The sequence below is a fragment of the Ceratotherium simum genome, chromosome 23, assembly GCF_057802395.1.
Source record: "Ceratotherium simum simum isolate JZ-2026a chromosome 23, ASM5780239v1, whole genome shotgun sequence".
In the NCBI taxonomy this organism is placed as follows: domain Eukaryota; kingdom Metazoa; phylum Chordata; class Mammalia; order Perissodactyla; family Rhinocerotidae; genus Ceratotherium; species Ceratotherium simum.
The window spans coordinates 47,921,772-47,993,860 of record NC_141922.1 but is presented as its reverse complement, the minus strand read 5'-3'; the positions used below and the strand labels follow the sequence as shown (position 1 = coordinate 47,993,860).

Sequence of the window (72,089 nt, the reverse complement as noted above, 5' to 3'; positions counted from 1 at the left end):
ATCATTAAAACTTTTAATTTTAAATGGACTTATTTTATTAAAGAGCTATATTACTTTTTAAAAGCAATGATAACTAGATCATGTGCTTCTGCTACACTCTCCAACATGCATGAGTAAAGAACGTCTGTCCAACAACCAAATAATCCTCACTATTAAATGCACTGTGGAAAAGGGGGACAGTGAGGGATGAGACCACTGCAGCCTTCTCACTACCTCCCCAGGCTCTTAACAGGAAGAGTGTCCCTCATGATACACAACATGTGCTCTGACTTTTAACTCCTTTCCTCTTGGAGTATCTGTGGTCCAATAAAATGTCCCTGCCCTGAGAAGACAGGTGTGAGAGGGTACTGTGTTTGACAGAAAGGAACACTGAGCTCCCCTTAAAAGGCCAACAGACTTCTGCTTTTTCTTTGTTCTCACAAAGCCAATGGCCATCCAGCATATTCCAGAGGATCAGAGACCGCCACACGAATCCTTGTGAGGCCACTTCCCCAATCCTTGTTGCAATTCCCATGTACCTGCCACTGAGACATACAGTTTAGCTCCTCTGGGCCTTTCACAAATACCTCCTGGATGAGGCTTCGGAAGTCTGGGGTCAGCTGCTGGAATCTTATGCCTAGAGGTTAATAACCAGCTCCACGGAGTGCCTTGCAAAACTACATCCACCAAGTGACCACACATGCACATGTTTATTCATTTAGGCCACTGCTGACCTCAAGGATTGTTCATAGACTTAAAGAGGGAGGGGGAGGGTAAAGCCACTTTGGAAGACAATTTGGTGATTTCTTACAAAACTAAATATACTCTTACCATACAATCCAGCAATCATGCACCTTGGTATTTACCCAAAGAAGTTGAAAACTTACGTCCACACAAAAACCTGCACATGGATATTTACAGCAGCTTTATTCATAATTTCCTAAACTTGGAAGCAATCAAGATATCCTTCAGTGGATGAATGAATAAATAAACTGTGGTACATCCAGAAAATGGGATAATATTCAGCACTAAAGAGAAATGAGCTATTTAGCTGAATCAGCTCTCTAGCTGCAGCAGAGGGAGGATGAAATAGAACAAGAAAAAACAGAAGACAAAAACAACAATAACAAGACCAGAACCCCAGTCACCCAATAAGCTTTCAAACAGCACACCTCCCAACAGATTCTTGTAGGATTTCTTCCTTGAGCTGATTCCCTTTAGATGTAATAATTGATACGGTACCCTTACTGGAAAGGTATGAGTGAGTCATCAGTTTGTTCTATATGTCAAACAACCTGGTGTGTTCCACATATTTTTCTCTTGAAACTCAGAGAAGAATAAGTCGCAAAGCCTACGTTCTCTCAGAAACAAAAGTCTGCCAACATAGGCCAACGTCTTGAGAAGATGAGGGTCCCCAGTATTTTTAACTTTCTGGTAACTTATTGTAAAGAGAGACTTATTTGGTTGTTTGCTTGTTTGTTTATTTGTTTGTTTTGAGGGGACACCTAAGTTAGCATGAAATTGCCTTAGATTTCAAATGTAAGACTAGACTTTATCAGACATAATAGGAATCTGCCCAGTTCTGCCACTTACTAATCATATAACATTCGCAAAGCAATATTAACAGAACATTAGTTACTAAGGCGCTATTCAAAGTGCTCTACTTGGATTAACTCATTTAATCCTCAAAAAGACCCTATGAGACGAGGCAACAGATAGAATAAGAAACATACTCAAGATTATAGATCTAGTAAGATAAAGAATTGAGATTAAACCCAGGTAGCCCTGTTGAAGAGCCTGTACTATTAACCATTTCATTGATAGTTTCAAACAATTTTAAATAGAGTGATGTCAGTATCAAGGTGGAGTGAGCTCTTCCCTTAGACTCTCCCCACTAAGATACAATGAAAAGGACATTCATAGACCAACAGAGGGCATTCAAACAACACAAAAGACATCTGAGAGACCCACGCAGCCATACATCTGAAGGTGGAGGTGCTGGAGCCCCTGGAGGAAGTGGAAGGAGTTAAAGGGATCTCCTCTCCCTCCCAAATGGCAGCAACCCTGGGCTCCAGACAATGCATGGCTCTGAGAGCAGAAGGGAGAGAGGCGGCCCTCCATGGGAACACCTTCGCTCTCCAAGTTCCCTCACAGCCCGGGGGAAAGGCCCACACAGAGGTGACTAAGCTATTGTGGGGGTGTCTTCATCAAGCTAGCACCCCATGAGTGCAGATAGTGAGGGCAGAGCGAGAACGCCCCTGGGATCATGCAGGCAAAAGAAAGCACCTCTCCCCCTGTCTGGCACTCCAGCTCAGCTAGTCAGCCAGAGCACCAACACAGATGATAGAAAACCAGCAGCTGTGAGCCAACAAGCCATGGATCTCAGGCAGCTCAGAATACACAGCACTTGACCCCCACCCAGTGGCAGCAGGTGTAAGCCGCAACCAGATACTGTCAATATGCAGAGGCACAAATCCACATGGTCAAACAGTATGAAAAAATGTATTAAATTCCAGACCAGAAGGAAAATGACAAGCACCCAGAAATCAATCCTCAAGGAACAGAAATTTATAATCTAAATGACAGAGAATTCAAAATAGCTATCATAAAAAACTCAACGAGGGGCCAGCCGGTGGTGCAAGCAGTTAAGTGCACACGCTCCGCTGCGGCAGCCCAGGGTTTGCCAGTTCAGATTACGGGCACGCACCAATGCACCGCTTGTTAAGCTATGCTGTGGTGGTGTCCCATATAAGGTGGAGGAAGATGGTCACAGAGGTTAGCCCAGGGCCAGTCTTCCTCAGCAAAAAAAGAAAAAAAAAAAGAGGAGGATTGGCTGATGTTAGAACAGGGTTGATCTTCCTCACCAAAAAAAAAAAAAATCTCGATGAGTTACAAGAAAATACAAACAGACAGTTCAATGAAATCAGGAACTTCTTCACAAAAGAAATTGAAACTATAAAGAAAAACCAATCTGAAATGTTGGAGATGAAAAACACAATGGATGAGATGAAGAAAAATCTGGACTCCCTGAATAAGAGAGCTGATGTTATGGAGGAGCGAATCAGCAGTCTGTCGGGCAGAAATATATAAATGCTTCAGATGGAGGAGGCAAGAGAACTAAGACTAAAAAGAAATGAAGAAATTCTCCGAGAAATATCCGACTCAATTAGGAAATTCAACATAAGGATTATAGGTATTCCAGAGAGAGAAGAACCCACACATCTATGGACAGCTAATCTTTGACAAAGGAGCCAAGAACATACAATGGGGAAAAAAAAGTCTCTTCTACAAATGGTGTTGGGAAAACTGGATAGCCACATGCAAAAAAATGAAAGTAGACCCTTACCTTACACCATACACAAAAATTAACTCCAAATGGATTAAAGACTTGAATGTAAGGCCTGAAACTATGAAACTTCTAGAAGAAAACATAGGCAGTATGCTCTTAGACATCGGTCTTAACAACATATTTTCAAGCACCATGTCTGACCGGGCAAGAGAAACAATAGAAAAAATAAACAAATGGGACTACATCAAACTAAAAAGCTTCTACACAGCAAAGGAAACCACCAACAAAACGAAAGACAACCTAACAATTGGGAGAAGATATTTGCAAACCATACATTTCATAAGGGCTTAATCTCCAAAATATACAAAGAACTCATGCATTTCAACAACAAAAAAACTACCAACCCAATTAAAAAATGGGCAAAAGACCTGAACAGACATTTCTCCAAAGAAGATATACAGATGGCCAACAGACACATGAAAAGATATTCAACATCATTAACTATCAGGGAAATGCAAATCAAAACTACAATGAGATATCACCTCACGCCCGTCAGAATGGCTATAATTAACAAGACAGGAAACAACATGTGTTGGAGAGGATGTGGAGAGAAGGGAACTCTCATACACTGCTGGTGGGAGTGCAAACTGGTGCAGCCGCTATGGAAAACAGTATGGAGATTCCTCAAAAAATCAAGGATAGAACTACCATACGATCCAGCTATTCCACTGCTGGATATTTATCCAAAGAACTTGAAAACACCAATGCATAAAGATACATGCACCGCTGTGTTCATTGCAGCGTTATTCACAATACCCAACACTTGGAAGCAACCTAAGTGCCCATCAAGGGACGAATGGATAAAGAAGATGTGGTATCTATACACAATGGAATACTACACAGCCATAAGAAACGATGAAATCCAGCCATTTGTGACAACATGGATGGACATTGAGGGTATTATGCAAAGTGAATAAGTCAGAGGGAGAAGGTCAAATACCGTATGATTTCCTTCATTAAGTAGTAGATAATAACAACAATAAACAAACACAAAGAGACAGAGATTGGATTGGTGGTTACCAGAGGGGAAGGGGGGAGGGAGGAGGGCGAAAGGGATAATTCAGCACATGTGTGTGGTGATGGGTTGTAATTAGTATTTGGGTGGTGAACATGATGTAATCTATGCAGAAATAGAAGTATAATGATGTACACCTGAAATTTTTACAATGTTATAAACCAATGTTACTGCAATAAACAAAAATTTAAAAAAAGAAAAAAAAAACAGAGGAAGAAGAGAAGGAAAATGGAGCAGAAATCTTGTTCAAAGAAATAATAGCTGAGAACCTCCCAAACCTGGGGAAGGAGCTGGAAATACATGTGAAAGAAGCCAATAGAACTCCTAACTATATCAATGTAAAAAGACCTTCTCCAAGGCATATATTGGTGAAGTGGGCAAAAGTTAATGGCAAAGAAAAAATATTAAGGGCAGCAAGGCAGAAGAAAATAATGTACAAAGGAACTCCTATCAGGCTTTCAGTGGATTTTTCAGTAGAAACCTTACAGGCTAGGAGAGAGTGGAATGATATATTCAAAATTCTGAAAGGCAAAAACTTTCAGCCAAGAATACTCTATCCAATGAAAATATCCTTCAGATATGAGGGAGAAATAAAAACTTTCCCAGATAAGCAAAAGCTAAGGGAGTTCATTGCCTCAAGATCCCCTCTACTAGAAATGCTCAAGAAGGGCCTCATAACTGAAAAAAAAAAAAAAAAGGAGGGGGTTACAAAGCCTTGAGCAAGGAGAAAAATAGGTGGACAAAATCAGAAAATGGCAGTTCTTGTGCCAGCCCCGTGGCTTAGCGATTAAGTGCGCTTGCTCCACTACTGGCAGCCTGGCGTTCGGATGCTGGGCGCGCACCGACGCACCACTTCTCCGGCCACACTGAGGCCGCGTCCCAGATACAGCAACTAGAAGGATGTACAACTATCTACTGGGGCTTTGGGGAAAAATTAAATTAAATTAAAAAAAAGAAAAAAGAAAATGGCAGTTCTCTATCAGAAAAGGTTAGCAAACACTTAGTTACAACATTATAGACAAGGGGAAGGAAAACACCAAAAATAAATATAATCTCATTTTAACCACAAACTCACAACACAAGATGGAATAAGTTGTGACAATAACTTAGAAGGGGAGGGGAAAAGGATGGAATTGGCTGTACCTAAGGAAATAAGAGACTATCAGAAAATGGACTATCTCATCTACAAGATTTTTTATACAAACCTCATGGTAACCACTAAAGAAATAATCAGAACAGAGACACAAATGATAAATAAAGAGAAAACTAAGAAAACCATCATAGAGAACTACCAAACTGAATTGGTAGTCCAAAATACATGGGACAAGAAACAAAGGAAATACAGAAGAACTGGAAAATGAGCGATTAAATGGCAGCTTTAAGCCCTCATATATCAATAATCACTCTAAATGTATATGGATTGAATTCTCCAATCAAAAGACACAGAGTGACTGGATGGATTAAAAAACAAGACCCAACAATATGCTGACTCCAGGAAACACATCTCAGCTCTAAAGACAAACACAGGCTCAGAGTGAAGGGATGGAAGACGATACTCCAAGCTAATGGCAAACAAAAGTCAGCAGGTGTTGTCATACTTATACCAGACAAAATAGACTTCAAGATACAATGGGTAATGAGAGAGAAACAGGGACAGTATATACTGATAAAAGGGACACTCCACCAAGAGGACATAACACTTATAAATATATATGCACCCAACACAGGAGCACCAAAGTACATAAAGCAACTATTAACAAACTTAAAAGGAGATATTAACAACACCACAATAATAGTAGGGGACCTTAACACCCCACTTACATCAATGGATAGATCATCCAGACAGAAAGTCAACAAGGAAATCATGGATTTAAATGAAAAACTAGACCAGATGGACATCATATATATAGAACACTCTGTCCAAAAACAGCAGAATATACATTCTTCTCAAGTGCACATGGAACATTCTCAAGGATAGACCATATGTTGGGAAACAAGGCAAGATTCAATAAATTGAAGAAGACTGAAATCATATCAAGCATCATTTCCAACCACAATGTTATGAAACTAGAAATCAAGTACAAGAAAAAAGCTGGGCAAGTGACAAAGATGTGGAGACTAAACAACAAATGCTGCTGAACAACAAATGGATCATTGAAGAAATTACAGGAGAAATCAAAAAATATCTGAAGACAAATGAAAATGAAAATACAACACACCAACTCATTTGGGATGCAGCAAAAGTGATTCTAAGAGGGAAATTCATAGCAATACAGGCCTGCCTTAACAAACAAGAAAAATTTCAAATAAGCAATCTTAAACTGCACCTAACAGAGCCAGAAAAAGAAGAACAAACAAAGCTCAAAGTCAGCAGAAGGAGGGAAATAATAAAAATTAGAGCAGAAATAAATGAAATTGAAAAACAAACAAACAAAAAAAAAACAGTCGCCAGGATCAATGAAACAAACAGCTGGTTCTCTGAGAAGATAAACAAAATTGACAAACCCTTAGCCAGACTCACCAGGAAAAAAAGAGAGAAGACTCAAATAAATACAATTAGAAATGAAAGAGGAGAGATTACAATGGATACCACAGAAATACAAAGGATTATAAAAGAATATTATGAAAAACTATATGCCAACAAATTGAATAATCTAGAAGAAATGGATAAACACTTAGACTCATGCAATCCCCCAAAACTGAATCAAGAAGAACTAGAGAATCTGAATAGATCAATTACAAGTAAAGAGATTGAACCAGTAATCAAAAGCCACCCCAAAAAATAAAAGTCCAGGACCAGACGGCTTCTCTGGAGAATTCTACCAAACATTCAAAGAATATTTCATACCTATCTTTCTCAAACTATTCCAAAATATCGAGGAAGATGGAACACTTCCTAACACATTCTATGAGGCCAACATCACCCTGATACCAAAGCCAGACAAGGACAACACAAAGAAGGAAAATTACAGGCCAATATCACTGATGAACATAGATGCAAAACCCTCAACAAAATATTGGAAAACTGAATACAGCAATACATTAAAAAGATCATACACCATGATCAAGTGGGATTTATACCAGGGACACAGGGATGGTTCAACATCCACTAATCAATCAATCAATGTGATACACCACATCAATAAATGAAGAATAAAAATCACATGATCATCTCAATAGATGCAGAGAAAGCATTTGACAAGATCCAACATCCATTTATGACAAAAATTCTCAATACAATGGGTATAGAAGGAAAGTGCCTTAACATAAGAAAGGCCATATATGACAAACTTGCAGCCAACATCATACTCAGTGAGGAAAAACTGAAAGCCATCCCTCTGAGGACAGGAACCAGACAAGGGTGCCCACTCTCACCAATCTTATTCAACAAAGTACTGGAAGTTTTGGCCAGAGCAATTAGGCAATAAAAAGAAATAAAAGGATTCCAAATAGGCAATGAAGAAGTGAAACTCTCTCTATTTGTAGACGACATGATTTTATATATAGAAAACCCTAAAGAATCCATCAGAAAACTATTAGAAATAATCAACAACTACAGCAAAGTTGCAGGGTACAAAATCAACTTATAAAAATCAGTTGCATTTCTATACTCTAACAACAAACTAACAGAAAGAGAACTCAAGAATACAATCCCATTTAAAATAGCAACAAAAAGAATAAAATATCTAGGAATAAATTTAACCAAGGAGGTGAAAGACCTATACAGTGAAAACTGTAAGACATTATTGAAAGAAATCAATGATGATGTAAAGAAATGGAAAGATATTCCATGCACATGAATTGGAAGAATAAACATAGTTAAAATGTCCATACTACCTAAAGCAATCTACAGATTCAATGCAATCCCAATCAGAATCCCAATGACATTCTTCACAGAAACAGAATTCACAGGGGGCAACAAAAGACCTGGAATAGCTAAAGCAATCCTGAGAAAGAAGAACAAAGCTGGAGGCATCACAATCCCTGACTTCAAAATATCCTACAAAGGTATAGTAATCAAAAGAGCATGGTATTGGTACAAAAACAGGCACACAGATCAATGGAACAGAATTGAAAGCCCGGAAATAAAACCACACATCTATGGACAGCTAATATTCGACAAAGGAGCTGAGAACGTACAATGGAGAAAGGGAGTCTCTTCAGTAAATGGTGATGGGAAAACTGGACAGCCACATGCAAAGAAATGAAAATAGACCATTATCTTTCACCATACACAAAAATTAACTCAAAATGGATCAAAGACTTGAAGGTAAGACCTGAAACCATAAAACTCCTAGAAGAAAATATAGGCAGCACACTCTTTGACATCAGTCTTAGAAGGATCTTTTCAAATACCGTGTTTACTTGGACAAGGGAAACAAAAGAAAAAAACAAGTGGGACTTCATCAGACTACAGAGCTTCTGCAAGGCAAAGGAAACTAGGATCAAAAGGAAAAGACAACCCACCAACTGGAAGAAAATATTTGCAAATCATATATCCAACAAGGGGTTAATCTCCATAATACATAAAGAACTCACACAACTCAACAACAAAAAAACAAACAACCCAATCAAAAAATGGGCAGAGGATATGAACAGACATTTTTCCAAAGAAAATATACAGATGGCCAGTAGGCACATGAAAAGATGTTCAACATCAGTAATCATCAGGGACGTGCAAATCAAAACTAAGATATCACTTTATACCTGTTAGAATGGCTATAATCACCAAGACAAAAAATAGCAAATGTTGGAGTGGTTGTGGAGAAAAGGGAACCCTCATACACTGCTGGTGGGAATGCAAACTGGGGCAGCCTCTATGGAAAACAGCATGGAGATTCCTCAAAAAATTAAAAATAAAAATACCATATGATCCAGCTATCCCACTACTGGGTATTTATCCAAAGAACTTGAAATCAACAATTCAAAGAGGCTTATGCACCCCTATGTTCACTGCAGCATTATTCACTACAGCCAAGAAGTGGAAGCAACCCAAGTGCCCATCGACTGATGATTGGATAAAGAAGATGTGGTGTGTATATACAATGGAATACTACTCAGCCATAAAAAAGACAAAATCGTCCTACTCGCAACAACATGGATGGACCTTGAAGGTATTATGTGAGGCAAAATAAGCCAGACAGAGAAAGACAAACACCGTATGATTTCACTCATATGTGGAAGATAAACTAACACATGGACAGAAAGAACAGTTTAGTGGTTACCAGGGGGAAGGGGGTTGGGGGTGGATACAAGGGGTGAAGGAGTGCATTCATATGGTGACTGACAAATAATAATGTACAACTGAAATTTCACAATGTTATAAACTATTATGACCTCAATAAAAAATATTTTAATATAACCCACTCTAAGAAATATTTTTTACTATGACCCATATAACACAAGCCAGTACACATATATATGTGTGTATTATACACATATTTATTTATATATATGTATACATGTAATTGAAACCAAAATTTTATAAAACTACACCTACTCTCACTTCCTGCAATGCCCTGATGTTTTCTATTGTATTTTACTGTTTAAAAGTGCTAGTCACTGCACATCAAAGTGATTCTGAGATCCAATGAGAGTCATGACCTGAAGTTTAAAAAACACGGCACTGCATTTCATCACCTTAGGAATTTTGTGAGGTTGAAATAGGATAATGTGTACAGAACATTTAGCACAATGTATGGCACATACTATGTGCTTAATACATGGTAGCAATTATTAATGATTTTGCAAATAGCTGTAATTATGGGAGGCAGGGACACTGAGGGGGAAACCCTGACAGGGCTATAATGAATTTGTTGCCGGTTAGGATCTGTCCCTGGCAGAGAGATAGGGAATTTCCCCAGTATTTTTAACTTGTACTGTAAGGGAAATCCATATTCAGAAAGACAGCTGACTTATGGCTAACTCTGATTTCTTCTTCTGCACTACAAAGGACAATTTACAAGTTACTATGCCTCTCTGCTGGAACCCTCAATAAACCCAATTTATTGATTTATGTTTACATCCAACACTATTCTGGACATGATGAGCTATACAAAACTGGCCTTCATAAAGCAGTGCAGCTGGGGAGATACATTCATTTCCTAATGATGCTTTATAAAGTACTACTAATTTAGTGGCTTAAAACAACACGAATTGATTACCTTCCAGTTCTAGAAGTCAGAAGTCTTAACTGGGTCTCACTGAGATAAAAGCAAGGTGTCAGCAGGGCTGTATTCCTTTCTGGAGACTCTAGGGAAGAATCCACTTCCTTACATTTTCCAGCTTCTTTTTAGAGGCCACCTGTATTTCTTGGTTCACGGTCCCTTCCTCCACCTTCAAAGTCTGCAGCGGCAGGTTGAATCCTTCTCACATCAAAGCACTCTGATTCTGACACTGAGTCTGTTGTCTCATCTCCTTCTCCGAATCTTCTGCCTTCCTCTGCCATCTTTTAAGGACCCTTCTGATTGTACGGGGTCCACCTGAATAATCCAGGATAACCTCCCTAAGATCCTTGATTTAATCACATCCACAAAGTCCCTTTTGCCATGTAAGCTAACATTCAGAGGTTCTGGGGATTAGGGTGTGGACATTTGCAAGAGGAGGGGCGTTAACTATTCTGCCTAACACAGGAGACAGACCACACAAAATAGCAAATAAGATGTAACAACAACAATAACAACACACAACATTTATGGAACATTTACTATACGACAGGCAATGTGCTGAGTGCTTTACTTGCCTTCACGCATTTCTTTGTAGAGAAACCAAGTTTCCAAAAGATAATGCAAATTGCCCAAAGTCATACAGATCGTGCCAAACCCAGGTGTGCCTGACTTCAAAGATCATGCTCTCAACCACTTCACTACATATAACTAAGTATTAAATGTGTGGACATTAAGTGATTTGCAACTTTTCCCCATCATGGACTCCTTTTACTCTTTTCCCCCAGGGACCTTATTTTGAAAGACTTTGTATACTAAAATTTTTTTCATTAATCAAAGACAAATTTCTAATTTGTAACGTCTGATAGCTTTGAGCTAACCTCTTTGCCTCTTTTTGGATTTATATAGTTCCAGCCAAAATAATGCAATTTAATATTTTATTTAACATATTTTGGCATCACTTTGGAATACTGAAAATAGGAACTCAACTCCCTTAGTAGATGCCTAGGAGTTCAGAAAAGAAGGAAATCAATGGGAGCGGAGCAGTCAGAAAAAATGGCGTTTGACTTCAGTCTCAAAGAAGCAGAAATTTCAGACAGACCAGAGAGGAACAAAGAACGTGAATAATGTCTAGGAAATGAGAACAAGTATATCCAGGGATGAGACATAGGAAGCTTGTCAGGGAGAATTGGAAAAAGAGATTAAAGGAGAATAAATAAAGCATTAAGGCTTTGAAAGACAGGTAAATAAGGTTCAATTTAACGAGGCAGGAAAATACAGAAGCTGGAAAGCTTCTGAGCGGGAGTTCTTGGGTTTGGGGAGGCTAATCAGCTAGAACAAAGAGCAAGAGAGGAGGAAGTGAGAAACTGGCAATTGTAATTCACCTTCCAGGAGGGAAATTGAGTGGCTGGGAGGCATGAAAAGAGTTGGAGACTAACTTTTCAATATATCCCCTTTTGATTCCTCTAAATTTTATATGATGCACATGTATGAGCTAGTAATATATAGATACATACATGTTATATATATATGCATGTAATATATGTATACATGTATATAAGACTATCTTTATTGACCCAAAGCACCAAATAGTAAAACTAAGCATCTACTCTTAGCACACTTCAGAGCTCAGGATAAACCACTCCTCCATTCTCCCCACCCTCCACCAATAAAGCTACTTCAGCAATTTTCTCACCGGCTTAAAAAATTGCTCCTTTGGTGTCTGTCTACCTACCTTGTCCTAAGCATCAATTTCTGGTGCCCAAGCGTTTTTTTATTACTTTTATATGTTTGCCGAACTTGGATGAGAACCTACTTCAGAACTGACTCAGAAATCTCACAGGATGCTGTCATTCGTCTGTGATCCATAAGCAGCAATGGCGTTACAAGGCCTACACATCCCGACCCAACCCAGGGTTCTGGCTCAGACAATGTCTGTCAGCTGGCCTAATCCCCACACCCTAGGCTCCATTTCATCACCAGTGGATTGGCATCAATATTTATCTTTTCAAACTAGTATGCAATTCAAAGGAAACTTTTATCTCATAGATCAACAGGTATCCTATTGTTATCCAGTTGTTTGGTTTTTAATAGCTAACTAATGATATAAGTCCATCATTGATTTTGCAGGAAGATGTTGAACCTTTGCACTTTCTGATTAATCTATGCTTTATATGCAGTACTGGAAAGCTCAACAAAGCAAGCACCCCATTATGCCTAGGCAGCCAACCTGTTGTATTAGTGCTATCAGTGGTAACTGAGGTAAACGGAGGTCTTTAGAACTTTTTAAATGTTTTTAGGTTTAGGGAGAGTTGCATTAGAAAATGATTCCTTAGTCAGGTTGTGACTTTATTGCAACTCAAAGCCATAGTGTTAAGCTCTTGCTAAGAGTTTAGATGTTATGCATGAGATTATATAAACAAGAACAAGTTACAGCAGGCATTGGAGAGATAATAAACCAAAAGGACTGGCACAGCTAGATCCTAAAAGCCAGTTTGGTTACTCTTTCCCATTTTGCCAATACCCATGTATAATATTACTTGCTATACTGTATGAACGAAAGTGTTACATCAAGTTACCTGATCTGCCTGTCTTGTGTTAGTCAGTGGAGAAATAGTTATTGAACTCCCTACAGATGAATGATTTTAGAAACTGTGTTAACAGCAGAGCATCCAAGGGTAGAATAATTCTAAGCCTCTAAAAACTGTTCTCTGTTCTCTGGGAACACCTGGAAGGCAGCAAATACCCTGTGATTTTCTCTATGTGCCTAGCACAGTGTTTGCCTTCGAACGACACTAAACTAGAATAAAGAAAATCTTAGAGCAGAGCCATGATTCAGAACTAAAATTAATTAATGTGTCCCAGTTCATGAAGCACTTCCACATGCATTATCTCATCATTCCTCTCATAACACATATGAATGAGGAAAGCGAGTTTCAGCAAGGATAGGCAATCTGGGTGATAAAACAGAGACTGGGCTTGAAACCAAGCACTATTCTGTTAACTTGTTTTTATATATGTGATGAAGGCTGAGCGCAGATTATGCAGATTTTTAGAACGTTTGCCCATCCACCCACAAATTATGGATAAGATATTACAGACTCATATTATGGTACTCAACTCTTAAAACGCTATTGCTCCAGAGTGTAGCAGGGTACAGGCTTGTCTCGCCACAGCTATTGCTCTTGCAGCACACAGGCCCACTAGCGGTCCTGAAAGACAGGGTGCTCATTCTTGGACTCTGTAGCCCTCTCTAAAACATACCAAAAAGTCTCTTGGAACAATTTTCCTTCTATCTGTAATACCAAAAATGGCCCTCTTCTTTGAATTGCACCTTCAGATCACCTCTTTCCATAAGGTTTTCCCAATCGTTTACACTCTACAAAATAACAGCACTTCAATTCCTCATTCACACTTTAGCATGAATATTACTAAAGCTCTTTACAGTGTTTCTGTTAAATATTTGTGTGCATGTACATATGTACACTCTACTATGTCTCTAATGTAAACTTCAATGACTGAGGTATCTCAGGCATTTCATTCAGATATATGCATCATTTAAGTACTCACTAAATAGAAACATACATAATACATTTATTCTATAGAGTTCATCACCTCATCACAAAGCAAATATAAAGAAAGAGACAAATTTATGATATTTGGCTCTGACTTTTACATGTGTACATCCTAGTTTTACTGTAACTCTAGGATACTATACCATGGATTTAATTAACAAGGGTTTTCTGATGCAATGAACCTGAATTAGACTATCTTGTTTACTCCCAGTTCTATCACCTTTTACTTGTAAAACTTGAGGCTAGTCACTCTACTCTTAGGTTCAGTTTTCCCATCTCTAAAACGGGAATTGTTGGGGAAAACACTTACCACCATCCCCCCATTCCAGTATTTTCTTCCAGGAGGAGAGTTCTTTCATTAGAACAACACAACCAGCCTCTCACTGCGCCATCCATTCCCCCTCCCCCAATAGCCCCACTACCCCTCTCTAGGGGAAGAGGAGTATCTTACCTGACTTGTGAGTCTTGGAACATAGTAGCTCATCCTCTTCCTCTTCCCTTTCTCTTTGGAACTTCCTCCCTTCAGAGAGAATATATTCTGCCTTACTCCTCCATAAAATACACTTGACAGAGGCGGGCCTCCATGGGGTCGGGCCTGGGTTTGTTCTTCCTGTGATTACGTGGGTATAGGGTTAGTAAGCCAACTTGCACAATACCTCTAAATCACGTTCTCCAAATTTCAGTACAAAGTTGACATTTTGGTCTCCCATCTCCACTGCTCTTTTGCTTACTTCTCAGTTCATTCTGAACTTTGGGTGAATGATATCATTTATTAGCCCCATCATATCTCAATAGGGATAACAGTTACAACACAAGATTGTCTTAATGATATTGTATTTGGTAGAATGTAAAATATTTTTTATGTATAAGGAGCTAGTATTTCAATTTTAACACTTCTTTCATTTCTCTATTTCATAGTAAATTTTTAGAGATTCATTCAATCAGATGGCTGAGTTTTGACTAAATCTACTATGAGGAATAAACTTAAGTTAATATCTAATTATGCTTGAAATAAAATATCTTCCTTCCAATGTTTTCAGTTGTACACGGTTTTTTAATAGTTAATAAAATTTTAATTTTCTAAATAAGTGACAGAAAATACTACTGCATTGGATACAGTCTAGAGTTTAGAGAATTATTGGAATATTGGCTGCAAAGATCTTTTAAAATCTAGTGCTTTTTTCATAACTTTACCTCTGTGAGCTACAATGATTTTTAAACATGAACTTATAACTTTGAAAAAACAGAAACTTGAAATGAGCATGCCAGATAATTCTGCATGCTTTTAACCCAAGAATTGCAATCTTCTACCCGCTGTAACAACATCCTTCCATAGCCTAAAGCGATGGTAGGTGGATTATTATCACTTTCATTCATTGTGCTAGGCACTGGTGAACAAAACAAATGTGGCCCCTGTCTTCGTGGAGCTCACATTTGAAACAAGAGCATGGCTACTTAGTTTTCAAATCACTTTTCAATATTTCATAACTCAGTCTTGACAATCATCTCACAAAGTTGATAATTCTCACTCAAACTAAAATTGGCAAGGCCCCAAATGCTTTATTTTATGAAAAGAAACTAATATTTATTGGGTATAACCTTAGACACATAACCGTGTTTAATTCTTATAACACCCTTAAGAAAGGTATTATTATCACTATTTAATATATGAAGGAAATGAGGCTCATTGAGGTTACATAATACCAGAGAGGTCATGCACACTGGTTGATGAAGAAGCAGACTTTTAACTCCCTCAGATTGCAAAGACTCGTATTTTTTCTGCTAGAATGGATCAGTTAATGTCAATTATATCCCAAGTCAAAGTTGTTATTATACTGAGAAAGATTTTTAAAGGATAAAAATGGTGTATATAGGGGCCGGCCTGGTGGCATAGCAGTTAAGTGCGCGTGCTCTGCTTTCACGACCCATGGTTCACAGGTTCGGATCCCGGGCGCGCATTGACACACTTGTCAAGCCGTGCTGTGGTGGCGTCCCATATAAAGTAGAGGAAGATGGGCACGGATGTTAGCCCAGGGCCAATCTTCCTCAGCAAAAAGAGGAGGATTGGCAACAGATGTTAGCTCAGGGCTAGTCTTCCTCACACACAAAAAAATGGTGTATATAAAGACTTTGGTCATCACCTTTGTAGGCAGCAATGTAGAGACCTTATTTATCCTTGTTTTCTATATCATATACCAGAGCCATTCACATCATAGATGTTCAATAAACATTGAATTAACTTGTTAATATGTAAAAGCAAAAGCAAATTATAGTGAATGGAAATTGTTCCATATAGTTGAAGTTATTCCTAACAGTAAACTATTATTAAAGAGACACACCAACACTTTAAGATTGCTAGACTGAACTTCTTTAAAAGATATCCTTGCTCATATGTAAAATAACTCTTCATATAGCAATGTGTTGTGCTGTACCAAATCATTCACACTCCATCTCTCAGTAGTCTAACACCACTTCATGAAAACAGTTGAAAAGATTCAGGATGCAGCAATATAATTTTCTTGGTTCAAATCCTGGCTCTGCCACTTAATAGCTGCAGGACCTCACACAAGTTATTAACATCTCTGTGCCTCAGTTTCTACATCTGTAAAATGAGAATGATAATAGCATCTAGTGCATGCACAGTGTTGCTGTATTAAATGAATTATTATACATAAATTGTTTAGAAGAATGCCTGACACATAGCAAGCATTAAATAAGTGTTAGCTGTTATTGCTATTGTTGTTGTTGTTTTAGAAATTCAGTACCTTATGTCCATATCCTCATAATCCACAAAGAACTTGAAGGATGAGATTATGGCCAGCCAGAATCTTTTCCTCAGGAGTTCTAGGCTCTGAAATAGCATCAACACCACAGACAAACCCCTAGAGCAGTCAGAGGAGCCAGCTCTCTGACTGAGATACAGATAGTTACAGCCCTGGCTGGGTAATAACTGCTCTGTGAACTTGTCAGTGTCAAAGGCCACCAGGAACACATCTGCAGTTCTATAAAGCTGGGTTTATTGACTCATCACAAGAAGAAATATATACCATGGGGAACCATGGGGCATCTCAGCAAGAAGATGTTAGAAAGAACTTATTATAGGATTTGGGCTTGTGTTAGGTGATTTGGGGAGGGTTCAAGGAAATGGGGATCTTCCCTGTATTGGATGCTGTCCAGAAATAGAGATAATTCTCTGATTGGGTATCTTAATAATTCTTACATAGACAGTGAGAGAAATGAAATTGAGCTAAAGTTATAAATGGTAAAGAAGCAGCAGTCATTCATTATTTGCCAGGACAGGGGAATGTTTGCTCACTTTTGTGGGTTAGTCAATGTTCCTATTTCTCTCTGTTCAGACATGACCATGAAGTGGTCTTGTTTTTGTCTTGCTCCCTTACAGTCACAAAGCGGGCTTGTCTGAGGTTGGTTTTCTCTGTGAGTGTTTATATTCAACAGGAGAACTTCACAGATTCACTGTGAGTGCCAGGTCAGCTCCCAGCTAATAGAGGCTGCTTTTCTCTTTCTTAAACTAGATAAGAATGTTTTGCTTAAAGGGCAGAGCTGATCAGGAAAATAACAACTATTATTGTTATTATTTACATATATTGACAATTTTATAGTTTATAAAGTCCTTTTATATTCATTGTATAACTTGAACCTCTCAGAACAACCCTGGGAGATAAGTAGGCCATAGGGCATCCACACTTCACAACTCCAGAAACGCCATTCCGTGTGAATGGCACCTCCCCAATGTGAATAGTGTCCCCTGGAGTTGTGCAACAATGCTGCCTGACAGGGCAGACATTTCTATTCCTTTTTACAGTTATGAAAATGGAGTCAAAGAAGCTTCCTGAGTGTTCCTTAATTCCCATTAAACCCTAGAGTTTTCTCTGGCAACCTGCTCAGCTGCTGACATTGGATCCTTGACTCAGCCATAGTTTCCACTTCTAGACAATTGTACCAGCTTGCCCTGTTTTGACCTAGACTACATCAACTACTACAATAAGAAAAGCTTCACATTATTCCACAACTTTGTCTGTGCCTGCTCAAAACAGGATGCTAAAAAGAGTAGTGAACTTATAATCTCTTTCACATAGTCACTTCCTAAAGCAAAAAACAGATGTGTGTGTGTCTGCGTATTGCCTAAAATGTTAATATACCTTAGGATATGTTGCTTGTAATCTGGGAGTGACAGATGAAGAAAATGATTTTGAGTTCTGAAGAAATTTTAAAAAGCAAAATATCTTGCTAAATTCAAGGGGTAAAATTTTTAAATGCTGACTGAGCTACTAGTAACATAGCGTTCCACATTCTTGGAAACCTGCCAAGTAAAATGTCAAAGGAAAATGAAATTTCCCATGAAATGTCCGTCAATAATAAATTTTTGTCCAGCATTGCTTTTTGCAGCCGGGAAATTCCCTCTTGCGACTAAATTTCTCTCCTGAGACATTATATAAAGTGAAAGTGAAAATGGAATACCTCACTGATATATTAAGCAGTTCCCAGGAAGAATATGGGCTTTGATTCAACCAGATTTGTTCAGGAATCCTGTCTCAGTAACTTACAAACTCTGTGACTTTGGGCAATTCACCTAACCTCTCTTTTATTAAATTACCATGCTCGCTTCTCACCTCTGTTATTGGAGAGTACCCTACACTTCTCTATCAGAATGTTTATCACCCTCCATGTTCAGGTTTCTATCTCCCTTAGAACACTAAAACCATTTTGAGGGCGGCAACCATGTGTATTTTGCTATCCTTGTATTTCCAGCACCTAACATTATGGCATATAAAATATTTGTTGCCTTAGGGGAGGTGGACTGGAGATCTGGAGCTTCAGGAAGGTTTACTATTCATTTACATACTTTTTATAATTCTCGAATGTTTTACCCTGCCAATTTGGTACATGTATTTCTTTTTAATTAAAAATACTATTTATATGAAAAGAAGAGAAGGGAGAAAGTGGTTCTTGCATATAAATAAGTAAATAAATATTCAGTAATGGAATAGTAGGCACTCAATACTGTTCAGCTTCCTTACTTCTTTAAGGTTGGGATCAAAGTAGGTGATTTTAAGGCAAATTATTTTCTCTATCTTCTTATATATGATAAACCATATGTATAATTTGAGGACTAAAGTGTAATTTCATTTGGATGTAATTTTTCTTTTATTATGAAAAAGTGATAGTCCAACCAGCTCTATCTTAAATCCAGACCATTCCAGTTTGAGGTTAGATAGAGGAGGGCAGGGAGGGGGAAGATTCCTTGGGCCTTTTGCCTAGTGATCTAGCCAGCTAATCAAAGCTTTAAAAATATACTACTATTTTTCCTTCTTTTGCCACAATTCTTCATGTGTATAGCTCTATCAGGGCACCTCATGGAACAAGATGGCTGGAGACTGAGGCATGATGTAGCTACTCCTCAGTCCCTTGTCCAAATGCCATCGAATAACACCAAAATCCCTAAGCCCATCCATTAGCAATTTGCACTTTTTAGCAAACAAGCTTCCCTGCATGGAACACTTCCAAAGACTGGAATTGCTGATCATCTTACTCTGAATGACCACAATAAATCCTTTAGTCTTTCCAAAGGATTTCTGATTTTTAGCTTCATAATTCAGATTATGCTGATGTGGAAAGATTTGAGTCAGAATTTATATATGAACTGAATGTTTTCTGACAGTTTATGCTCTATATTTCCAATTTTAAAGTTTTAACAAAAAATAAAATAAAGGCTTAACAATACGATATTTCTATGAGCAAACAAAACAAGTAATTTGCCCAGGCTATAATCTAAAAGGTAAAGGAAAAATTTCCCGAAGTTTTACAATCTAAGTGAAAAATATTTTCTGGATACTAATTTATCTGGTTAATTAATGAAGAGAGGTCTCTAGTAGTTACCTCTAGATTCTGAACTTGTTTTTTTCTTGTCCATATTTTTGTTGAGTTGAAAACACAGAAGAGAAAGAACATAGCACCCTGAGTGTATGCCATATACTAAACACTTTCTATACATTATCTTATTTCATATTTTTAATACTAATTAGAGCAATAATTTCACAAAAGAAGGCTCAAAGAATTTAAGCAGGCTGCCCAAAATTACACAGTTCATAAATGACGAAGCAGAGAACTGAAGTCAGGTACGTCCAAACATTGTGCTACCTGGAAAAGACAATCAATATAGCAAAATACAGGTTTAAGAGCATCTTGAAAGGCTAGAAGAATAGACCTACAAAGATATAATAAAACTTAACATGATTAAGTTAAAAAATGAACATTCATCTACAAATGAGATATTAGTACACACTTATTAGATAGCTAAAATAAAAAATAGTGACAATATCAAGTGCTGATAAAGATGCAAAGAAACAGAATATCTCATATATTGCTGGTGTGAATGTAAAATGTCACAGACAGCCTGAAAAATAGTGTAGCAGTTTCTTAAGAAAACTAAAGATGCCCTTACCATATGACCCAGCAATGACACTCCTGGGCATTTACCTCAGAAGAAATGAAAATGTCCATACAAAAACCTGTACGCAATTGTTCATAGCAACTTTAATTGTAAGAGCTAAAACCTGGAAACAACAAAAATGTCCTTCAATAGGTGAATGGTTAAACAACTTTGGTACACCCATACCATGGAATACTATTCAGCAATTAAAAAAAAAAACAACTATTGATATGAGAAACACCTTGGATGGATCTTAAGGGCATTATGCTGAGCGAACAAAGCCAATCTCAAAAGATCACATATTTTCACTAACATAACATTCTTGAAATGACAAAATCATAGAAATGGAAAACAGATTGGTAGTCTCCAGGGATAAAGGATGGTGGAGATAGGAGTGATGGGGGTGAGTGTGGCTGTAAAGGAGCAGTATGAGGGAGATCTTTGTGGTGATGGAATAGTTCTGTATCTTGAATGAGGTGGTGGTACAGGAATCTACGCATATGAAAAAGTGACATAAAGCAATGTACACACATTGGATGAATGTTAAATTATTGGTTTTGATATTGTATTATAATTATTTAAGATATAACGATTGGGAGAAACTGAGTGAAGGGACCTCTCTGTACTATCTTTGCAACTTCATGTGAGTCTATTATTATCTCCAAATAAAAAGTTTTAAAAAATTATACCTGAGTGTATTAATTTCCTGGAGCTGCCATAACAAAGAATCACAAACTTGGTGGCTCAAACCATAGAAATTTATTCTCTCACAGTTCTGGAGGCTAGAAGTCCAAAATCAAGATGTTAACAGAGGTGATTCCTTCTGAGGGCCATGAGAGAGACTGTTCCATTCCTCTCTCCTAGTTTCTGGTAGCCTCAGGCATTCTTTGGCTTGTAGATGGCTTTCTCTCTGTGTGCTTATAATATCTTCCCTTTATGTGTACCTGTCTGTGTGTCCAAATTTCCCCTTCTTATAAAGACACAAGTCATATTGGAGTAGGGCCCATCCTAATGACCTCATCTGAACTTGAGCAGCTGCAAAGACCCTGTTTCCAAATAGGGTCACATTCACAGGTACTGGGGGTTAGGACTTCAACATCACTTTGGGTTACACAATTCAACCCATAACACTGGGTTTAAAGAATCAATTGCGCAAGTACAGGAGAGAAAAACTGGTTTAAAGGCAGTTTATATTAAAAACAAAAAACGAAGAAACAAGTTAACAATTTTAGTTGAGCACAGGCTCAACCTAAATTAATAGTTTAACAAGACTGCTTAATAAAATGAATACTGTCTTCCATTGCACTAATACATTCAGATCAGAGACAAGCACAGCCACTCTCTCTCTCACCTATCAAATTTCATATGGAATTTTCTAATCTGTTAGATGTAGGGGAATATTGATGAAGTAAAGTAGATTAACAAGAGAACCACTGTGAGTCTGAAAACCAAGTTGAAGTAAATGAGATAAATTAAGATGCTGAAGACTAAAGATGACATAACTGTTTTCAAAGCATTCCTCTTTTAAATCTCTCATACCACCTTAAGAAGTGGTATCCCCTTTATGTTTATTGAATGAATGACAAAGCTTAAATTGTCTAGGTAGAAAAATTAGGCTTATTCAATCTAGCACAAGCAGGTAATATTAAGGCCAGAATAACTTCCTAAAACTTAGAATGTTGGAGAATTTTAACAATAGAAATCTCCAACCGATGGAAATGGCTTAAATGCTCAAAATGTTGCAAATTCCCTATTGCCAGGAAATGCTCAAAAGAAGCTTAGCCACCCTTTGCCAGGTATACTTTTTTATTTATTTGGGTGTTTTTTTTGTGTGGTATGAAAAACATTTTTATTTGGCAGAATGACAAATTAGTTTTTAATTTAGCTTTTTGTTTATATTAATGTGTCCAAAATATATAAAGAACTCATACAACTCAGCAAGAAAAAAATGAACAACCCTGTCAAAAACTGGGCTAGGTATTCTTTAGATGGGAGACTGTACTAGCTTGGTGTCTCCCAACGTTTCTTTTTTAATTTTCAGTACTTTCACAAAAAGATATATTAATTTAACCTTCTTAGGAATTTTTTAAAAATAATTTCACCTTTTTCTGAATGCTACATGGTAAAAATGCAACTTTAGATTGAAAAATGTTTGAGAAAAGTGTTATAAATACTATATTAAAAGCTGATTTTAATGTTCTGTACTAATAATTCTAGTATGAGAAATGTTTACTTTTTTAGGTTTAACTTAGCTTATTATCAGAAAAAGCATCATTTTATCAATTTTAAAATGACATCATGTTCACTTTTAGAGTTGGACACAATTAGAATGGCTAAATGAGAAACATTATTGTGCTCATTAACTACAAAAATGTGTACTTCTCTGACTCTTCATAATAGACTCTATGTCATCAGATATATCAGGTATTTTTTGAGATTTTTTGGGGGGAAAACAGTACCAAATGTACCCCAAACCTTAGTTTTCCCATGCAGATCATTCATTGTTATGTAATTATAGACTTTCCCAATATTTGTGTTTTTAAAACTTACTCGGTGCTTTTAGACTGAAAAATAGAAAAAGTTAAAATATGAGATGTCTGAAATTCTTAGATTTTTAATTTTTAAGTGGTTTCTTTTCCAATTTTTCAGTCCTGTTTCTAGTTGAAGAGATATGAAAGATTTCAAGCTGCTATTTCCTAAAATAGCACATGTATGTATAAATAACCTTTATTCCCAGTAAATGGAAAAACAAATCTTAGTGTGATTTTATAGAATTTTGAACAGATGAATTTAACATACAGACATGATGCTTGTGTCAGCCTAATTTGCATAACCATTCTCATTTAGTTGATGTAGTTCAACATCAGTATTCTTTAAGTTTCCTGCGTTTACCCAATTCATTAGGGGAACTAATTAAACTATATATATATGAATAAGAATATATATATTTTTAAACTGCATGATGGTGAAAACTATCATGAAAGCTAAAGGTTTGAGGTTGTGATAAATAAATTGAAGTCAAATATTTAGAAGGTTTGCAATAAAAAGAATCTTAGCATTTTTTTAAAAATTTTATTTATTTATTTTTTTCCCCAAAGCCCCAGTAGATAGTTGTACATCATAGCTGCACATCCTTCTAGTTGCTGTATGTGGGATGCAGCCTCAGCATGGCGGGAGAAGCAGTGTGTCGGTGCACGCCCGGGATCCGAACCCGGGCCGCCAGCAGCAGAGCGCGTGCACCTAACCACTAAGCCATGGGGCCTGCCTGAATCTTAGCATTTTAATGAGTTTAGAAGCACTGAACTTCAGGAATCAGTAGACCAACATTATATTACCTATCTCAAAAGGAAAAGAAAGCAAGTGTGTGGAGGAACAGCTATTCTCATTGTCTGCAGGAAAAAAAAAATGGGTACAACCTCAATGAAGAGCAATTCAACAATATAAACCAAAATTACAAATAAACATAACTCTTCAGTTCAGCAATTTACCTTCTAGGAATTACATATGTGTATATATTTGCATATGTATGAAATGACATATGTAAAGATAAGTTATTGCAGCATTATTTGTAATAGCAAATATGTGGAAACAATCTAAGTGTCCACCAATGGGGAATAAATTATGGTATGCCCATCAGCCATTAAAAAAAAAAAGGAGGACATGGTGTCAAGATGGCAGCATGGGCAGCCTCTGAACTCACCTCCTCCCATGGACACAACAAATTTACAACTACTCTTGGAATAATTACCCCTAAAAGAGAACTGAAAACTGGATAACAAGAACCCCCACAACAAGGGACAGTGATGACTGAGGTGGAAGAGGGAGAAATTCCTTTCTGGAGAGGAAAAATGCCACCTTTGCAAGCTGCAGCACTTCATGGCTGCCCAGGAGCAATCCAAAGGTATGTAGCCTTCCCTGGAGGAGTGGGGGACCTGAGTAGGGGAGCATTACCACTATAAGCATCCTTTGGACTCAGCACAGCCGAGATGAATGTCATAATATCTGGCTTTGCTGGCTATTAACTACAACGGGGAATACCCCCAGAAAAGCTGGGACATAAGGGAAAAAAAAGCCTGCTCTTAAAGGGCCCATGCACAAATTCACCCATTTCAGAAAGCAACCTAAAATCATCAGAAAGAAAAGTGCACAGTCCTTTGGTGAAAAGAGACTCACCTGATAAGCTCTTGGTTCATCTTGGTGAGAGGTGAGACCTCTCGAGGGACTGAGACATTGGCGGCAGCTATTATTGTGTCCTAGTATGGGCACGCTGACACAGATGCTGGCAGACGCCATTGGAGTTCTTCCCCTGGCCTGTTAGCACAGGGGTCTGCCCCACCCACTAGAAAAGCACTGATTTAATCCAGCTCAGCCAGGGCAGGCAGCCCGCCCTAGGGACTGGCCCTACCTGACAACAAGCCCTCAGGCAACTTATGGGCCCACATAGGCAGGGTGCCTGGAACCTCTGCAACCAGGAGAGTGAGTCTGCCTCTGCGGGGCAGGGTATGCGTGAGGGGTGGGGCTGCATTGGTGAAGTATGTAGGGCCTCTGCAGCAGGGTGTCTGAGTCCACTTTAACGGGTCAGGGCCCACTCACGGGACAGGACTGTGTTGACAGGGTGTGTGGCCTGTGGTCAACAGCAACAGGCTTGTGCTTCTCAAACACAGGGGATCAGCCTCACCTTCCAAAGCCTGAAACAATCGGGTGCTGTCATGCCTGGGGCCAGCCCCACCCAGCTGCAACCCTAAGGGAGCTGACAACAGCCTTGCAGGCCAGAGGCCTACAGCAATTGTAAGCACCTGAGTCTAGAAACCAGCCACACTGGGGGCCTACTCACTTAACAGAAAAACTGCAACAGGAATGTTCTATTAGACCTTGCAGCAAACTGGGCTGGGGCTCCCCACACCCGATAAAGTGACTGAAAGGATGACAGCAGCCACATGTTGAGCATTACAACCAGCTAGCCAGTGGGACAGCCTAGCCTCCCTGGGCACCTGCAGCAAGAGTAACACTGCTATAAAAGAAGGACACATAGCCCACACAGGGGTCACTCATAGAACTTTTGGAACTGGTGAATAGAGGGAAGCACACTGCTGGGCCTCATAAGGCATCTCTTACATAAGGGCATCTCTCCAAGATCAGGAGATGTAGCTGATGTACCTAATACATAGATTTAAACACAGAGAAAGAGGCAAAATGAGGAACAAAAGGAATATGTTCCAAGTAAGGGAACAGGACAAAACCCCAGAAAAAGAACTAAACAAAACAGAAATAAACAATCTACCTGAAAAAGAGTTCAAACAAAAAGTCATAAGGATGCTCACTGATCTTGGGAGAAGAATGGATTAACTCAGTGAGAACATCAACAAAGAACTGGAAAACATAAAAAAGAATCAATCTGAAATGAAGAATACAATACTGGAAATGAAAAATTCACTAGAGGGATTCTATAGCAGAGCAGATGACACAGAAGAACGGATCAGGAAGCTGGATGAAAGACTAGAGGAAATCACCCAAGCTAAACAGATAAAAGAAAAAAGAATTAAAAAGAAAGAGGACAGTCTAAGGGACCTCTGGGACAACATCAAGTGCACTAATATCCAGAAGGAGAAGAGAGAGACAAAGGGGCAGAGAGTCTATTTTAAGAAATAATAGCTGAAAACTTTCCTAACCTAAGGAAGGAAATAGACATCCAGGTACAGGAAGCATAGAGAGTACCAAACAAGATAAACCCAAAGAGGCCTACACCAAGACACATTACATTAAAATGTCAAGAATTAAAGACAAAGAGAGAATCCTAAAAGCCACAAGAGAAATGCAGCAAGTTACTTACAAAAGAAACCCCATAAGGCTATCAGCTGCTTCTCAGCAGAAACCTTACAGGCTTGAAGGGAGTGACACAATATATTTAAAGTGCTGAAAGGAAAAAACCTACAGCCAAGAATACTCTAGCCAGCAAGGTTAACATTCAGAATGGAAGGAGGGGTAAAAGAGTTTCCTGGACAAGTAAACACTAAAGAAGTTTATCACCAAGAAACCAGCTTTACAAGAAATGCTACAGGGACATATTTAAGTGGAAAAGAGAAGACCACAAATAGGAATAAGAAAATTATCCAAAAAAAAAAGCAATAAAATCACTGGTAAAGATAAACACACAATAAGGTAGCAGAAAACCACCTATGAAGCTAACATGTAGGTCAAAAGACAAAAGTACTGAAATTATCTATTTCCATGATAAGAGGATAATGGTACACATGCACAAAAAATAAGGTTAGATATGACATCAAAAACATAAAATGTGGGAGGAGGGGAGTAAAAGAGTAGAGCTTTTAGCAAGAGGTAAACTAAAGAGACCATCAAGTTAATATAGATTGCTATATACATAGGTTATTATATATAAACCTCATGGTAATCACAAACCAGAAACCTATAATAAATACACAAAAAATTAAGAGAAAAGAACCCAAAAATAATACTAAAGAAGGTCATCAAACCTCAATAGAAGAGAGCAAGAGAAGAAGAAAGGAACAGAGATGAACTACTAAAACACTCAGAAAAAAAGTAACAAAATGGCAATAAGTACATTCTTATCAGTAGCTACTTTAAATGTTAATGGACTAAATGCTTCAATCAAAAGGCATGGGGTGGCTGATTGGATAAAAAAATCAAGACCCATATAATTGCTGCATACAAGAGACACACTTCAGACTTAAAGACACTCACAAACTGAAAGTGAAGGGATGGTAAAAGATACTCCATGCAAATGGCAATGAAAAGAAAGCTGGGGTAACAATACTTATCTCAGACAAAATAGACTTTAAAACAAAAACTGTAATAAGAGATAAAGAAGGGCACTACATAATGATAAAGGGAAGAATCAAACAAGAGGATATAACACTTGTAAATATCTATGCACCCAACATAGGAGCACATAAATATATAAAGCAATTATTAACAAACGTAAAAGGAGAAATAGCAATGCAATAATAGTAGGGGACTTTAACACTCCACTTACACCAATGGATAGGTCATCCAAATAGAAGATCAATAAGGAAACACTGGCCTTAAATGACACATTAGACCAGTTGGACTTAGTAGATATATACCAACCATTCCATCCAAAAACCACAGAATACACATTCCTTCTGAATAGGGGACATTCTCCAGGACAGATCACATATTAAGCCACAAAACAAGTCTCAATAAATGTAAGAAGACTGAAATAATACCAAGCATCTTTTCTGATCACAGTGGTATGAAACTAGAAATCAACTACAGGAAGAAAATCAGAAAAGCCACAAATAAGTGGAGATTAAACAAAATGCTACTGAACAATGATTGGGTCAAAGGAGAAATCAGAAAATACCTGGAGACAAGTGGAAATGAAAATATGACATGCCAGAATTTATGGGATACAGCTAAAGGAGTTCTAAGAGGGAAGTTTATAGCAATACAGGCCTACCTCACCAAACAAGAAAAATCTCAAAATGACAATCTAAAGTGCACCTAAAGGAATGGGAAAAAGAAGAATAAACAAAGTCCCAAATCAGTAGAAGGAGGGAAATAATAAAAATCAGAGCAGAAATAAAAGAAATAGAGACTAAAAAAAAAAGAAGAAATCAATGAAACCAAGAGCTGGTTCTTTGAAAAGATAAACAAAATTGACAAGCCTTTAGCTAGACTCACCAAGAACAAAAGAGAGAAGGCTCAAATAAATAAAAGCAGAAATGAAAGAGAAGAAATTACAACAGACACTTCAGAAACACAAAAGATTATTAGAGAATACTACAAAAAGTTATACGCCAACAAATCGGATAACCTAGAAGAAATGGATAAATTCTTATAATCATACAATCTTCCAAAACTGAATCAAGAAGAAAAAGAGAATTTGAATAAACAAATCACCAATAAGGAGATTGAAACAGTAATCAAAAACCTCCCAAAAAATGAAAGTCCTGGACCAGATAGCTTCCCTGGTGAATTCTACCAAACATTCAAAGAAGACTTAATACCTATCCTTCCCAAACTCTTCCAAAAAATTGAGGAGGAGAGGAAGCTTCCTAACTCGTTCAACAAAGCCAAAATTACGCTAATACCAAAACCAAACAAGGACAACACAAAAAAAGAAAATTACAGGCCAATATCACTGATGAACATCGATGCAAAAATCTTCAACAAAATACTAGCAAATTGAATATAATACATTAAAAAGATCATACACCACGATCAAATGGGATTTATTCCAGGGATGCAGGGATGGTTCAGCATCTGCAAATCAATCAACATGATACAAACTGATTAACAAAATGAAGACTAAAAATCACACGATCATCTCAACAGATGCAGAGAAAGCATTTGACAAGATACATCATCCATTTATGATAAAAACTCTGAATAAAATGAGTGTATAAGGAAAGTACCTCAACATAATAAAGGCCATATATGACAAACCCATAGCTAATATCATTCTCAATGGAGAAAAACTGAAAGCTATCCCTCTAAGAACAGGAACCAGACAAGGATGCCCACTTTCAACACACTTATTTAACATAGTATTGGAAGTCCTAGCCAGAGCAATCAGGCAAGAAAAAGAAATCAGAGGGGTCCAAATTGGAAAGAAAGAAGTGAAACCATCACTATTTGCAGATGACATGATTTTATATATAGAAAACCCTAAAGAATCCACAAAAAAACTTTTAGAAATAATGAATGAATATGGTAAAGCTGCAGGATACAAAATCAACATACAAAATTCAGTTGCATTTCTATACACTAACAACGAAGTAGCAGAAAGAGAAAGTAAGAGTACAATCCCATTTACAATCTCAATAAAAAGAATAAAATACCTAGGAATAAACTTAACCAAAGAGGTGAAAGACCTCTACACTGAAAACTATAAAACATTGTTGAAAGAAAAAGAAGACACAAAGAAATGGAAAGATATTTCATGCTCTTGGATTGGAAGAATTAACATAGTTAACATGTCCATACTTCCTAGAGCAATCTATAGATTCAATGCAATCCCTACCAAAGTTCCAGTGACGTTTTTCACAGAAATAGAACAAAGAATCCTAAAATTTATATGAAACAAAAAAAGACCCTGAAAAGACAAAGGAATCCTGAGAAAAAAGAACAAAGCTGGAGGTATCACATTCCCTGATTTCAAAATATACTACAAAGCTATAGTAACCAAAACAGCATGGTACTGGCAGAAAAACAGACACATAGATCAATGGAATAGAACTGAAAGCCCAGAAATAAACCCACACATATATGGGCAGCTGATTTTCGACAAAGGAGCCAAGAAAATACAATGGAGGAAGGAAAGTCTCTTCAATAAATGGTGTTGGGAAAATTAGACAGCCACATGCAAAAGAATGAAAGTAGACCATTATATTACACCATACACAAAAATTAACTCAAAATGGATTAAAGACTTGAATGTAAGACCTGAAACCATGAAACTTCTAGAAGAAAACATAGGCAGTACACTCTTCAACATCAGTCTTAGCAGCATACTTTTAACTACCACGTCTGACCAGGCAAAGGAAACAGTAGAAAAAATAAACAAATGGGACTACATCAAACTAAAAACCTTCTGCACAGCAAAGGAAACCATCAACAAAACAAAAAGACAACCTAACAATTGGGAGAAGATGTTGCAAACCATATAACTGATAAGGGGTTAATATCTAAATATATAAAGAACTCATACATCTTAACAACAACAAAACTAACAACCCAATTAAAAAATGGGCAAAAGATCTGAACAGACATTTCTCCAAAGAAGATATACAAATGGCCAACAGGCACATGAATAGATGTTCAACATCATTAACTATCAGGGAAATGCAAATCAAAACTATAATGAGATATCACCTAACTCCCATCAGAATGGCTATAACTAACAACACAGGAAACAACGAGTGTTGGACAGAAGGGAACTCTCATACACTGCTTGTGGGAGTGCAAACTGGTGCAGCCACTACGGAAAACAGTATGAAGGTTCCGCAAAAAATTAAGGATAGAACTACCATATAATCCAGCTATTCCACTGCTGGGTATTTATCCAAAGAACATAAAATCACGAATGCATAAAGATATATGCACCCGTATGTTCATTGCAGCGTTATTCACAATAGCCAAGACTTGGAAGCAACCTAGTGCCCATCAAGGGACGAATGGATAAAGAAGCTGTGGTATATATACACAATGGAATACTATTCAGCCATAAGAAATGAGGAACTCCAGCCATTTGTGACAACATGGATGGACCTTGAGGGTATTATGCTAAGCAAAATAAGTCAGAGGGATTAGGTCAAATACTGTATGATCTCATTCATATATAGTAGATAAAAACAACAACAAACACAAAGAGACAGAGAGTGGATTGGTGGTTACCAGAGGGGAAGAGGGGAGGCAGGAGTGTGAAAGGGGTGACTAGGCATATGTGTGTGGTGATGGATTGTAATTAGTCTTTGGGTGGTGAACATGATGTAATCTACACAGAATTTGAAATATAATGATGTACTCTCAAAATTTATATAAGGTTATAAACCTATGTTACTACAATAAAAAATTATAAATAGAAGAAAATATAATTACCAAAAAAAAAAAAAGAGGTGCCAGCCCTGTTGCCTAGTGGTTAAAGTTCCGTGTGCTCCTCTTCTACAGCCTGAGTTTGCAGGTTCGGATCCTGGGCACAGACGTACACTACTAGTCAGCCATGCTGTGGTGGCATCCCACATACAAAATAGAGGGAGACTGGCACAGACATTAGCTCCGGGCTAATCTTCCTCAAGCAAAAAAAAAAAAGAGGATGATTGGCAGCAGATGTTAGCTCAGGGTGAATCTTCCTTAGCAAAAAAAAAAAGATGAAGAAGCTTTCTATTTCTTGTTTGTTTTCATAAGGAAGGATATTTATGATATATTGTTCAATGAAAAACAAGCAAGGTGAACAGGTATATAGTGTGGTACTAATTACATGAAAGAGAGACATAATATATATATATACACACATATATTTGTTTCATATATACTAATAACTTTTTATTGAAGTATAGCATATACATGTATAGAGAAAAGTACACATTAAGTGTAACCTTAAAGAATGTTCATAAACTGAACGCACCCGTGTAACTGGCACGTAGAGTTTAGGTCCTAGATCAAGAAACAGAACGTTACTATCATCCCAGGCGTCCCATCATGTCCCTTTTAGTCACTACCTCCACCCTACAAGAGTGGCCACTATTGTGATTTCTAAAAGTATAGGTTAGTTTTGTTAACTTTTGTACTTAATAGAAATGTAGTCATACAACATGTACTCTTCTGTGTCTGGCTTTTTTCATCCAACATTATATTTGTGTGATTCATCAATATCGTCATACACTGTTCAATCTCACTGCTGTTTAGTATTCCATTGTATAAATGTGCCACAATTTATTAACCCATTCTACTGTTTATGGGTATTTAGGTAATTTCCAGTTGGAAGCTATTATAAATACCACAGCTATGAACATTCTAGTATATGCATATACGTGTCCACATACCTAGGAGAGAGTGATAAGATCTGCATAACTGCAATTTTAATAGTGACTGCCATACAGTTTACAAAATTGATTGTACCAATTGACACTCCCATCAGCACTGTACAAGAGTTCCAATTGTTACAAATCCTCACTCACATTTGGTATCTGTCTTTTTAATTTTATTCTTGTATTTGTGTAGTGATCTTGCATTGTGGTTTTAACTTGTACTTCTCTGATGACTAATGATGTTGAATATATTTTCATCTTCATTTGCTATTTAGATATCACCTTTTGTGAGGTGTCTAGGTCTTCTGCCCAATTTTCTATTGTATTGTCTGTCTTCTACACTTTTAAATTTTGAAACGTGAATATATTATTATTTTTTAAAAAGTACATTTAAAAGTAATGCAATTAAAAATATAAATAAATTTTATAGAGCTCTATGATGCATGCTCTCTCCTTCTTAGAGATTTACAATATACCAGTATTTCAAAAGCTCTGAAAAGTCTTAAAGTTTCACCACCATGGAACAGTTTGGAGAAATGCTGCTTCCATTCTTGTATAATTTTTATTTTTCATGGAATTAATAATTACCTTTTTTTCACTTTCTTAGATTTTAAGTTCTCTCTCCACATATTTCATTAGATATATCCAACACCTATCAATATAATTTCCCAAATATTCAAAATTAATCTATAAATTCAATTATTTTAGAGTTTTTCTTCTTGGAGTCTGTCATCTTCCTGCTCCAGTGAAAATAAGTTGCTCTCCAATTCTGCTACATATCTTTCATTCTGGGGTTTCCCTTTCCATCCTTCTGGTCCTGTTTTCTGGATCTCATGTCTCTCTCTTTTGTGTGTGTGTGTGTGTGTGTGTGTGTGTGTGTGAGAGAGAGAGAGAGAGAGGAAGATCAGCCCTGAGCTAACATCCATGCTAATCCTCCTCTTTTTGCTGAGGAAGACCAGCTCTGCGCTAACATCTATTGCCAATCCTTCTCCTTTTTTTCCCCCAAAGCCCCAGTAGATAGTTGTATGTCATAGTTGCACATCCTTCTAGTTGCTGTATGTGGGACACGGCCTCAGCATGGCCAGAGAAGCGGTGCGGCGGTGCATGCCCGGGATCCCAACCCGGGTCACCAGTAGCAGAGCGTGCGCACTTAGCCGCTAAGCCATGGGGCCGGCCCTCTCTGTTTCTTAACTTACTCTCATATTTTGTTGGAGCACAGCCTCTAGTAGCTTTCTTTAAAAAAAAAAAGGGGGGGGGGCCGGCCCGTGGCTTGGTGGTTAAGTGCACGTGCTCCGCTACTGGCCACCCGGGTTCGGATCCCAGGCGCACACAGGCTCACTGCTTCTGTGGCCATGCTGAGGCGGCATCCCACATATAGCAACTAGAAGGATGTGCAACTATGACATACAACTATGTACTAGGGCTTTGGGGAGAAAAAGGGAAGAAAAGGAGGAGGATTGGCAATAGATGTTAGCTCAGGGCAGGTCTTCCTCAGCAAAAAGAGGATTAGCACTGATGTTAGCTCAGGGCTGACCTTCCTCAAAAAAAAAAAAATAAATAAAAAGTGGATGGATGGAAAGTAAATGTTTGCATCCTTGTATATATCAAAATGTTTTTATTCTGCTCTTATACTTGATGGGTAGTTTGAGCGACTACAGCATTCTAGGTTGGAAGTTATTGTCCTTCAAAACTTTGAAGAAATTTCACTTCAGTGTTTTAGCATAAAAGTGTTATTGTTGAGAAATCCAATGCCACTCTAATTCTCATCCCTTTATTCTTGTTTCTTCCCTCTGAAAACTTTTAGAATTTTTTATTCTTAGTGTCTGACCTTTTTAATGATGAGCTTTAATATAGGTCTTTTTTCATTCACTGTAGGTACCTGTTGGCCCCTTTCAATATGGAGACCCCTGTCCTTCCATCCTGGCAAAATTTCTTGAATTATTATTTGGGTCATTCCCTCCCTGCTTACTTTTTGTTCTCTTTTTCTGCAACTCTTAGTTTGTTAACTGAGTGGTTGAATGAATGAATTGGAAATCGGATACAAAGTATCCAGCCATATCTTTAAAGCTAAGCCTTTTATTTTAAACCATCAAAATTTTTTAAATACACTATTTTATTACAACTTCCCACTGCATATTGTGAAAAGTAACACTACTACTGTCATTTCAGGCAACACAAAAATACAGGAAGCATTCGTTCTCTGTAGGCGGAAAACCTCCACTCGCGTCAGGCATTCCTTATTACTGTTGCCTCAGAACTCATTAAATGCCCAGCATGGACTTGGTATTGTATATAATATTTGCAGTCACATCCTACAAAATAGTCATCTAAGTAGAAACGTGTTTGTTTAAACTAAAAAGATGGAACTATGTTTGCAGTCTTTTTTTTGGTTGGCATTAAACACTGATTGCATTTCTCCCGGACCTATAAGAAATTTTTGCAGTCTTATTTGGAGTCAGACGGCTGGATTCTCTAGAGGTTATTTTTCAATCCCCGTATGTAATTACGGACATAAGATAGAAGACGAGAGAGAAAAGCCAGTCCCTATTAGAGGAGCATGTAACAGGAGCTAGACCCCTGAACCTGCTGCCCGGGTTGAACTCCGAAAGCGCTATCACTCGCCCTTCCCTCTTGAAGTAACTGAGGGCGAAAGAAGGCTGGGTCCAGGGAGACATGTGAATGAACGTACACCCTTCGTGCCTCGCGGGGCTCAGGAAGCGGAGAGCCCTGGAAGTCCGACGCTCCCTCCAGGCGCTCCCCGCGCACGCGCGCATCGGGACTCCGGCGCCCTCCCCTGGCGCCCCGCCCCCCTCTCCCGGGTTTCCCGACTCCCCCAAGACGCGCGGCCCAGCGCCCGCGTGAGGGCCCGCTGACCAAAGTAGGCTGCTGCGGGAGCCTTCCCCAGAGGGACGCTTCGCCACACCCGGGGAGTGGGGGAGAGGAGACCGGAGGAGCGCTTCCGGCCCCGCCCGCCCCTGACACCCGGCCCGAGCCCGCCCTCCCGCGCAGTGGCCGCCGCGGACGCCCCCTGAGGAGCGGGAGGGCGGAGCTCCGGCGGCCGGCGGGCCCTCCCGCGCAGTGGCCGCCGCGGACGCCCCCTGAGGAGCGGGAGGGCGGAGCTCCGGCGGCCGGCGGGCCCTCCCGCGCAGTGGCCGCCGCGGACGCCGCCTGAGGAGCGGGAGGGCGGGGTCGGGCGGCCGGGCCGGGCGGCCGGGGAGGCAGTCCGGAGAGGAGGCTCCTCCCGCGCGCGCCGCCGCAGAGCCGACCCCGTCTCCGTGCTGGGGAGCCGCTCTGGCGCCGGAAACCGCGGCCGCGGGGCCGGGCGGCCTCGTGACCTGGCGTCGGCGGCAGGGCGGGCCGCGCCGGCCGAGGACCGCGGGAGCTGCGGACGGCGGCGGCGGCTGAGCGCCAGACCATGGACGGGGACGCCATCTGCAGCGCCCTGCCCACCGTCCCCTACCACAAGCTCGCCGACCTGCGCTACCTGAGCCGCGGCGCGTCGGGCACCGTGTCGGCGGCCCGCCACGCGGACTGGCGCGTTCAGGTGGCGGTGAAGCACCTGCACATCCACACCCCGCTGCTCGCCAGGTAGGGCGCTCCCGCGGCGCGCGGCCGCGCCGAGCTCGGCTGCCTGCCCTCCCGCCACACCGGCCCCGGGCGGGCCGGCTCTAGACCCCAAGCGGGACCACTTGGGTCGGCGTCAGCCTTCCACCTCCAGGCAGTCCTTCGAGGCTTGGGGCTGGCCTGGTGGGCAGAGCCGGCTTCTCTGGAGATGCGGCAGTCGCACTCCTCCGCTCGTCTCTCTTCTCCTCTGTGCTCTTTCCCTCGCACTCTGCTGCGCCCTCTCTCTCCGTACACCAAAAATCGGCTGTCACGGCCCAACTCTAAACGTCCTCTTTGTTGACGTTGATGTGTGTTCATATAGTGAGTGCGGGTTTTGTCTGCTTTGGTTTTTTTCCTTTTTTTTTCCGCTTTGAAATCGGGCTCTAGGGCTGCGCCGCCCGGTAGGTAGCTGTTAGCCACAAGTGGCTGTTGAGCCCTTGAAATGTGGCCCTCGGAACCGAAATGTGCTATTAGTGTAAAATACACACCGAATTTCGAGCACTTAGTACTAAAAAAAAAAAAAAAAGAATTTATAGTATCTCATTTAAACTTTTATGTTGTTAGCATACTGAGATGATATTTTTGATATATTGGGCTAAATATAAGATATTGTTAAAATTCACGTGTTTCTTTTTTTTATGTTGCCACTGTAAAATTTAAAATTGTACATGTGGGTCACGTTGTATTTTTATTGAACAGTGCTCCTCGAGTCTGGGATGTTTTGGTTTGGGCTTTTTGTTGTTGTTTTTGTTTGGTTTGTGGTTTATCACGGGTAGATCTAAGTTTAGATACCAAATTCAACATAGCAGGTTAGTTTCGGCTTGCACTCTCACAGGCAAGTCTGTCCCAAGAGGAAATGTGTTTTGTTTTTGCTAACAATAAACTGAATCGGAAGACTGTTAAATGACCAAAAATTTTGATTGCCTCTCACATCCTGGAACCATTTTAGTGCACTGTACGGGTTTGAAGGGAAGGCTAGTATTAGTTTCTATTTCCAGAAAAACATTTCGACCATATACCGTGACTGTACGTGTTAGTCAGTGGGACTAGTCACTAGTCTTGTGTGTTTTCCTACCGATAGGGATTTAACTAGACCCTGCATTTATTTATTAGTGAGTTAACCTCCTTGACTGCAACATTCTCCTCTCCTCCCCTTAAGTGTAGTGTGAAAATACATCTCGCTAGATGCCTGATTGGCCGGAGGGTGTTGGTATCCAATATCAGGTAGATTCCTCAGCTTCAACCCTGACAGTGTTAACTGGACTTTCATCTGCCTGTGGCTTTTCTTTGCTGTCTCTTGCTGTCAAGCTTGGATGGGCTAGATCTCACAGTAGACTTGAGACACTTGTAGAGATTGGTCCCACTTTTTTTAGACCATAATCCAGATCTTGTGACCTGTATACAGGGTGTAGTGTCTGTTTACCCTGGACCTTGAATTCTGGGGAGCAAGTGCTGGGCAAGCATGTGTGTGTGTCTATGACTACATAATCAACTTTGAAGAGTGGTGGTTGGTTAGAGAGGGTGGATATATTTTAGACTTATACGCAAATATATGGAAATCTAGCATTGTAGGACCTATTAGGTATTCTAAAGCAAATTGATCCTCCCATTTTGGATGCTGCTTCTCAAGATTTTAATTTATCTAGGTTTTGTGCCATTTGGGAGCCAAGGAATGGAGTTCCCTTACTATACTCATTAACAATTTTCATAATCTAAAATTCTTTGCTAAATTGGGTGAGGGAGGTAATTCTGTTGTCAAAGAATCCATAAAAACCAGTGGAACACTGGCATTACTGCATCACGTCCTTTTCTCCTTCTTGTTACCTAAGATGTTACCATTAGCAGTATTTATGTAGTCTGAGCACAGGGCTGAGCTATGCAGTTGACTCACAGGGTGTCTATTTCCTGACTTATAAAGTGGAAATGATAAATACATGTGCATCTTGGGCTCTGGTGCAGATAATGTTTACATTGTTCTTTGGGATCACCTGAAAAAAAAAAGTTTCTGTGCTGTTACATGTTATTTTAGTGATGGCTGACTTCTGCTCGATGAGTAGACCTTCCAGCAATCTCCCAACTCCTTATGAGTAGATGAGTCTGATTGGTTGTTCAAACACCCTGTAGATGATGTAACTGTTTTTTGACTGAAGTTTTGAGTTGGGTAATTTTGGTGATATGTCTACAGAAGGTATATTTTACATTTTTATTTTTAAAAATACAAAAACATTTTTATGTTGGCTCAAACACTCAAAAAAATGAGTGTTTTCCCACTCATTCAGTCTTCCCAAAATTTGACTTCAAGAACTTTCTTTCTTCTCTGATTAAGCAGTGTAATGGAAACAAGACAGGTTTTTGAGTCCCACTATTGCAGTTCAAATCTGACTCCAACCCTACAACTTATTTTTGGCATGACCATTGGAAAATTATTAGTTTATCTGAGCCCAAGTGCCCTTATGTATAAAGTGGGGATAATGAAACCAATTTTAGAGGGCTGATCTTTTAGAATGATAGTACATATAAAGTGGCTGACACATAATAGGATCACAAGAGAAGGAAGAATGCCTCATGCTCGTAATGTGAGGAGGAAAGAGTGTAGTATTAGGTATCACTGAGACTTGCCCAGCATGCCCTTTCTGTAGTTCTTTCTCAGAGGAGCCAGGAATCTTCAGGTCGATCCTGTCTCCCTGCGAGGATGCTACACAATAACTTCTCTGTTGACCTGCGTCTCTTGATGCAAGTACAGAATTGTTTCAACTTACAGAATATAAGTTTAATTAAAACAAGTCTCACAAACTGATACAATTTGTTGCCTCACAGTTGCGAGCATTAAGAGGCTGAAGAACAGGGAGAAGGACAAAAATCTTTCACTTTATGCCATCTTGTAACTCTTGAATTTTGATACATATAAGTATATTACCTATTCAAAACAAAATTGACTAAGATTTTTTGCTTTATTTTGTTCTTTGTTTGTTTTTAAAGCAGGCCGCATAGTCTGGTCTGGAATGTCTGTTGCTTTTCTTATTTCAACAGCCATTCATCCAGAGCTTGGTGGTTTAAGAGCAACTAATCATCATCACTCACCTAATAGGCTTCACCTGGAGATGTTTCTCTTTCTGTTATTGCTGCTACCAACAACCATTCATCCAGGGTAAAAACTGATGACACCTTCAATTCCCTTCCATTTTTTTTGTCCCTCTTAGTCAGTCAGTCACCATGGCCTGGGTAGTCTATTCAGCTAGTGTATTTCTTTCCATTTCCACTGTGACCTTTACAGTTTCAGGCTCTCATTCTTCACATCTTAACTGGTGTTATACTCTTCTAACACCTGACTTTCAAACTCTTAACTCTTTCTGCTGGTCCTACATCCTGCTACCAAGTTAATCCTCCTAAAAGTTTGTTCTGCTCATGTCATTCCTCTGCTTAAAAACCTGCAGTCACAACTCAGACTACCAAGTAAAGTATAAACACCCTCACCCGGCTTTAAGGCTCTGTGTTGTAGCCCTAGCCTACCCTAGTCACCTTCACTTCTTTCACATACTCAGTTACATATCCTGATTCATATTTAACAATGAATTTTTAAAAAATATTTTTTAAACATAGCCTTCATTTTAACTTCCTTGAATACATTTGATACATACCTGTTAGACATCTACTGTGTGGTAGGTGCTGTTCCAGGTCCTAGGGTTACACAGATGAAAAAGAAAGGCAAGGTCCCTCCCCTCTTGGAGGCCACTTCCATCTCGGATGCCCTTTTTCCAATGGTTGAGATTCTATCCATCCTTAAAGGATAGTTGAAATCTCATCTATCTAAAGAGTGGTGACTCCTCTAGCCCAAAGTTCACTCTCTTTTCTCTGAGCTCCCCATAGTTCTCTGTTTATTTATTTACTTTTTTTGGTGCTATTTATCACATTCTGCCTTATTTTTTAAGTATTTATTTTTCTGTCTTTTATTTGCTTTCCTTATTTTTTTAACTTTATTGAGGAATAATTGGCAGATATAATTGTATATATTTAAAGTGGACAATATGATGATTTGATGTACATATTTGTCATGAAATGATTACCAAACTCAAGATAACTAACATATCCAAAGAAGACATACAAATGGCGAACAGATATATGAAAAGGTGTTCAGCATAACTAATCATCAGGGAAATGCAAATTAAAACCACAAAGAGTATTTATTTTTCTTAAAAGATTTCTGGGGAACTTGAGGACACAGATTGTTTTTTTTTTTTTTTCCCCCCCAAAGCCCCAGTAGATAGTTGTATGCCATAGTTGCACAGCCTTCTAGTTGCTGCATGTGGGACGCGGCCTCAGCATGGCCGGAGAAGCGGTGTGTCGGTGCGCACCCGGGATCCGAACCCGGGCCGCCGGCAGCAGAGCGCTCACACTTAACTGCTAAGCCATGGGGCCGGCCCATTTTTTTTTTTTTTTTTAAGATTTTATTTATTCATTTTTTCCCCCCCAAAGCCCCAGTAGATAGTTGTATGTCATAGGTTCGCATCCTTCTAGTTGCTGTACGTGGGACTCGGCCTCGGGTTGGACGGAGAAGTGGTGCCTTGGGGCGTGCCCGGGATCCGAACCCGGGCCGCCAGCATCAGAGCGCGCGCACTTAACCGCTAAGCCACGGAGCCGGCCCTGTTTTTTTATTTTTGTTGTTTTGTGAGGAAGATAGCCCTGGGCTAACATCCATGCCCATCTTCCTCTGCATTATATGGGACGCCGCCACAGCATGGCCTGACAAGCGGTGCATCGGTGCATGCTGGGGATCCAAACCCGGGCTGCCAGCAGCGGAGCACGGGCACTTAACCGCTACGCCACAGGCCGGCCCCAAAGCCAATCATTTTGGTACAACGTAAAGTTAATAGTTTAACTAGTTCATGCACCAATCATTCTAATATAGATGGACTTTATAAACTCACTCAAACATTGTGTTCTTGCTTTTTTCTAGAACAGTACAATAATAATAACCTGTGTGTAGCACTTTTTTCTATCAGTGGATTATAGAAGTTATTTTGGTCTCTAAACAGACCTGTGGAGTATATAGGGTACATATTATTCCTACTTTAAATGTGATGAAACTAAAGGACAGAGAAGTTGCACAATTTACATGAAGTCCAAAGCTAATTAATGAAAAAAATCCAGGCTTAATTAGTATTATGGACATGATAATTGTGTATTTTTCATTGCTTTGAAATAATTATGATTTTCTTTCTTTAGTGAAAGAAATGATGTCTTAAGAGAAGCTGAAATTTTACACAAAGCCAGATTTAGTTACATTCTTCCAATTTTGGGAATTTGCAATGAGCCTGAATTTTTGGGAATAGTTACTGAGTATATGCCAAATGGATCATTAAATGAACTCCTACATAGGGTAAGTATTGTACACTTTCAGTGGCTGTAATTCTGTTTTCAAGCTGTATAATGCTATAGTTTTACATATGATCAGATTATTTAAGGCTATATAGATGAATCAAAATAAAAATAATGAAGAACAATTTCAGTGGTAAAGTTTCATTGTTTATGGCTTCTTTTGTGTTGTTAAAAATACCGTGGAGTCAGGCCCTGTACTCTCAAGGACCTAGATTATTTTACTTAGGTTACTGTTCCTGAGTTTTACACTCAAGCCCAATATCCACATGTATTTTTGCTCAGGTAGGCATAGGAGAGAGAAAAGATAAACTCTGCATACTATACAATGCACTGTTAGGCCAGGTTTTATTTTATGCTAAAAACAAATTAGGGTTCAAATTAAGCATTAATAATGCCGGTTCATCAAGTTCTGAGTTAATATGCCAAATAAATCTGAGTACCAAATAGGTTAGCCTTTCCAATAGTAGAAAATGGCATGAGCCTTTTGACTTTTTTCTCAAGGTACCAGTTACTCTGGCTTTGATTATGAATCCCATCAGTAAGCAAATTTGGGGATCCTCATTCTCAGAATATGTTTATTCATCTATCGTTTGCTTGGGTTTATGTCATTAATGTTATCTCCAACCTGCAGTTTCTCTTGAGAAATCTTTTTTTGGGGGGGGGAGGATTGGCCCTGAGCTGACGTCTGTTGCCAATCTTTCTCTTTTTCTTTTTTCTCCCCATGGCTGCGGTACGTAGTTGTGTATCATAGTTGTAGAGTTATAGCACTTCTGTGTGGGATGCCGCCTCAGCATGGCTTGATGAGCGGTGAGTAGGTCCATGCCCGGGATCCGAACTGGCAAACCCCAGGCCGCTGAAGTGGAATGCACGAACTTAACAGCTGCGCCACTGGGCTGGTCCTGAGAAATCTTTTTAAACCACTCAGTTTATTTAGTGAGGGTTTGTTTAGATAAAACTGAGTAATATAATTTGTAAAATACATCTACTGGATGCTCCTAAATTCTGCTACATCACAGTGTTCTGTAAGTGAACAAGGGACAGTGGGTGCTACTGTCAGCCACTCATGGAGTGACTTCCTCTTTGTTTCAGGATACATCACATTTTATTTATGTTGTGACCATCTGAAACAAGGATGGCGTAAAGTAACTAGTGTGAATGTGTAAGATTTGTGTAACCAGCACAGCAATCAAGATACAAATATTAATTAAGCATAATTTTTTTTTTAAATGAATATAAGTAGAAATTCTAATGTTTTCTTCCCATACTCCAGCACCCCAATAGGTACGCTGGCACCTAAATTTGGAGCCCACTAGAAATTCTAGAGCCTCCTTCAAGGGGAGTGCTAACTCCTGGAAGGAATTATGAAATATAGAGTGAGCACTTCTTTACCTTTGTCTCCATAATCAGAAGCCTCCTCCATATAATGTTCCTGCAGAGAGGCCTCATTATTACTCCTTTGAACTACATAATTTTTAGAAAAAGTTACCTTTTTATAGATTAAAAGTTTCAGTTACTCAAGTGGACAGGGGTCTGTATATACCAGAGGAATTGACGTTCCACATTAGTGTTGTCTGTTTCTTTGGGTTTCCTGTACTGCATTATTAGGGTGGGATTTATCTTGAAGCACCCTCTTCCAACCTCACAAAAGATTGTTGAAAAAAATCAAAATACAATATAAACACAAAGTATTTTGAGCCACTCCTTTGCCAGATTGATCACTGGACTATAAGCTGACCCATTTGCAGAAAAAATTCTCAAGAACAGTTCTGAGCTTTCATTAGAAGCATACTTTTTCATATCATATAGAAAAATGTATCCAGTGGCATGGTGCCTTGATGATTCATTGTTGGATCTTCCCAAATTATCTAATTATTCTGAGTAAATTCATTCTCCTGGGAAGCTGCATTAACTTTTATGTTCAGAAAACATTTATTTTACAAAAGTTCAGATGACTCTCACTTGTAAGTACTAAGAAATATAAAACATTATGTGGGTTTTTTTTGTGTGTGTGTGAGGAAGATCAGCCCTATGCTAACATCTGCCAATCCTTTTTTTTTTTTTTTTTTTGCTAAGGAAGACTGGCCCTGGGCTAACATCGTGCCCGTCTTCCTCCACTTTATATGGGATGCTGCCACAGCATGGCTTGCCAAGCGGTGTGTCTGTGCATGCCTAGGATCTGAACCGGCGAACCCTGGGCTGCTGTAGCAGAGCGCGTGCACTTAACCGCTTGCGCCACTGGGCCAGCCCCTAAAACATTATGTTTTAAATGTGTCTATATTATATATACTTGAGAAATGAAGTTGATTTTTGTTTCCTTCACAAAAACAAAGCCCCCAAAGGCTAATTTTTCAAGCTGAAATGCAGATAAATTAAGTATGTGATTAAAAGTATAAGATATTAATGCTTAGTCAATAAATATAATACGGTCATAATTTTAATTGATGCAATGATTCTAATAATAAAGTGTGGTTTTATATTAATAGGAAAATTAAAATATAAATTTTGAATGAATGGTTTGGTATGTACTAGAAACAAATTTTGTGTGTGTATGCACAAGTTACTGGATATAAGCCATAGAATGGGGAGATAGATGTGAGTATGGCCATATGTTCTGGGTATTATACAGATAAAAAATAATTGAAACCTCTGTCAACTGAAGAAAGAAGACCCAAGACCATGTAGTTGTATTACCAATATAAACTAAAAGGAAATATCAGTACTATCAAGTTATAATTATTTTCTCTAAAAAGTGAAGAAAGTAAGATAGAAGGATGTTAATGTCAAATTGACACTATGTGATAAAAATGAGCATATGTTTTGACTTTAGTTTATACTGTATTTCTTCTTGGAAAATTTAATTTTCTAAGTGGAAATGTAATGAAATTTGGCCACTAATTTCAGGTTTGTTTCTTTCCGTATATATAAAGAAAACTGAATATCCTAATATTGCTTGGCCATTGAGATTTCGCATCCTGCATGAAATTGCACTGGGTGTAAATTACCTGCACAATATGAATCCTCCTCTACTTCATCATGACTTGAAGACTCAAAATATCTTATTGGATAATGAATTTCATGTTAAGGTAATTACTTTAGAAACAAAGTTTATTTGCTTCCTTGTGATTAAAAGCTTTAAAAAGACTTTAATTATTTCTTCCACCTAGCCAATTTAATATCTCTCCCTTTTCTGTAGTCCCTGATTCTTATCTTCAGTGTCCCTTCTTCCTGCTACAGTGGCTTAGTTATTCCTAGACTACAGAGATAGATAGAATTACAGTACGAAATACAGGATTCACAGGAAGTTGCAAAGATAATACAAAGAGGTCTCATGTACCCTTCACCTAGTTTCCGCCAATGGTTACATCACACATAATTATAGTACAATTTCAAGGCCAAGAATTTGACATTGGTACAATGCATGTATGTAGCTCTGTGTCACTTTATCACATGTGTAAATTTATGTAACCACCACAACAATCAAAATACAGCACTACTGTTTCACTACAAAGATATCACTCATGCTGCTGCTTTATAGTCACACCCATCTCTTCCCTTCCACCATCCCTGACCCCTGAAACCACTAGCCTGTTTTCCGTCTCTATAATTTTGTCATTTTGACAATGCTATATAAATAGAATCATACAGTATGTGACATTTTGGGGTTGGCTTTGTTCAGTTGGCATAGTGCCCTTGAGATCCCTCCAAGTTGTTGCCTGCATTAATAATTGGTTCTTGTGTGTGTGTGTGTGTGAGGAAGACTGGCTCTGAGCTAACTTCCATTGCCAATCCTCCTCTTTTTGCTGAGGAAGATTAGCTCTGAGCTAACATCTGTGTCCATCTTGCTCTATTTTGTATATGGGATGCCGCCACAGCATAGCTTGATCAGTGGTGCGTGGGTCCGCATCCGGGATCCAAACCTGGGAACCCCAGGCCACCGAAGCGGAGTGCGCCCACTTAACCACTACGCCACTGGCAGGCCCCAATTGGTTCTTTTTTTTTTTTTTTGCTGAATAGTATTCCATAGTATAGGTGTACCCCAGTTGTTTAAGCATTCACCCATATTAAGGGACATTTTGGTTATTTCTAGTCTTTGGCAATTACGATAAAGCTTGTATGAACAAACCTGTGCAGCTTCTTGAATAAGTGTAAGTTTTCACTGCTCTGGGATAAATGCCCAAAAGTGTAACTGCTGGCTTATGTGATAAGGGTATGTTTAGTTTTTTAGGAAACTACCCAGCTATTTTCCAGAGTGGCTGTACTGTTTTATATTCCACCAGCAATGTGTGATAGACCCAGCTTTTCCATATCCTCACCAACATTTGCTATTATCACAGTTTTTTATTTTAGCTCTTCTAGTAAGTGTATAATAATATCTCATCATGGTCTTAATTTGCGTTTTCCTAATGACTAATGATGTTCAACGCCTCATGTGCTTATTTGCCATCTATATATCCTTTTCAGTGAAATGGCTCTTCATGTCTAAAGCCCATTTTCTAATTGGATTCTTTGGGTTTTTTACTGTTGGATTTTGAGAGTTCTGTGTATTTTACAGATATGAGTCCTTTTTCAGACATGTAGTTTGCAAATATTTTCTCCCAGTCCTTAGTTTGTTCTTTTCATCCTTTTAACAGGGTTTTTCACAGAATGAAAGTTTTAATTTTCATGAAATGTAACTGATTTTGTTTCTTTTATGATCGTGCTTTTGCTGTCATGTCTAAGCACTCTTGACCAAGCCCTAGGTATTGAAGACTTTCTTCTATGTTATCTTCTAAGTTATATAGTTTTATGTTTTTGAATTAATTTTATTATTTTGAATTAATTTTCATATAAAGTATAAGATTTAGGTACGTAGAGGCATCAGCTATAGTAGTGATTTCACAGTTACCCTATATCTAACTGATGACAGTAAATAAAAAGTAGTTGCTTAGTAATTAATACTAAATGTAACTCACTTTATTTTTGTATATTATTTTGCTATACTTACCACAATAATATACATAGTTAAAAATTATTATAAATGTGAAAAATGTTCAAATAAATAAGTAATAGAGAAGTTGGAACAATAGGAAAATTAATACCAAAAAAATGAAAGAGAAGTAAAATGAAAAACCTTTTTTGAAGGTTCTTCCTCTCAATAAAGGGGGAAGCAAGCTGCTGCCTCAGTGTTGCTGCTGCTGCCTCAGTATTGCTAAAAAAAAAAAAAAAAAGATACTAATCTGTAACATCGATTATAGAACTATGCAAGTAGAAGTACCCTAGTGGTCAGCTAGTCTCCTCAATCCTCACTACAACTATCCCTCGTCTCCTAAGGCAGTTATCCTATGACAGGGGAGTCTTAACATCCATGCTTAAATGACTGTGACACTTTCTTATGTGATCAGTCAAAACCCCTTTCCTGTTGCTTCTGCCCGTTGTTCCTAGTTCTACTCTTTGTGATAAACTGAGTTAAGTCCAATTTTACTTCCACATGACAGCCCCTCAGATATTTAAAGATAACTATAATCCCCTTGCCCCTTACATACACTTATGTTTCATTCTTTCCCCTGCTGAACATCCTTAGTTCCTTCAACCAATTTCCTTATTACATGGGTTTTAACCCCAGATGCTATCTAGATGCATCTGCATTTAAATCTCTCTTAAATTTTGATCCTCAGAACTGAACAAAATATTCTTGATGTGGTCTGTTGAATGTAGAATTGAATGGTCCTAGATACTGTACCTTATAGTTTCTTAATAATTCGTCAGCTTTTGGAGGGCAGCCATATCACAGCATTCAAATTGGGCTAGCGTCAACAAAAAGCCCTGAGAGGTTCTTTTTTTCATGTATTGTTTCTTAAGCCACATCGCCTTATCATGTGCTTTACAGAATACTTTCTGGACATCAGCAAATTTTATCTTGTTAGATTTGAATGATCACCTCAGCCTCTTAAGACCTTTTTGAATGTTGTTTTTGTAGTCCAGGAGTTGTAACTTTCTCTCCTAGAATTTAATTAGCTGGTTTTTTGTATTTTCAAGTCATGGTTAAATGTTAACCAGTAGAGAGCTCAGATCATAGCTGCCACATGGTGCTAAGAACCTCCCTCCAGGTCAATGTCAATCCTTTTGTTAAGCAGCACTATTGGAGAATAATCAGTTAGTGCGCTTTGAATACTTCTAAAAGAGTATTCCTTCCATTTTGTCCATAAGAAGATTATGAGAGTCCTTGCTTGACTGCTTTCCCAGATAGCCTCATGGCTCACTTCCCTCTCCTTCTTCAGCCTCATTATCAGAGCGGCTTTCCCTGACCACCCAGCCAGTTCCTCTCTATCCTCATACCTTGATTTATGCTTCTTCATAGTATTTTTCACCATCAGACATAACATTGTTTTATTAAGATGTTTATTGACCGTCTCCCTCAGTAGCATGTAAGCTCCATGAAGGCAGAAATTTAGTCTGTTTTGTTAACTGCCACATGGTCAGTACATGCCATATAGAAGCATTCAGTAAATGTTTGTTGAATAAATTCCAGATCTTCTATATATACCAGATAGGCTTGCTGTCTTTATAGTCAAGTATGTTATTATTAAAGTACATCAAAATGTTTTATAGTATACAAACTGTTTTTATATTTACTCTTTGGCAATAGCAATACTGTCAAAAAAAAAGAAATGAAGTCAGTCATTCCTTTATTCAGTAAGTATTTGTGGAGCAACTGTGGTGTGCTAGGCATTGTGCCAGGCACTTGGGATGTATCACATGAGGTCTGAAATTGACCACTGGTCTAATATAATTTGTTTTTCGTGAATTCTTGCTGGCTTTTTCATTAATTACTCATAAAGTATCCCTTCTATAAAATTTTCTAAATTTTTTTACCCAGGGATTAAGGATAGTCTCCTACCAGTATGTATATTTGCTAAATCAACATTTTTTTTTTCTTTTTAAAAATCAGAATGACATTTACGTTTCTCATATCCTATAGTACCTCTGCATTCCATTCTACAAAGAACACTAACAGCACCATGGAGGTATTTGCAAGGATTCTCAATAACCTGAATATATATAAAATAACCTGAGACTTATACTTTATAAACCTTTCAACCCCCTTTATTTTCTTTATCTCAGTCCAGAAATTATTCTTGATAGAGAAAACAGAACCAAACTAATAGGTGATGATCCCTACTTTCTCTTTTTCATTGGTCAATAGGGTACCCTTGGTCTTTCTTTGATATAAGTAGAATTTAAAATAGTTCGGCTTTGTATATTTTTTGTAATTTTTATTAATTTTAGCACATACAGATACTGTTCCTATAAATTAGCAACACTCTTTTATATGCATCCTCTGTGTCTCCCCTTTTTACTTTATAAATGTGCCTTAAAAGTGAAAGTTCATCAGTGACTCATGAAAAAGTAAGAATTAACTTGATCTACCTATCTTCTTGGAAGGACCTTTAAATGACGTACACACCATCTTTAAAAATACTTAATAATGGTGAGGCCGGCCTGGTGGTGCAAGCAGTTAAGTGCTTGCGCTCCGCTATGGCGGCCCAGGGTTTGCCAGTTCGGGTCCTGGGCGCGCACCGACGCACTGCTTGTCGAACCGTGTTGTGGTGGTATCCCATATAAAGTAGAGGAAGATGGGCATGGATGTTAGCCCAGGGCCAATCTTCCTCAGAAAAAAGAGGAGGATTGGTATCAGATGTTAGCTCAGGGCTGATCTTCCTCACAAAAAAAATAAATAAATAAAAACTTAATGAAATTAAATGGAAATTCACACCTTGCTATAGTTTTTTGAAGTAATTTTTCTTGCTGGAATGCTAACCAGAAACATAGTATCTAAATGAAAAATATTTACTACCAATTAAGATCAATTGAGACTTTTCTCCTTTAAAAAGAATACATTTAGTTTGGTTATCTGTCGATCAGGTGTCCATTAGTGCGTCTTAGATACAAATGAAGCAATGATAGTCTTCTTGGAAAAGGAAATATTTATATGTACCTTCTTTACTTTCTCTGCTATTCTGTCAGTCTTGTGTGAAAACCAGAATATTTAGAGGTTGTTCTTCATAGCTTTTTGCTGATGATAGCTGTATAGTTTTACAGATATGAGTAATATATGTAAATGAAACTAGCTATTCCAGTAGGGTGATTATGGATGATTTTTATGAGTAGTGTATTTTAATATCTTCTAATTTTTTTACCATCTTTTTAATTAAAAAGAAAACCTTTAGCTTTAAAATGCATGTTAAGGTCTTCTGTAGAATGCAAAGGTTCCTATTCTCTTGTCTTCATTGTTAAATGATAAATTTATCAAGATACTCAAGAAATCATGGAACTCTTATTCCTCCCATCACATGCTTCACTTTTTTCTTCTGAGAAAGATCCAGATGTAATGAATCATGTCTTTCATATATGGTACTGTTTGTAAGAGAGGAAGGGGAGAAGTATGGTTCCATGTGGAAGCCAAACTCAATTGGTAGATAGAGGGAGTTCTGATTAAGGTTTCTAGGCCAGGTTTGAAAATGCAAAGGTGAAGATCTTAGGTGAAGTAAAAGGAGCACATAAGGAAGCAAATTTAGGAATACATTTTCTCCAACAGCAAATTATCGTTCAGGCATAAGAGGAGACCACATCCCCAATTTATTTTTTTAGCATTTTTCACTGTGGCACAAAAATAAACTTTACTTATTATAGTAATGCTTATTATCCTGGCAAATGTGCAACCAGAGTACTGTTTTTGCTTTTAGATGGTGGGTAGGAGGAATAGAGTTTGCAATGCCAGGTAGGAGTAAGTGGGATATGTGATCCCTAGAGTCTTAATACCACCCGAAAGTGATTCACGGCCTGGAACTCCACACTGTGCTCGTTGGTATTGTATGAATAAGAGCAACCTTTAGGGATTGGTTCTTGTGTACAAAACATTAATAATAGTAACACATATAGATCACTTATTATGTACCAGATATTGTTCTGAGTACCTTGCTTAGAATAACTCATTTAATTTTCTCAATACAACCCTATGATATAGATACTATTATTATCCCCAGTTTACAGATGGTCAGTCTGAGGCACAGAGAAATTGAAACACTTGCTCAAGGTCACACAGCTAATTAAGTGGTAGAATTGGAATATAAATCTAAATAATCTAGCCTCCAGAACCCGTGTTCTTAATCACATGCTATGTTGCATTTTAAAATCAGTCCAGCTTAGCTCTTCATGTATTGGCACCATGTTCTCTTGGTCTTTTCTAATTTTGTTTTTCTTAGACTTTCCTTTTTATTATAATAATTTATGAAAGATTCATATGGTCCATCCCCTCCCTTTTTGGAGTGGGACCCATAATGTTTTTTATCTCAAATTCATCTACACACTAAACAAATTTCTTCTGTTAAAACTAGTAAAGATATGAGTTAAATAATTAAAACACACATCATGTACTGGATGGAGCTCATTCCACTCTGTTGACTTAGAAATTATGCCGTGTAAAGGTCTAAGTAATTTAAATTAAATGTCTTTAAAGTTTTCCCATATTCTTTTGTCCACTAAACGTTGTTTCCATTCGTACATTTTATCTTCTATTTTTTAAAAAAATAAGGAACTTTTTAAATATTTGAGAGTTGGAAAATATTGTATAACATCTGCACAAGATTCACAAGTGAAGTAAAAGTATAAAGGACATATCAAAAGTACAGAATGTTTGTCCCTGATAATTCTTTAGGCCCTCATTGTCATGGACATAAATATGATTTATATTGCTAACTATACTGTTGCCAAGAGATATGTTTCTTTCAGTGGTAGACATAAATCATATGATAATGAGCTAAGCTGTATTGGGCTTTTGCTTATTTTAAAACTTAAGGATATTATTTTTAGCGCATTATAAATAACAACATATAAACCTGAGTTGTAAACAATACTCAGTGATAATCATAAGAGATATGAGTAGTTTAGCAGTTCTGTGAGGTGTAGGTGAATTTGAAAAGCACATGCTATAAAGCTGCTCATCATAAAAAGTAGTGTTCAGTGTATACACTCATTCAGATTATGAGGTAAAAAATACTCCTCTTTAGTTTTTCAAAACTTAGTCTCCCTTTTAAAATTTGTATCATGTGCTAAACTTGAAATCAGTATGTATTGCTTCTAGAGTTATTGCACTCAGTATTATGGAATCCAATTTATTAAGAAACTGGTGAAATATATAGAAATAAAGTATTAATATAGACGATATTTCTCCTGGTCTTAAATCTAAATACAATGAGTATAAACAAAGATAGTCAATTCTTGGATTTTTTTAAAGAGAATATTTTTTAATTCAATTATTTATTCTTTTCACTTATAGATTGCAGATTTTGGTTTATCAAAATGGCGCATGATGTCCCTTTCACAATCACGAAGTAGTAAATCTGCACCAGAAGGAGGGACAATTATCTATATGCCACCTGAAAACTATGAACCTGGACAAAAATCAAGGGCCAGTGTCAAGCATGATATATATAGGTATAGTATGTTACTTTTGCTCGGAGTTAACTTGTCTGAAAAAACAAGTTTAATTAATCAGAATTTTGAAGCTACATTTTAAAGTGTGATTATTTATTTATTTATTTATTTTTTGCTGAGGAGGATTCACCCTGAGCTAACATCTGTCACCAGTCCTCCTCTTTTTTTGCTTGAGGAAGATTAGCCCTGAGCTAACATCTGTGCCAGTCTTCCTCTATTTTGTATGTAGGATGCCGCCACAGCATGGCTGATGAGTGATGTTGGTCCTCGCCTGGGATCTGAACCCGAGAACCCAGCCAAAACAGAGTGTGCTGAACCTAACCACTATGCCACACGGCCAGCCCCGATTTTGAAGTGTGATTTTTATTCTCTCATAAGTGTGGTGAAAATAAATTAGAGACCAGCGTGACTACTTTTAAAATTAAAGATTCCTTCCTTTTAAGCCACTTTTATATCCTTGGAAAAATTTTATTGTCCTGTCGGTTTATAATATAATGCTCCAGTTTTTACCATATTTGACTTGGATGGGGGGAGGGAAACAGTGTGGTTAACACTTAACACTACCAAAGGAGACAGTACTTAGACTAGAAAAAATTCAATAGTATAGGGCTACATAAGACATTCTTTTTTATTGCTCTTTATTTTGTGTGAAAAATAAAATCATCTAATTAAGGGCATAGCTTATCTGGGTGTTCAAGAATGATTAAATTATCCACAACGAGTTATCCTTGCCTATAACTTCGTTTTATTTTGTTTTTTTTGTGTGTATGTGTGAGGAAGATAAGCTCTGAGCTAACATTCATGCCAATCCTCCTCTTTTTGCTGAGGAGGACTGGCCCTGGGCTAACATCTGTGCCCATCTTCCTCCACTTTATATGGGATGCTGCCACAGCGTGGCCTGCCAAGCGCTGCCTCGGTACGCAGCTGGGATCCGAACCTGGGCCGCCAGCAGCAGAGTGCGCGCACTTAACCGCTACGCAATGGGCCGGCCCCTTTATTTTGTTTGTTTGTTTGTTTGTTTGCTGAGGAAGGTTAGCCCTGAGTGAATACCTGTGCCATTCTTCCTCTATTTTATATGTGGGTCGTTGCCACAGCATGGCTGATGAGTGGTGTAGGTCCGCGCCCAGGATCCGAACCTGCAAACCCAGGCCGCCAAAGCAGAGCATGCTGAACTTAACCACTAGGCCATGGGGACAGCCCTAACTTCAAGTTTTTATTGCAGTAATTTCTTTTTTTTTTTTTTTGTAAGGAAGATCAGACCTGAGCTAACATCTGCCAATCCTCCTCTTTTTTTTTTTTTTTTTTTTTTTTTTTTGCTGAGGAAGACTGGCCCTGGGCTAACATCTGTGCCCATCTTCCTCCACTTTATATGGGACGCCACCACAGCATGGCTTGACAAGTGGTGCGTTGGTGCACGTCCAGGATCCGAACTGGCAAACCCCAGGATGCCGCAGCGGAGCACGCGCACTTAACCCGCTTGGGCCACCGGGCTAGCCCCTACAGTAATTTCTAATTTTTCAATTTAGGATTAATTCCCTTTCAAAACAAAACTGTATATGAACATTCATCATCTTGGTTGTAGATGGTGATTCTTTATACAGCATTCCACTACGTTAACACTTTCAAAAATGGTATCTCCACAGTCAGCTTTTAAACTTAGTGCTATTTTAGGGGCCGGCCCCGTGGCTTAGCAGTTAAGTGTGCGCACTCCGCTGCTGGCGGCCCGGGTTCGGATCCTGGGCGCGCACCGACGCACCGCTTCTCCGGCCATGCTGAGGCCACGTCCCACATACAGCGACTAGAAGGATGTGCAACTATGACATACAACTATCTACTGGGGCTTTGGGGGAAAAATAAATAAATAAAATTATTTTAAAAAAATAAAAATAATAAACAGTGCTATTTTAGATTATTATGCAAGGGAGATTATAATGTAATATGTATATTTTTATCTTAAACAGCTATGCAGTTATCACATGGGAAGTCTTATCCAGAAAACAGCCTTTTGAAGGTAAGTGTACTTTGATTTCCGTATTCTAGATAACATCAGGTTTGTAGGCCGCACTCACAACTATCTAAAGCTCATTTTATTTTAAATCTGCCTACCATTCATTTTGTGGAAAACACACTATAAAAACATAACAGTTTATCAATTGTGAATCCACCGTATACTGGAAAGTGTACTAGATTAAGGATCATAAAAATGTAGATTCTCATTCTTGTTCTGAGAGTAGTTAGCTCTATGATCAAGCTGCTAAACCTCAAGTCCTCATTTTTTTAATCTGAAAAATCAGAATTTTGAATGCTGTTTCTAAGATTCATTCCAACCGTGAAACTCTTTATATGAAAATTTAGTTAGTGCTTCTTTCAAAACAACCAGAAAACACTGAAGAATAATTTTTAAATTTTCTGATAACATTATTTCTTTATTTTGAGGTTTGTGTAAGTCAGCTTGCTGTGTAACAAACAACCTCAAAATTTCAGTAGCTTACAAAATAAACATTTATTTCTCATTCACATTAGATATTAGTTGCTGTGGCCCTTGGCTCTATCAAGTTCTGCTCAGCTCTGCTGAGCTCCACTTTGCTTTGCTCTACTCACATTGTATTGGCCAAATCAAATCACGTGGCCAAGCCCAAAATTAATGAGATGAGGATATAAACTCCCACAGGGAGTACAGCGGGTAATGAATTATTTTTAAGATTTTATGATTCCTTCATTTTCATTTGGTTGGTTTTAGAATGTATTTAATATATTGAAACATAAAATATTTCTAATAAATGAAATATATTTGTTTTGACAGAAGTCACCAATCCTTTGCAGATTATGTATAGTGTGTCACAAGGACATCGACCTGACACTAATGAAGAAAGTTTGCCATTTGATATACCTCATCGAGCACTTATGATCTCTCTAATAGAAAGTGGATGGGCGCAAAATCCAGATGAAAGACCGTCTTTCTTAAGTGAGCATACAATTTTAATTTTGACCTTTTGAATTACAAAAATAGTGAAGATACTATGAATAAAATATTCCTTGAAAAATTACACAAGTTAGATGAGAAACTCAAAGTTGTTGTTTGTTTTAATTCTCTTTACTCTTGTTATTCATAGCATTTATAAAAGGGTAACTGCTTCTAGCGCAGAATTGAGAATTCCTAACAGAAAAGAGAAATCATCTGATAGGGTGGTTCCATTCATGTGTTCAACAAGTATTTATTGAACACCTACCATGTGCTACATACTCAGGGGAGCACTGGAACGGAGTAGTGAACGAGACAGTCTAAGTTGCTAAATTCCTGGAGCTCGCATTCTAGTTGAGAAGGCAGAGAAGAAACAAATGAATAAACAAGTTATAAATTGTGGAAATCCTTTAAGGAAATAAGCAAGATAATATAAGGGAGGGGAGGAAAGCCCTTTACTTAGGAATAAATATTTGAACTGAAATTTTAAGCTTGAAAAGGAGCTAGCCATTCAAAAGCTAAAGGATGAGTATTTCAGGCAGAGAAACCGCAAGGGAAAGGCCCCACCCGAGGCTGGAAGAAGAAAGTTTGGTATTTGCAAAGAACAAAAAGAAGGCCTGAGAGCTGGAATATAGTGAGCAAGGAAGGGAAGAATATGAGATGAGGCTGGAAAGGTAAGAAGAGGCTGTTGGCTGTTATAAAAAGGTTAGATTTTTATTCCAAGTACCATGGTAAGCCATTAAAGTGTGTTTTGCAGGGAAATGACATTATCTAATTTAAGTTTAGGAGAAATCACTCTTGCTCCTATGTGGAAAATTCATTGGAGAAGAGCAAGAGTGGAAACAAGGAGCCCAGCTAGGAGACTCTTGCAGGAGTTTTCTAGTTAAGGTGGTAATCCTGGAGATAGAAGAGTTAGACAGAATTAAGATTTATTTCAGAGGTTAGAATGGATCATCACCTAAATGCAAACAGAAGAGAAAATCTTCATGACCTTGGATTAGGCAAAGAGTTCGTAGATATGACGTCAAAAACAAGATCCTTAAAAAAATTGATAATTGGATTTCAAAAATATTGAAAATTTTTGCGTTTCAAAAGATGCTAAGAAAAAATAAAAAGACAAGCCACAGACTGGGAATCTTCATTTCAACTAAAAAAGCAATGAAATATATTTTCCATTCAAAACTTATGTCCAGTGCTCATCAGCATTATATTTAAAAAATCAAAAAGTGCTAAAATAATAGGTTCACATGTTATGTCTTATTTCCCATGTGGGAGGGTATATATCTTCTTTGTCTCTACTGCCACTTCCAAATAGTAGTTTCTTCTCCATTCCTTAAAATTTCTAGCTCTTTTAAAGATCATGCCATCAGGCCATTCTTACTTCTCTAAGAGCTTTGTGGGTTTTCCCTATTGTTCATTGAAGACTTTGGCCTTTGGCTTACTGACTTTTCCACCCTGCGTTGATCGGTACTGCTGAACACTTGAGAGGAACCCTCTGCAGATCTCTGGAGTTCTCCCTCTGTGCACCTCTCTCCTCTCTGGTACTCTGTCCTATGAACTCTGTCTGCCTTGGTCTGCCCAGACTCTCAGCCCCCCTCTCCTCAACTCTGAGTGTCCCAGGCTCCACATCACTTCCCTCTCTCTATGGGAAACTGTAGAAAGCTAGAAACTCTCAAGGCAGCAAGCCCGGGCAGTCATAAGTCTCACCTCATTTGTTTCCCCGTCGCAGAGATCACTGTCCTTTGTTTTCTGATATCCAGTGTCTTGAAGACCACTGTGCATATATTTTGTCTGGCTTTTTTGGTTATTTCAGGCAGGAGGGAAAATTGGTCCTCGTTAACTCCGTCTTGGCCAGAAGTGGAAGTCACTGCTTTCTCTTTAAATTAATGGCCAAAAGCGGGCACTAAACACTACTTAGCAATTCTATTATGCTTCTCAAATACATCTACTGTTCCATTCTGATGTTTCAACTGTTCTTAAGGTGTGGTGTGGGGACTCCTGGGGGGATTTGCTCCCTGAGACTCTTATAAGAGGTTCACAAAACAAAACTGTTTTCAAAATAATAAATACTAAGATATTATTTTCCCTTTTCCCTGTCATCCTCTCAAGAGTATATAATGGGTTTTTCCAGAGGCTAAATGAGGTGTGATGATATCATTGCTCCAGCAGATAATGGAATGTGTTCTCATATACTCTTATATTTTAAAATTTTCTCAGTTTTAATTTCTAATATAGTAAATATCAATAGCTATGATCCACTTATACAAAAGCTCTTTGGGGTACTCAATAATTTTTTTTTTTTTTTTGAGGAAGATCAGCCCTGAGCTAACATCCATGCCAATCCTCCTCTTTTTGCTGAGGAAGATTGGCCCTGGGCTAACATCCGTGCCCATCTTCCTCCATTTTATGTGGGACGCCGCCACAGCATGGCCTGACAAGTGGTATGTCGGTGCACGCCCGGGATCCGAACCCGGGCCTCCAGTAGCGGAGCGCGCACACTTAACCACTACGCCATGGGGCCCGCCCCCTAGGGTACTCAATAATTTTGAAGAGTCCTAAGACCTAAAAGTTTGAGAATTGCTGTCTTAGATGGTCATCTTATACTGCTGGAGGAGAGACGCAAGTCCCATTTTTCATGCTTTCAAAATGAAGATGAAATTCCATTTCAATTCCCAAGAAGGAAAGTAAGGGAAGAACATTTCCAACTTCTATCTGTCCCTCAGACATTTCTCCTCAGACTTATCTCATTTGTTAATTTTGGAGAAAAACTGAGTATGCTTCAGTTTATCTTGTCCCTTCTCAGTTTTCTCCTTCTTTTAGAAGTCCCTGTCTAAAGGATGCACACATTTTCTACTCCCCCCTGTGGAAGCAGGGTGAGGCCTGTGGCTGAGTGAATAAAGCTGTCAACTACAGGGGTAAAGTATTACCAAGCCCATTGGCCCCAGATCTAAAGATACATTCTCCAGTTAGCTTTATCAGTAATAAAGGTGATATTTTGATCACCATCTATCTTTATTCTGTGTCTTTTCTTAATAGATTCTGAACTTAGGAAGAGAAGACTGAGGTAATGCACATTGTACTTTATTCTTAAACCTCCTGCACCCTATGCTCCATCTTTCATTTGAGCTGATCACCGTTCTCACACTACGTGGAGAAAATAGAAACCGTGAGAGGGAACTCCCTCCTGGTTCTTCTGCCAGATCTGCAGATCTAGTTGTGCTTGTATCCATCTTTCCTGCCTTATTTCTTTTACAGTGGAAAAAAATGTCCACATACATATACAAATGGAAACAGTATCGCTTGTGTTCTGGGTACCATTCTCTTCCCCTCCCCAGCATTCTGTTCCTTATATTCTCTCTCAGCCTTTGCATTGCCAATCTCTGCTTGTCTATAGGATCATTCTACTGTCATACAGATATATTCTATTATTATCTCCTATCTTATCAAGAAAAAAAATCTTGACCCCATAACATCCTTCATCTACCGCCTCATTTTTCTGCTCTCATTCAGAGCTAAACACCCTGTAAGAATTGTCCATACTTCTTGTCTCTACTTCTTTCCCTCTAATTCATTTTTTAACATACTTAGATAAGTCTTCTGTTTTCATATCTCCCCTGAAACGACATTTGTTCAGTTTACCAATGATGGTGATGTTGGAAAGTCCTGCTTATCTTAGTTGACCTCTTGGCAAATTAAACATGACTGACCATTCTCTGCTTGAAACTTTTCCTTTGATGGCTTCTAAGACACAAGAGACTACTGTCTTCTTTCCCTCAATCTCTTTCTCCCTTCCTCTACTCAATTTCTGACTGTTTTAATGCCTCAGAGCTCTAATATGGGTCCTTAACCCTGCTATCTATACTCTTCTTCCTAGGTGATCCAGTCCAGACTATGGCTTTATATACCATCTATATGTTAGTGACACTCAATTTTATATCTGGAGCCCTGGCTTCTCCCTTGAGCAGCAAGTTCATATGTTATTGTAGTAGTGGTAGTAATTATGATTGTTTCTGCTTGTTAGCTATTATGAATAATGCTGCTATGACCGTTCATATGCAAGTCTTTGTGTGAACATATATTTTCATTTCTTTTAGGTAACTACCTATGAGTTGAATTGCTGGGTTGTATGGTAAATTTAACTTTTGTTTTTAAGAAACTGCCAAACTTCCAAAGTGGTTGCATCATGTTATATTCCCACCAGCAGTGCATGAGGTTTTCAGGTTCTCAACATCACTGTCAATACTTGTTATTGTATGTTTTTTTAATATAGCCATTTTAGTAAATATGGAGTGATATCTTATTGTCATTTTAATAGGCATTTTTAATGACTAATGCTGTTAACATATTTTCATGTGCTTTTTAACTATTTGTATATCCTCTTTTGCCCATTTTTTAATTGGGTTATTTGTCTTATTATTAAGTTGCCAGAGTTCTTTATATATTCTAGATATAAGTCCCTTAGCAGATAACATGATTTGCAAAAATATTTTCCCAGACTGTAGCTTGTCTTTTCATTTTTCTTAATAGCATCTTTTAAAGTGCAAAAAAATTTCGGTTTTATTTGAAGTCCAATTATCAATTTTTTTTATGGATCCTGTTTTTGATGTCATATCTTTTTAAGAATTCTTTGTCTAACCTGAAATCATGAAGATTTTCTGTTGTATTTACATTTAGGTGCATGGTCTATTTCAAATAAAATTTATTTTTATTTTATGTCAAATAAAATTCTATGTGTGATGTGAGGGTAAGAGTCAAATCTGTCTGTTTCCATGTGGATATCCACTCCTTTCCTGCACTGAATTGCCTTAGCAACTTTGTCAAAAAGTGATTGACCATAATTGTATGCGTTTATTTTTAGATTCTCAATTCTATTCCATTGATCTATACGTCTGTCTTTACCTGTAATAAAGGCTCTTAAAAGACAGTTGAATGTCATCATTTTGGGGGAAAATTGACTTAGGGCCTTAGCAGTTAAATATTAGCATTTATATTTTTCAATTTAATGATTAGAAACAATATGACCTCAAATCGTATTTTTTTTCTTATTTAGAATGTTTAATAGAACTTGAACCAATTCTGAGAACATTTGAAGAGATAACTTTTCTTGAAGCTGTTATTCAACTAAAGAAAACAAAGGTAAATTGCTAAGTGAAATGCTGGAAATTATAACTTTAAACAATTATATATTAGTCATGGAGATGTTTAGTTTACTTTAGTTTTTATCTATATACTTATCACAGATGTAGGCTACAGTATTGGGGGAGGAGAATTTACCAGACTGTGAATACTGTCTTTCCTTTGTCACCAAAGAGCTTTTCCATTTCATTGAAATGGCCACCTCCAGATTTCAAGGAATTCCCATATATCAAATGTAAATTTAAAATGTATAATGAGAGCCGGCCCTGTGGCTTAGCGGTTAAGTGCGCGCGCTCCGCTGCTGGCGGCCCGGGTTCGGATCCTGGGCGTGCACCGACGCACCGCCTCTCCGGCCATGCTGAGGCCGCGTCCCACATACAGCAACTAGAAGGATGTGCAACTATGACATACAACTATCTACTGGGGCTTTGGGGGAAAAAAAATAAATAAATAAAATTATTTTAAAAAAAATGTATAATGAATGCCAATTGTGTACAGTGAATGCCCTAAATCACTAGAGGTTTTTTTTAAATCTACATTTGTTTCCCTAAAGTTTTTTTTTTTTTTTTTTGTGAGGAAGATCAGCCCTGAGCTAACATCTGCCAGTCCTCCGCTTTTTTTGCTGAGGAAGACTGGCCTTGGGCTAACATCTGTGCCCATCTTCCTCCACTTTATATGGGACGTCACCACAGCACGGCTTGCCAAGTGGTCCGTCAGTGCATGCCCGGGATCTGAACTGGCGAACCCCGGGCCGCTGGAGCGGAGCTTGCGCACTTAACTGCTTGCACCACCAGGCCGGCCCCTCCCTAAAGTTTTAATTCATACAGAATAGTAGATGTCTGAGTTCTTGCACTTCTTTTTATTCAGTGTACTTGGGCTTTTCTGAGATTTATTGCCAAGTTAAACTGTAGAATTTTTATTAAGAATTGAGGCCAAAAAGTGTATTTTTTTATTGCTTATTTGTTTTTTCACTTTCCCACTCAATCATTCGATGTTGCTTAGACTAAAGTAGCAGTTGATATGAATTACCTAGAACCATTGTCTTATTTACTCATTCTGGCTCTTGTAGATCCTGTTACTGCAAGGTTTTCTTAATATTATCAAAAGTTGTTTAAAAAGCAACTACAGTCCTTTAGGGACAAAGTAAGCATAGTTTAGCACTTGCTGGGTTTCATTAAATTGCATTTGAGATATGATAATAAAAATCATTACTTATTATCCATACTCTTGGATTGTAAAGAGACATAATCTACAATTTACTTATCGCTAAATGACGTTGCTAATGGCCTCTTGTGGTTTATTGGATCTATTGACATACCTTTGGTTTAAAAGGGAAGTGCATAAAGGAAACAGCTACCCTTTACCATACTAAAAATGGATAGTGGCAATATTAGTGCCTGAGTTTTTTAAGGAACTAAAGAGGAACTGTGTTTTAATTCTTTTGATAACTTTTCACTGACGTCCTCACTTCTGAGGAGGTACAGTCTTTTCCAGAACATTCTAGTTTCTCCACTACTTAGTAGATACAAACTTCTGATAACATTTCTTTTTGCTTTATCGTTTCAGTTCCCTTTTCTCTCACAATTTTCTCTTCTTCTTCCAAGCAAAGGTGGATAGAAGGATCTGTTTTCTTGGTTATAAAACGGAAGAGAACCATTCAATTTCTTTTTTGTCTCCAAACGACTGCAAACACTAGGATCTATATTTAAAACTATTAATTTTTAGAAGAAATTTTGGCTTTTTTTTTGTGAGGAAGATCAGCCCTGAGCTAAACATCCATGCCAATCCTCCCCTTTTGCTGAGGAAGACTGGCCCTGAGCTAACATCTGTGCCCATCTTCCTCCACTTTATATGGGACGCCGCCACAGCATGGCCTGACAAGTGGTGCGCGCCCGGGATCCGACACCCGGGCCGCTGAAGCAGAGCGCACGTACTTAACTGCTACGCCACGGGGCTAGCCCCTGGCTTTTTAAATAAAGTAATTTAAAGTGTATATTTTTGAATACTTGAATGCTATTTAATTACTTGCTTTGGTATTTTTAAGTTGCTATATTGTTTTCACTTAGAGTTGTTGTAGTTACTTTTTTTTTTAAATCCTTATATCAATTCTGTGAAACCAGTAGGGCAAGAATATCATCCCCAATTTATAGATGATATAGATTATAGATGATATAGATTATATATGCAGATAATTAGTAGTTTTTTGATCCTAAAATTTCTTACCCCTGTAATGGAGCAGACAGTCACAAGTATGAATCCTGGAGGGCTGGGTGTGGAACCCACCAATTTCTAAAGTTCTGTAGAGCAATTGGCTTTACGTTGGTTTGGGGAAAAACAGCAGGCTGATAGGTTTGATTTTAAATCACTCAATAGTGATGGTAACTAGTCCAAGCCTGATTTATAGACAGGAGTAAATCACTTAGTGATTTTAATACGGAAGTATAGCATTTAAGTAAATCATCTGCTTTACAGCTACCATTTATTGAATGCTTACTAAGTAATCTTGGGGCCTTAGGGCATATATTACTTCTAATCCTCCTTACAGTAATCCTCCAAAATAGGTATTCTTATCCCCAGTTTATAGGTAAGTTGAGATTAAGTCTCATGCCCAAGATCAAACAGTTAGGTATCCTGGGATTCTAAACCAGATCTGACTGGCTACATGACCCCCATCATTCCATTAGGGCACACTGCCTCCTTTACTTAGTCTAGCCCTCAGTTTCTTATCTGTAAAATGAAAATAATAATAGTACTTACAAGCACAGTGCCTAAAATATAATAAATGTTTAATAATTATGGATAGATAGACACACACATCGAAATTTGTTAAGTATCTAGTTTGTACCAAACACTTTATTGTCTCATTTAATCTCTAGAACAATCCTGCATGTAGGTATTATTCTATTTTTAAAGATGAAGCCTTGAGAGATCAATAGTTTGCTCAGGGTAACCACTTGATATGAGGCAGGTTTCAGTCTGCGTCTCTAAAGTTATTGCCCCTGTTCTACACTGTGTCCACCTGTAAGTTATATATTGTTTGGTCAACTGATTGAGATTTCCTTTCCATTGATTTTGATATAAAATATGTTAAGTAGATTGTATTTTACTCATATAATCTCCTAATTACCTCCAATTAAAGTTCATATATCTATTCATTCCAGTTACAGAGTGCTTCGAGTACTATTCACTTATGTGACAAGAAGAAAATGGAGTTATCTCTGAGCATATCTGTAAATCATGGTCTCCAAGAGGTAAAAAAAATTATATTGATAAACTGAAAATGTGAGAAGAATATGAAAAATCATTTAGTCTAACTCCTTTTATAGATGGGAAACTAAAGCTTGGGGGGTTTTAGGATTTGTTAGGTAGCCCATGGCAATCTCCAACTTGAAATCCAGCTCTCCTGATTCTTAGTTCATTGTTCATCTCATCAAATCACAGTCCTTGCTTTTTTGTTTAGCATTGACTTCTGTCCCCGTCATTGTTTTATATGATGAATTGGTGTTACAGGGTAGTACATAGGCAAGTCATTAATTACAGTTCTGCCACAATATTTGTGCCTTCCTATCCAAATGTAAAATAACTATGATAACTGCCTTGTCCTTACTTCTTACAATGATTAATAAAAGGAAAATGCTATTTTTGTGGCTATCCAAAAAGAAAGATTTTCTTAGTAGCGATCTTTCAGATTTATGTCATATTAGTTGTTTCTTTTAAGTATATATAAGATATGTTCCTTTTACAGATTCAGAAAAGTAATGATACCTTCAAAGTGAACCTTAAAGCACAGTACACAGTTTATATACACTATCTCATTGGATCTTTGAGCCCATACATGGACATTTTTAGATAGATAATATAGAAAAAGAAACTGAGAGCCAGAGAGTTTAAATACCTTGTCGAAGGTTAGTCAGTAATTCCATGACAGAGCTGGGAGTGGAGCCAAGGTCTACATTACTTTTTTCATGGATTCTCACCCCTTCATCTTGAAGGAACCTGAGGCATTGAGAATAGGCATTTGCTGTAAATCAGTAGTTAACCGGAGTTGCAGATTTCAAATTTCTCAACCACTAGACAGAGCCTCTGAGATCATGTAGAAAATATTGACGAATAATGATTTCCAAAGTATTTAATTATTGCCCTATCCTCCCCATTTGGGTTGATAAGGAAATTGAGTTCATTTATATTGGTTATTTTATATATGAGTTTCTTTAATTTCATAAAGGTATAGTTTCCAGTAGTATTTTTTTTTTTTTATAATTTTCTTTCTTTCTTTCTTTTTCCCCAAAGCCTCAGTAGATAGTTGTATGTAGTAGTTGCACATCCTTCTAGTTGCTGTATGTGGGACGCCGCCTCAGCATGGCCGGAGAAGTGGTGCGTCGGTGCACGCCTGGGATCCGATCCCAGGCCGCCAGCAGCGGAGCGCGTGCACTTAACTGCTAAGCCATGGGGCCAGCCCTAGTTTGTAGTAGTTTTGATTCTTCATTTATCATAAGCCAAAAGCAAGAACTATTTAGAAATTAAAGCTGTATAACTTTTAAAATGATTTTTCATCAATCTAAGTCGTTTATCCTCTCTTTACTTTAGGAATCGTGTGAATCCTCTCAGCTCCACAAATGTGGTGGTTCTCCCAGAACCTCAAAGTCCCTGTCGGCTCCTCAAGACAATGATTTTTTATCTAGTACGTAAGTTTTTCAGTCACTGTTACTTGCAGGTTTTCCATTTTCTTTCAAGATCAGATTCTTGGCAAGCAAGCATGGTTTGTATGGAACATGTCTGTCATTTGCATTCATAACTCATTTTTAAAAGTGACAGTCTAAAGATGTAAAAATAGTAGTGGGATGTTCAACAAGTACATTTAAGTATTAGAGGTATTATGTTAGACACTGGAAAGATACAAAAAAATCTCTTGTAAGAAAGAGGAGAAATGTTTCTAAGTAACCATAGTTTGAGTTAGAAAATGATGTATTCTAAGAGATATGGATATGGAGCTAAGGCGTTACAGTGGAAGAGTAACATTTTTTACAAAATATTTTCACAACAACCTTGTGAGGGAGATTTCGTCATTTTACAGATTTTTAAGATCAGAACTTCTGGATCATATAGCTTGTAGCTGGCAAATCCAAGACTCGAAGCCAGGTCTTTTGATAAATATTTTCATGTCACTCCACTGTGCCATGTTGTCATCATGAAGAAATTATTCATGTCACTCCACTGTATCATGTTGTCATCGTGAAGAAATTGTTTCTGGCTGAAGGTCAGACCTATAGTTATAGAAGATGGGCATTCCAGGCAAAAGAACAACATAGAGGCACAGAAGCAAGAAAACACAGAGAACAGTGAGTAATTGGATTTAGCTGGTAAAGAGGGTAAATGAAAAGAGAGAAAAGATCAGTAGGGTGGAGTCATACCATCACCAATTCTAACACTAGGCTAAGCTATTTGGGCTTTTTTACTTGGGTAGGGAGCAAACTTGCAAATTTTTGAGCAATGGTGTGACATGATAAAATTTTTTGCTTTAGGAAGATTCATCCCACATTGGCTGAAATATGTAGGATATTTTGGAAGGAAAAGGAGACTTGAGGTGGGAAGACCAATTAGGGGACTGCTGGTCTATTACTGTAGTACAGGTGAATGATTATGAGACCTGATCCAGAGTATAAGAAGGGAAGAGTGGTGTGAGATGTTATGGAAGACACACTGATAGGACATTATAACATTTTACTTGTAGGAGCGAAGAGAGAAGAAAATATAAAGCCAAACAAGTTGTTAAGCCTGGTGACTGGGAGAACATTGGTGCTGTTTACAGAAATAGGCGTTGAAACAGATTTTAGAGTTAAGATGAATAATTAATTTTTTTTTTCTTTTGTGAGGCAGATTAGCCCTGAGCTAACATCCGTTGCCAGTCCTCTGCTTTTTGCTGAGAAAGATTGGCCCTGGGCTAACATCCGTGCCCATCTTCCCCTACTTTATATGGGACGCTGCCACAGCATGGCTTGACAAGCAGTGCGTTGGTCTGTGCCCGGGATCCGAACCTGTGAACCCTGGGCTGCTGAAGTAGAGTGCGCAAACTTAACCGCTACAACATGGGGCTGGCCCCATAATTAAGTTTTTAATGTTTTTTTTAATATGAGGTGCTTAGCAGCACATACGAGGGTGATATCTAGTGGGGCTGTTGAAAATGTTAAGACTGAGGTTCAATGAAGATAGAATTAAATTACACAGATTTGGGAGGAGAGGTGACACTTGAGGCCCTGAGGTTGAAAAGGATTGCCAAAGGAGAGTGTAGCAAGAAACACATCATATATGGATTTAGAGGACACATTTAAAGTGCAGGAGGAAGAAGACAGAGAAGAAATATGGGACTATGTGAAGAAGCAAAATTCTGTGATTTATAATTTACGTAGGACAGACAGGAGTATGGTAAAAACATTCGGTATAAACCCTTTTTTGTTCTAAAACATATTTACTTGCAGAATTTTGTTTATGAACCTGCTTTAATAGCAGTGAAAAATTAAAGACATTGAATACTATCTTCTTTATGACCCAGATGTTGATATTTTAGCTAATAGGAATATCTGAGGAATATTCTACTCCTAATAAAGATGTTGTGTTTTATAGGAAAAACTGAAGACTATTCTATACTGCATCACTGTCCAGTAAATCACAGTCATGATAGTAACACTTCTGCGGCTCAACGGGTGACATTCTGTGATCACAAGACTGCCCCGTGCTCTTTAGCAATAATAAATTCACTCTCAGCTGAGGGAAATTCAGGTAAATATTTACTGTGAGACACTTTGTAAATGATGCCATTTACCTCACATCTGTATGTTCAGAAGATTTGCCATACAGTAAGTTTTGTCTTTATTTCCTCAGTGTAATAAATACATACCTTCTTAAGTAGGAAAGCACTTCCAATCCCAGAAGGTCTGAGTGCTGACGTATAATAATAGGCCCAGATGGTGTTCTGTGAACATCTGAGTAGGAAGGGAGTGCTGGGAGGAGGTGTGACTTAATATGTCACTAAAGGCCAAATTATATTTGTTGATTTAACAAATATGCAGGTGTCCTTTATATTAAAACAAAAACAAAACTGAAAAATAAAGTAGTTTTTGCCCTATGATTTTTTTTTTTAATTTATTTATTTTTTCCCCCCAAATCCCCAGTAGATAGTTGTATGTCATAGCTGCACATCCTTCTAGTTGCTGTATGTGGGACGCAGCCTCAGCATGGCTGGAGAAGCGGTGCGTCGGTGCGCGCCCGGGATCCGAACCCGGGCCGCCAGCAGCGGAGTGCGCGCACTTAACCACTAAGCCACGGGGCCGGCCCTGCCCTATGATTTATAGCATATAAAAAGGCAGTGCTTTTTATGGGAGGGGAAGGGAAGAGGTAACCCAGATATCTGAATGTTTCCTGAAAATTAACAGCATTCTCCAAAATACTGGTATTACGTATGGACACAATCATAGGAAAATTAGGTTTTATGCGGTTTTTTTGTGTGTGTAATTTTACATGTCTGTCCTTGCCTTTTTAATTGTCATCCCTTACTCTTCTACAGAGCGATTACAGCCTGGTATAGCCCAACAGTGGATCCAGAGTAAGAGAGAAGACATTGTGAACCAGATGACTGAGGCCTGCCTTAACCAGTCGCTGGATGCCCTTCTGTCCAGGGACTTGATTATGAAGGAGGACTATGAGCTCATTAGTACCAAACCTACAAGGACCTCAAAAGTCAGGCAATTACTGGACACCACTGACATCCAAGGAGAAGAATTTGCCAAAGTTATAGTACAAAAGTTGAAAGATAACAAGCAAATGGGCCTTCAGCCATACCCGGAAATACTTATGGTTTCTCGATCACCATCTTTAAATTTCTTTCAAAATAAAAGCTTATAGGTGACTCTTTTTCAAGAAGAAAAGTGAGTTTATAAAAGGATATTTTATATTTCTGTGGCCTTGAGCATATTGTTTTTATAAAATCTATATGAGTATTAGAAGCTTTAATGAAGTTTCTTTTTCAGGTAAATATTAGTCTCCTATGACATTACATTTTTTTTTTTAATTAATATAAGTAGAAAGTTTGCATTTTGCTACAAAGTTCAATTTTTTGTCTCTTTGGTTAATTGAAACTATTTTTTAAAGTGTAGTAATTATATTCTTCTTATACATAACAGTGCCTTAAGGTATCATGTGTTTCTGATGGAAGCCATTATTATCACATTCACTTTCTTTGTGGACTATTTATTACTTGCCCGAGACACAGTTTGGCTTTATGAAGTATACGCTTTATACTTTTTTTGTGTGTGTGTGAGGAAGATCAGCCCTGAGCTAACATCCATGCCACTCCTCCTCTTTTTGCTGAGGAAGATTGGCCCTGAGCTAACATCCGTGCCCATCTTCCTCCACTTTATATGGGATGCGGCCACAACATGGCCTGACAAGCAGTTCATCGGTGCACGCCCAGGATCTGAACCCGGGCCACCAGCAGCGGAGCGCACGCACTTAACCGCTACACCACAGGGCCACCCCCACACTTTATACTTAAAGGAGAGATAGTACAGCATTCCTATCCTACAGTCCCAGGTTTAAATCCTCTCCAAAGGATTGTTCATTAAACTCTATTGTTCAGATTACATTTTTAAATTTTATTTATTGAATTCTTCTTTAAAAAACTGTTTCAGGGGCTGGCCCAGTGGCGTAGTGGTTAAGTTGACGTGCTCTGCTTCAGTGGTCTGGGGTTCGCAGGTTTGGATCCCAGTCACAGACCTACGCACCGCTCATCAAGCCATGCTGAGGTGGCATCCCACATACAAAATAGAGGAAGATGGGCACAGATGTTAGCTCAGGGTGAATCTTCCTCACCAAAAAAAAAAAAAAAAATTCTTTCAAAGGTGAAACAATACAAAGTATATAAAGAAAAAGAGGGGGCCAGTCCGGTGGCGCAAGCGGTTAAGTGCACGCGCTCCACTGTGGCGGCCCGGGGTTTGCCGGTTCAGATCCCAGGCGCGCACCGACGCACCGCTTGGCAAGCCATCCTGTGGCGGCGTCCCATATAAAGTGGAGGAAGATGGGCACGGATGTTAGCCCAGGGCCAGTCTTTCTCAGCAACAACAACAAAAAAAGAGGATTGGCAGATGTTAGCACAAGGCTGATCTCCTCACAAAACAAAAAAAAGAAAAAGAATAATCTTTTAACATGGGTTTCTGTCCCCATGTCTAACATCAACCTCCCCCACTGTCAGTAACAGACAAGGTAACCGAAGTTTAACAGCATGATGTGTATCCTTCTGCACCCTTCTTCCTGCTCATATTTAGAGTATATGCTCATTTGGGAAAGTCTTGTCTTAATATTATTATCGTTATAACACGTCATCTTGCAATGTGCTTTTTGCACTGAACAGTACTTCACGTGCACCCTTGCAGATCACATGTAGAACTAACTCATTCTTTTTAATTGCTGCATAATATTATCAGGGCTGCCTTTTTATTCTCTTAACTCGTTCACATCAAGTTCAGCCCAAACATAAAGACATAGCATGAGTTCTTTTTTAGTTAACAGGTTATGTCACTAAATGAAAATTTACAAGTAGCAATAGCCCTTTCCTGAAAATGTTTATTAGCAAAGTCAGCAAAAATTGCAATACAGGATAAATATGAAAATACAAACTTTCAAGAAGCACCAGAATCACATGAAAAGAATGAGTAACTAGATGGCATTGAGGCAATTAAATATTTTATTAAAGTTATAAAATAAGTTAATCCCCATTTTGGAGCTCAACATTGACCTGTGGTGCCTTATTGCTGTGCCTCTGAGAAATATAGAATTTAATAAGGAAAAATGGAAACTAACCATATAAGTTATCTATTATGTCTATCATATTTTAAGGTGTTAGGATAAAGATTTAATTTGGGAAACAAATTGAAAAAAAAATGTCTTCTTTTGGAGCCTTTCCCCTTTCTCTCTCTCTCCCCCACTCCCCCTTCCCCCCTCCCCCTCTCCTCCCTCCCTCTCTCTCTCTGTCTATATATATATATATATTTTTTTTTTTTTTTTTTTTGGTAAGGAAGGCTGGTCCTGAGCTAACATCATCTGTTGCCAGTCTTCCTCTATTTTTTGTATGTGGGATGCCACCACAGTATGGCTTGATGAGCGGTGTGTAGGTCTGCACCCGGGATCCGATCCCATGAACCCTGGGCCCCAAAGCAGAGCACGTGAACTTAACCACTACGCCACCAGGCCAGCCCCTCTATATGTAATATAAAAAAAAGTAATTCTGGGCCGGCCCTGTGGCGTAGCGGTTAAGTGCGCGCGCTCTGCTGCTGGCGGCCCGGGTTCGGATACCGGGCGCGCACCGACGCACCGCTTCTCCCGCCATGCTGAGGCCGCGTCCCACATACAGCAACTAGAAGGATGTGCAGCTATGACATACAACTATCTACTGGGGCTTTGGGGTAAAAATAAAAATAAATTTTAAAAAAAAGTCTTTTGAATCTTGATGGCTTCAAATTGACTTCTATATCGATTTGATGATGTGGTATATCTGGATTGGCAAAGTGAACATTGCCCAGTTTTTTCCGTTTTATGCTTACATCTAAAAACTCGGAGCTTTCCAGCCAGTCTGCGTGCTCGTGGCCCTGTGCACGCCAGGCACTTGCTCCCATGATTTACTATAAGAGAGGCACACGTGCAGCCCTCATCACTACAACTCTGCAGACTTGTTCTGTGCAGATAATAACAGTGTACTGAGAAGAAAAAGTTGAGTCTGCAGCAAGTCTCATCCCCTGGAGAACTGTTAGAGTCTCAGCAGCCAGTTTTCATTATAACCTGTACTTAATAACACAGTGATGTTTAGGGGAAGGTGCAACAGTGTATGACCAGGCAGTATAGAACAGCCCTGGCATCGAGTAGACGCTTTCTGAAAATCTCTGTAATGAATAGGTTGGTGGAATGAAAGCTGGAGAAGGGAGGAAGATGTTTCCTTGAAATCACGTTTCCCAAGCTGGAGTGCAAGTACAGCTAGTAATAGATGGGATTGTTCTCGGTAGTGTTTTGACTCAGCACTAAATAACATTTGAGTCATACAGTAAGGCAGTTCTTTTCAGTTCTTTCTTGAGCCTTCTAATTAAGGAGAAGGTCACAGTTGTGCTATCACCTTTTAATCCCCCTTGTTGACAAAAAGAATAGCCTTCAGGCTCAAAACTTCAGGAACAATATTTAGCAAGAATTTTATAATTTTTTAAGTTGTATTTCATTTGAAAATAACTTTCTACATATGACAAGTGGTACTAGTTTTCTATTTATAATATATAAAGTTTCATTTTATAATATTCAAATAAAAAATTTGAAGTACTAAATTATAGATAGTACGTGAATGTGACAGCAATTATGGAAGTAGTAGGAGAATGACAGATTAAGATTCAATCACTCTAGGAAGGGACCTAATAATCTATAATAATATCTTTTTCACTAGATAGTACTAGGTAATGCTAAAGAGGGCGTTCTTTGCAGTGTATTTGAAGGCAGCGCTACCCAGAGTGAGAGTAGTCCACAGAGGAGCTGCATTAGCTGTCACCTGGTGGTGGTTAGAAATGCAGATTCATGGCCCCAATCTCAGACCTTCTGAATAGATCTCTGGTGGTGAGGTCCAGGAATCTGTTTTAACAAACCGTCCTGGCCTTTATGCATGCTCAAGTCCAAGACACTTTGTTTTAAGAAATATGATAGACTTGTACATACAATAATGTCTCTTTAGGTTCACAGATCTGTTTTCCTTTTGTCTGATTGCCACACTTCTCCAGAACGTACAGTCTCAGAACTGAGATTTGATTGGAAAATTCTACTTTTTTTTTGCATCTAACTTGAATTCCCAAAACAATTTTAGTCATGTTTTGCATTTTGGAAAGATCGCTTCACTTAAACATGATAATCAGATCAGTAGATTAGAATCTACAACTTTGGTCTTTAAGGAAGAGCTTCAGAAGGGACAGTTGAAATATAACATCAAAGAGCAGAGCTGATGTGGGACAAGAGGCAAGACTAAATTGTGCAGAAAGTTACACTGTACTAAAGAAATGGGCATTTCTAGGAAAGACTGAGTTGTTGCAGGGGCACTATCAAGCTGTGAGGGCTGGTTTTTATTTCCCTCCTCTGTCATTAATCCTCCACTCACCCTCACGCCCTTCAGTCAAATACTCAATCCCCTAATTTATGAAGAAAAATTATGACCAATTGAAAGAAAAGGAAAGTCAGTAAACTTTCACGTTTAGCCATTCTCACAAATATCTCATTAGTTTCAGAAATGTTTCTACTCTAAAATCACACCTCCCATCTCCCAAAGAGACTAGTTCCCAAATTGCCTCCTGCTTTTTCTCTTTTCCAGAGTCATTTTTTCCCACATTTACTTTGAAAACAAAATTCCTTTGCTTGATCTGTCTATCCATTCTAGTCCTTTTCCTGGAAAATTGTTGTACAC

At 38.4% G+C, this 72,089-nt stretch overlaps 1 protein-coding gene across 4 annotated transcripts; it reads left to right on the top strand.

Annotated features, from left to right (window-relative positions):
- Positions 1-35,314: 35,314 nt before the first annotated feature.
- Positions 35,315-67,562, top strand: RIPK2 (receptor interacting serine/threonine kinase 2). Of its 4 annotated transcripts, XM_087447707.1 has the most exons (12): positions 35,550-35,652; positions 38,698-38,815; positions 40,891-41,044; positions 43,971-44,126; positions 51,359-51,516; positions 53,478-53,527; positions 54,320-54,481; positions 59,529-59,614; positions 62,776-62,865; positions 64,202-64,295; positions 66,236-66,391; positions 67,176-67,562. In XM_087447707.1, the coding sequence occupies exons 2-12, from the start codon at positions 38,769-38,771 to the stop codon at positions 67,511-67,513; spliced, it is 1,491 nt and encodes a 496-aa protein (XP_087303833.1). In that variant the 5' UTR covers positions 35,550-35,652; positions 38,698-38,768; the 3' UTR covers positions 67,514-67,562. The 4 variants fall into 4 exon arrangements, with proteins under 4 accessions (XP_087303834.1, XP_087303832.1, XP_004431208.2 ...); XM_004431151.3 differs by lacking the exon at positions 38,698-38,815 and having other exon boundaries at positions 35,321-35,652; XM_087447708.1 differs by lacking the exons at positions 38,698-38,815; positions 43,971-44,126 and having other exon boundaries at positions 35,315-35,652.
- Positions 67,563-72,089: the final 4,527 nt, after the last annotated feature.

Excerpts from the sequence above, each read along its gene's own strand:
- RIPK2 (XM_004431151.3), top strand. The coding sequence starts at position 35,480 with ATGGACGGGGACGCCATCTGCAGCGCCCTGCCCACCGTCCCCTACCAC. Across the intron at positions 51,517-53,477 it reads GTCAAGCATGATATATATAG|CTATGCAGTTATCACATGGG; the intron begins GTATAGTATGTT and ends TATCTTAAACAG. Across the intron at positions 66,392-67,175 it reads CTCAGCTGAGGGAAATTCAG|AGCGATTACAGCCTGGTATA; the intron begins GTAAATATTTAC and ends ACTCTTCTACAG.